At 41.8% G+C, this 72,089-nt stretch overlaps 1 protein-coding gene across 1 annotated transcript in view; it reads left to right on the top strand.

The window, feature by feature from the left end:
- Nucleotides 1-351, top strand: part of LOC147447523 (protein TIFY 6B-like) — a 3,533-nt gene extending 3,182 nt beyond the window's left edge. Inside the window, exon 5 of the mRNA XM_086524350.1 lies at nt 1-351. This exon is cut by the window's left edge and continues 998 nt beyond it. The gene's annotated coding sequence lies outside the window, so the exon portion shown is untranslated.
- The last annotated feature ends 71,738 nt before the right edge of the window (nt 352-72,089 follow it).

Genomic DNA, 72,089 nt, shown 5'->3' with positions numbered 1-72,089 from the left:
ATCTTGTTGAGGGAGCCTTTTCTCCATTTTAAGTCAAGCTATAAGAATCTCGACACAAAAAAATAAAAAATCATGGAGCACCCCTACTCTGCTGCCTCACTACGTGCCATGGCACATGCATAATATGATATATTATACCTATCTCACTCTTAATTATTTCTTATATGTGGGAGTAAGTGCTACAATATACATAGTGTGATATATGCAAAACGGATGCGTCGACTGTAGTCTTGTATATACCTCGCTAGAGCGTTGTAACCCAAAATGTGACATGTTGCATGTTTTCTCTTATTAAAACATGCTTAATATGGATTAAGAATGTATAAATGTCAGTGGTTTGAAGTGGCAAGCTCGTCTTACCTATACAAAGTCACCTACGGACAATCTCAACCAAAAATAGCAGGTTTCATGCATAGCCATCAAAGATGTATCCCAAAAAAATTCCAAGTGAAAAATGGAGATTCAACATGTACTATGAGTTTAAGAGAACGTTTCCACAAATCTAAGAATTTTTCCTAGCTTGTTTGGGTTTTTTACAAAAAATAAATTGGTATTTTTGGGTTAAAAATGGCCATCAAATGACCAAAATGACCCAAAATAGCAACAAACAACTCAAAATGCCACATTAACGATGATTTTTCCATTGATCAAGCTAGGGGTGCTTATAGAGCCAAAAATTAGCTTATTTGGCCATTTAGTGAAGGAGATACAATAGTTCTAAGTAAAGGTGTTAGTGCAGTCTCGTGTTGCTTCGGCCACCCCATGTTCGAAGCTGTGACGCCACTAATTAGAGTTTTATCTCTTCAAATAAGCATTTGAGCTTGTCTAATGAAGTGGAAAAATGAGTACTGTATCAACTTAATTGGAAGCTAGGCTACACCAAATTATCACGCACACAAGAAGTTTGAGTTGACTATGATTTGATCTTGGTTCTTTTTAAGAGTGATGTGTTCATGACTAGAGCTTTGTCTTTTCAAGTGTGTTGTTTGCTTCAAAGTTACTACGATTCACTTGATTTTTCTCTGAACCATCACAATCAAAGGCCCGAGATTTTCCTAGCCACACTATGTACTTCTTGACATGGTTTTCGGTGAACCCAACACAAATCAAAAAAATGTGAGGGTTCAAAAGATTCATTGAAGGTCTTAACACAAATATTCAAAGATATGGAGCAACAAGAGCAATAGGGGATGCGGTTTTATCCGGCCACAATGTAGATGTTTCAAGCCTTTGTTGTGTTTATGGAGCTACAACAAGCTACTCAAAAAGAGCTAAAGCTCTTCAATTAGTGGTGAACAAAATGGACCAATTTGATTGGTAAAGATATAACAAAGTATCTTTGTGGGTATGTAAAGGAGATGGAGCTACATCAAGTACATGAAGCGGAGATGGTACAAAGTTTTGAGCTAGTTATGGTTCCTTAGATCTAAAAGCATGTAAGGGGAATTAGAAAGAGACATGATGGAACGTAGGAAGAATCCAAGTTAGCCTTTAAGGAATATTTTTTCATGCAAGACTCTAAAAGGGTGACAAAGAGAACATTTTTAGAGTGGGTATTTAGGCCAAAAGAGGGACTTTCACCTACCAAAATTCTAAGGGAATTTGAATGGCTTCATGATCAATTGTTAAGGACAAAAAAAAATAACTTGAATTTTGAGAAGACATAGCTCTTTTTGTAGGCTAGATTCAAGAGAAGTTGGAGTTACTACTTGAGGACAAAGATATTGACCAGGGCCTAAACATTAATTGAAATGAGGTCAAGATGCAGTATATTGCTAGCTAAGAGACAATGACAAAGAGACAAGATGTTAGTCAACCCTATTCAAGCCCCAAGAATTCCTGAGAGTTCCATGAAGCCTGTTATTGTGGTTCCAAAGAGTGATAAATCCATCTTAGATGATATTCAACGACAAAGAGACAAGATGATAGTCAACCCACTCAAGCCCCAAGCATTCCTAAGAGTTCCATGAAGCCTATTATTGTGGTTCCAAAGAGTGATAAATCCATCTTAGATGATATTGTTAAAGGGAAGGGCCAACCATCAAGCCACCATATACATGAAAGACCTCAAAACAGAGAAGGCTTTATCCACAAATGCATATATGGTGTGATAGTAACTAACCATGAAAAGAGGGATTGTGAAAGTTTTAGAGATGCTTTGAGGAAGGATCTTTTTTTCTTTAAAGATGAAAGGATTTACTTAAGTGAAATAGGTAAGCCCTTTGGGACAAACTTTGGCAAAGGAGAGATGAAGAAGCTAGTTTAGGACATGGCTAATAGCCATGCCATCTCAATGGTGGAGGAAGCCACCTATGGGTTGAAGGTAGAGCCTCTTAACGAAAAATAAGTCAAGGTTGCAAAAGAAGTATCTAATGAGATTATAAAATTGTGCTCATGCGCAATAGAATATGTTATGAAGGGTAAAACAACTAAAGAGGTTATGCATGAAGTCAAAGATTGCATTTGGATAGAAACAGGCTAGGATGACCACGTGATTCTGAAGGAGTACGAGCGGAAGTGCGACGCGAGAGAGAGTGTGAGAAGAAGAGCACGAAGATATGGTGAACTCGCTCTACTGTAATGTGTAGAGCATAGTGAGTTCTTATTAGGTTTTAACAAAAGAATATGTGTACATACCCACTTACCTGGGCGACCACATTGGGCTTTATACCCCAACAACCTCCAACTTAAAGTCCATGTGGTACTTTAAGTGTGAGAGAAGCTACTAAACAAGCTAATATACAAGAGATGTAGAGAAGTGATGTACTACCCTACACCTAACTGCTTGCGAAAATGCGCAAAGCTATCTGAGGGAAGTCCTTTTGTAAGTAGATCGGCAGGATTTTCTGTGGTGTGAACTTTGACAAGCTGAAGTTGCTTATCCTCGAGCATTTCCCTGATGAAATGATACTTCACATCCACATGCTTTGTCTTTGAGTGATAAACTGGATTGCGAGCCAATTGTATAGCACTTTGACTATCACAATATAACACAGGCATCTCTTCTTTGATTCCCAAATCTGTTACTAGTCGATTAAGCCAAATTGATTCTTTGCATGCCTCTAATGCTGCAACCTATTCAACCTCTGTAGTAGACTGAGTAACACAATCTTGTAATCTAGAACGCCATGATACTGCTCTACCAGCCAATGTAAAGACATACCCTGATGTAGACCTTCGATTGTCTAAGTCACCTGCATAATCTGAGTCTGTAAAACCCTTTACACTTAGCTCCTGACTCCCATAGCATATACGCATACTCTTTGTAGCTTTCAGGTATCTCAATATTCCTTTCACTGCCTCCCAATGTTTCTTGCCTGGGTTTGACATGTATCGACTTACTACTCCCACTACAAATGCAATGTCTAGGCGAGTAGCAATCATTGCATACATCAAACTACCCACTGCAGACGCATATGGAATCTTATCCATTTCAGCCTGTTCTTCCTTAGACATAGGACAATCTTGTTTGCTAAGTTTCACATATGGTGGCAATGGAACACTCAGTGCCTTTCCCTTCTCCATATTGAAACGTTGCAAAACCTTGTCAATATACTCTGTTTGAGATAACCAAATCAACTTCTTTGATCTGTCTCCCTCAATGCGCATACCAAGTATATGACTTGCCTCACCCATGTCTTTCATGTCAAACGATTTTTCCATCTTTGACTTCAAAGCTGAAATTTCTTCCAAGTGCTTGCCAGCAATCAACATGTCATCCACATACAAAATAAGGATCAGCCAACTACCATCCTTAGCCTTCTTTGTATATAGACAGTGATCGAACTCACTACGTTTGTAGCCTTGAAAAAGCATAAACTTATGGAATTTATGGTACCATGCCCTCGGTGATTGTTTTAAGCCATAAAGACTCTTTAACAACTGGCATACCCAATCTTCCTTGCCTTTCTCAACAAACCCTTCTAGTTGCTGCATGTAAATTTCCACATCTAAATCACCATGCAAGAACGCTGTCTTGACATCCATTTGGTGCAACACCAAATCTAATATGGCAACCAATGCAAGAAAGCATCTCAATGTAGTCATCTTGACAGCCGGAGAGAAGACTTCATCAAAGTAAATGCCTTGTTCTTGCTTAAATCCCTTGGCAACAAGCCTGGCTTTGTACTTTGGCTGACTATCATGAGCGGTGATCTTATACCTGTAAACCCATTTACAAGAAGGTAGAGCCTTTTTGCCCTGTGGTAATTTAACTAGCTTCCATGTCTTGTTTTTATGCAGAGCTGTCATCTCTGACTGCATGGCCAATTGCCAATTCCCGGAGTCCTTCATTTGCACTGCTTCCTTGTAACATGAAGGCTCATTGCAATCAGTCAACATGACATAATTCATAGATGGAACAAACCTATCAGGAGGTCGCGTGACACGTCCAGATCTACGCACAATAGGTGGCTCAGGCTCAGCCACAACCTGTGGTTCCACTCTATCCTGTCCTTGCTCCTCTTGAGCCCTGACATTTTGTCTTGCATGTGCAGGTCCATCTTCTTGGAAGAAAACTCTTCTAATCTCCTCAACCTTAATCTCTGGTTTAGAATGATATTTGGATTCATTAAAGTGAACATCATTGCTGCGGACAACCTTTCTGGATTCGGGATCCCAAAGTCTGTACCCCATCTCACCAGAATTACCATAGCCTAGAAAGATGCACTTTCTACTCTTTGGCTCAAGTTTGTTCCTAAATTCCTTTGGAACGTGAGTATATGCCTCACAGCCAAAGACTCTGAGATGCTTGTATGAGGGCATTTTGCTTGACCATACCATCTCTGGCACTGAATCCTTCTGCAAAACCTTGCTAGGAGATCTATTTACAAGATGAACAGCTGTTGATACAGCTTCAGCCCAAAACCCATTTGGTAGTTGTGCATTAGACAACATACTTCTGGCCTTCTCTTGTATGGTCCTATTCATCCTCTCAGCAACACCATTTTGAGGAGGATTGTAAGGAGCAGTAAGTTCACGTTTTATACCTTTTGACTCACAAAAGTCTTGAAAGGCCTTTGAAACATACTCTCCACCATTGTCAGTTCGTAAGCATTTAAGCTTCTTGCCACTCTGATTCTCCACAAGTGTCACAAACGTTTTGAAAACACTAAATGCTTCATCCTTGTGCTTGAGAAAGTAAACCCATACTTTCCTCGAGTAATCATCTATAAATGTCATAAATTAAGAAGCTCCCCCTAGAGATAGGTTAGGCATAGGTCCACACAAATCACTATGAACAAGTGCCAACTGTGTATCTCTTCTACTGCTTCTATGCTTATGTGGCTGATGTGTTTGCTTACCATACAGACAATGTTCACAAAATTCAAAATCATTAAATGAAAAGCCAGGAAAATAACCAGAACGAGACAAGATTTCCATTCCCTTCTTGGACATATGTCCTAACCGGCTATGCCACAAAGAAACGTTCGGCTGCTCGGTTACATTGATTACATTTTTAGAGACATTTGATACATAAATCATGTAAAGTCCTCCAGACTTTACTCCATGTGCTACTGTCATAGAACCCTTGGATATCTTCCACATGTTCTGTCCAAAAGTGGTGACATAGCCAGCATCATCAAGTAAACCTGTGCTGATCAAGCTCTTTGTAATTGCAGGAACATGTCTCACATTCTTCAGCTTTAAAGAAGAGACATTCTGAAACTTCAATTGAACATCTCCAACACCTAAGATCTCACATGTCTGCCCATTGCCTAGCCGAACATGATCTTTAGTGGTCACATAAGAAGTAAACCACTCCTTGTTTGGAGACACATGAAGTGATGCCCCTGACACTACAAGAGGTTGTGTGCTCTTGTGACGCTGCTAGCGACGGAAATACACTGGGTTTTTATAACCCCCGGCGTCGCTAAAACTGTCGCTACGAGCGTCGCTACGAGAGCGTCGCTATATAGAGACGCTTATAGCGACGCTCATAGCGACGATTATAGCGACGTTTACACAGAAGACTATAGCGACGCTCATAGCGACACTACAAAGCCATAAATAGGGACGGTTATAGCGACGCCCGAGAGAATTTTTTTTTGGGTGGCAGGGCATTGAATGCCCTGCCACCCATCAACCATATTGTACTTGATTCACTTTTTAAAAAAAGTGCAAGGGTAGATAATAGACCCAAAATAGTCACCCACAAGACGCATTGTTTGCAAAATTGACAATTGCACACATCATAGGCAAAATGAATTGATTGGCAAATGTAATAATGACAATTGTACAACATCATAGGCATAAAGAATTGATTGGCAAAAGGAACTGCGGTGACAAATGTAATAATATACATGGTTCAAAAAGACGTATAAAATCCGTCTCATGATACATAAGCTATGAGAAACCCTAAACTAATGCTATCTAGCTACGGCTAAACTGACGTCGTCTAGTCAGACGTCTCATTGCGTCCAAGCGGCGTATCTGTCGGATTCTGCAAAAAAAGACAAGAAGACAGCTTTCAGTAAGTATAAACATATAACGACATTTATAAAACAATACAAAAAATAGAAAAGAGTAAACCCTAATACTAACCATGCCGCCGCGAGAACTGAGAATGTCCATCAGGGCGTTTAAGCCCTTCCTGCCTGCGTACTCGCGCTCGTACGGTGTGGGATCACGTCTTGTCATCAACCACTGTCAAAACATACAAAGATTTCATTATGTTAGAATTAAAAAACTCATAAACCCTAAACTATCGAACATAAAGAGCAATGTGAAAACACTTACAAAATCGGCCTCAAATGATGCCCATCCACCGCTCCCCAAGTGGTGCGAGCTCCCTGCCTCTACTCGCGCTCTGGCTGCATCCTTTTGTTGCTTCCACTTGTCGGGATTCTCGCGCGCTGCTTTCTTTGCATTCTTCCAATCTTCTTTGGCCAGCCAATCTGGCCTGTTCCACCCATTCTTGATTGCTTTTTGCACTTCGGAACGCTTGTGTTAGCAGTATTCGCGCATTCGAATCTTCATCAGGTCTTCATTGAAGCGCTGATCCCGTGTTGGAAGATACGCTTGATGACCTTCGTAGATTTGCTTCTTCAGTGAGGGTGCCCTACGTGCATTCAGTCTAGGTCCACATGTGACACATGCTCTGTATCCGCTTGTTTGAAGCCCTGCATGTATACACATGATAATAGATCAACTATGGGAAAAAACAAGATTTACAGTGTCTGAGTGAGGAGTGTCAATAGATCACCTGAGCATTCTGTTAGCCTGGGATAGTCATGCATGGTCCACATTAGAATGCCTCTGATCAAAGCATTCCGTCGTCCTGTGTTTCGGCTCATATCCACCACCTCTATGCCAATCCACAATTGTTGTAGCTCTTTCAATAGTGGACGAAGATACACATCCATATTCCCCACTTTATATCGCCCTGGCACAATCAACCTTAGCCATAGGTGCCCCTTCTTCGTAGTCAACCACGGGGGAATGTTGTAGTTGACGATGACAACGGGCCATACACTGTAAGATGTTGATCTTTGACCAAATGGATTTACGCCATCCATAGCCAGGCCTAAGCGCAAATTTCGAGCTTCCCTGGCAAAATCCGACCATGTTCCATCTATATGTTTCCAGGCTGCGCAATCTGCAGGAATTCGTAGCATACCATCCAAAGATTTATTCTCCTCATGCCATGATGCTAGGGCGGCCATGGACTTACATTCGAATAAATGCTTGATGCGAGGAAGCAGAGGAAAATGTCCCAAAACCTTTTGTGGAATTTTTGTCCCGTGGAGATCTACTCGATATTTTTCGGAATCACATTTCGGACACTTCTCCATGTCTATGTATTCCCCTCTGAAAAGAATGCAGTCATTAGGACAAGCGTGGATAGAATTGTAATCCATCCCCAAGTTTCGCAAAATCTTTCTTGCTTCATCTCGAGAATCTGGCATCACATTGTCAGCTGGTAGTATGTGCTCTTTCAGCAATCTACACAACATAAAAATATGATACAGTCGTGTAAAAATCTATCAGATCATTATACATTTAGAGTTTTATTAAAGTAAACTAATTGTAATAGATCACCTGAAAAGCGCTGTGACGCTAGTGTCACTCCATCCAAACTTTGCCTGCATGTTGAGAAGAACCAGGAGTGCTTTCAATCTAGACATACGTGCTCCATTATACAATGGCGTATCGGCTTCACTTTTCATATCATCATAGATAAGCCTTTCTGAATCCATGATCGTCTCGATCATTTCATCAATCTCGGGCTCAAACATTGCCTCGTTGGGAATGTGCTCTGCATGATCATCCCCCGAGCTGTCAGAGGCTACATCTTGTGCCCTCACATATGCTGCTTGACCAAAGCGCCTGCGAACACGTCTATTGGGTTGCAAGATTGCTGCTTGTTGGCCAGCGTTAGAGTCCGACGAGTTATAATTGGCAACAACTCGATCTATAATAGATGGATCGAACTCACCAAATTCGTGAACGTGCTGCAAAGAAACACGTCTTGTCCGTCGCACAGCATGCTTGCATTGATTACAAGGACATAAGACCCTCGTTGAGAGATAGGTGTTTCGGTTGGACGGTCCCACATCCTCGTCACTACTCATAATGAGGATAAAACACTTATAACCTGGACAACAAATTTAATATTTTATTGGCATTCTTCGTCTTATCTCTCTCTCTCTCTCTCTCTCTCTCTCTCTCTCTCTCTCTCTCTCTCTCTCTCTCTCTCTTTACCTCACATTCTCTAGTCATGTCCAATCCCCGCACACCTCGGTCTAGAGGTGCACGGAGATCAGAACCACCGGGTTATAATCTCGTCTTTATTGGTCAATACCTATATTTGTGGGTATAAGAAATCTACACACCCACGTCTACATGATACTGCATGTAGTGGACAAAACCCCTTTGCCTCTTCTCTAGCTGTAGCACTTCACAGCATCTTAACATCTTTTCACAGTAGATCTTTTCACTGCTCGTCTAACTCTAAACCCTAAACCGTAAGTAATTCTTGCGTGGACTCGATCTAACGTAAATCTAAATAAACGTAAATCTAACTAAAAATAAACCTAAATCTAATTTAACGTAAGTCTACATCTAACCTAATCTTTAACGTCTTTTGGGATAGTTTCCTACGACGTTAAAACTCTCTTCTTCTTGTGTGTGTGTGTGTGTGTGTGTGTGTGTGTGGGTAAACCTAAATAAACCTAAGTCTAATCTAATATAACATAAATCTAAATCTAACGTAAATTATGTTATATTAAAAACAAAGAACTAAACTAACAGGCATTATAAGAACCTTAAAACTGATTTAACACATAATTTTTCACATAACTCGGCAAGAGTTGGCATTCTCATCACTAAAGATGTGAGAGTTAACTTCCGGCGGTGACGCTGCCTCATCTCCATCCACATCTGACGACAGCAATTGGCCCTTTAGACCGTTCTTGCTCTTGTTACTAACTTTGAAGTTGCTGTTGAATGACTAGAGGTTGTCTAGATGGTCATTGTGTCGGGGATGTAGTGACTCTTGCCGCCCTGAAGATCCACTTTCTTCCCTATCTTCTGAAGACATTTCACGAGTACTTTTGGATCGACGGAGCCCACCATGAGTGAAGGCAGCAATACCCTATATTCCATTGAGGGCTTTCTTCACCCGCTTCATGCAGGCATCGCAGTCTATGGAGACCTAAATCTAATCTAATATAACGTAAATCTAAATCTAGCGTAAATAAACGTAAATCTAGTTAAAAATAAACCTAAATCTAATTTAATGTAAGTCTACATATAACCTAATCTTTAACGTCTTTTAAGATAGTTTCCTACGACGTTATAACTCTCTTCTTCTTGTGTGTGTGCACGTATGTGGATGTGTGTGCCAATAAAAAGAGATAAATGGTATAACCTTTCTATCACCCATGCCAAGTATGATAGATTGATTATGCCATTTCCCTCTTGAATAATAGGTCTTGAGTTCAACTCCTCGTCGGCTAGATCTTTAGGTCTTTTAATTTTAATTAGTTTCCTACGACATTAAATTAGTTTCTCTCTCTTTCTCTCTCAATGTGTGTGCGTTTTTTTGGATCGTATGCATGTTTTCTCTCTCTTTTCCTCTCTCAATGTGTGCGTTTTTTGTTTATGCATGTTCTCTCTCTCTTTTCCTCTCTCAATGCGTGCGTTTTTTGTTTATGCATGCTCTCTCTCTCTTTTCCTCTCTAAATGTGTGTGTGTGCATTCTTTGTTTATGTATGTGTGTGTGCGTTTTTGTTTTTGTTTGTACTCTCTCTCTCTCTCTCAAAAACACTATGTGTGTGTGTATGTGTGTGTGTGAGAGAGAGAGAGAGGGAGAGAGAAAGAGGGGAAGGGAACATGAGAATGAGGAGAGGGAAGGAGCATACCTGGCTCTCCTTCCTCTCTTCGTGTGTGTGTGTGTGTGTGTGTGTGTGTGTGTGTGTGTGTGTGTGGAGAAGAAAGAGAGAGAGAGAGAGAGAGAGAGAGAGAGAGAGAGAGAGAGAGAGAGAGAGAGAGGGAGAGCGTTACCTGCTCCTTGCTTGAGGGCGTCGAAAAACTCAGATCTCAGATCTGAGTTTTTTGGCGCGCTCGGTTATTTTTTTAGCCCAGCCGGCGTCGCTATGAGCGTCGCAAATTTCCAAAGAAATTTGCGACGCTCATAGCGACGCCGGGATTTTTTATTTTGAGCGTCGCTAATATGAATAGCCTCTTGTAGTGTGAGTCTATAATCCAGTCACTCATTGCATTTCCATCAGATGCTGTATGAAGAGCTAAGTCCATTGTATTCTTCAAGAAGTAGATGTCTCTTGACACTAGACTGTCATCCTCTGCAACAGTGTTTGTCACATTTATTTCTTGAATCTTCACTGAGGACTTGTTCTTCTCACCATGGTCTTCAGCTTTCTCTTTGCCTTTTTCTGCTTTCCATTCTCTGCAGTCTCTTTTCATGTGATCCTTCTTGCCACAATGGTAGCATTCTATGTCACTCTTCCCTTTAGCACTGCGGGACTTGCTACGAGACTGATTCCTCTTTCCACCTTTGTACTTGTCTTTGGTCCTTCCCCTGACAACTAGGGGTGTTCCTTTGCCTTTGTCCATTGTCTTTCTATTGGTTTCTTCAGTAAGCAGACTTCCTTCTACACCTGCTATGTTCAAACCATCTGGAGGTGCAGAATTACTCAAAGCTGTGCGAAAAGTGTCCCAACTTTCCGGCAATGTGATCAACAGGAACATAGCTCTAACAGGTTCATGAAACTTGACACCTTGAGCTGACAACTAACTATAGATTGTGTTGAATTCATTCAGATGATTGGACATAGGTGTCCCTTCTTTCATCTTCAAGTCAACAAGCTTCTTAAGCCAGTATACATGTGAAGATGCACTCTGATTCTCATAAAGATCACTCGGCTTTAACCATGCTTGATAAGCCGACATCTCGTCTGCTACATTGAAGTAAACGCTTTCTGCCAAAGTCAGCATAATGGTAGAAAGTGCCAATTCATCCATTTCGCTCCATTCATCTTCGTCCATATCTTCTGGTTTTATCCCCTTGAGCTTTATAGGTTTTATCTGCTTCTTTTGTACCAACACGTGCCAAATCTGTTGCTTCCACAATGGAAAATTGGTTCCATCCAGCTTCTTGATATTGTAAAGAGCAGTGTCCTGTGATCCAGCCATAGCTATGCTTCACAGTAGTCTACTTTCCTGGGAAAAATTCGGCAGAGTTTCCCCTGTAAACTGACCTCTGAACCAATATCAACCTGTGAAATGAACCAAGAAAGCTTCAGATTCTGCATAAATTTCGGCAGAGTCTCCTTTGTAAAATGGCTCTGGTGTACTCAAAAACAGACCAAAAAACAACTTAAAAACATTGTCTCTCTGACACTGTAAGCTGTGGGTAAACCTGTCCTGCACCTGTACTGTCTCTGACTGTCCTTTCACTGTCCTGTAAGCATAGACTACGACAATGCCTCAACGGCACTAAAGCAAAGATGCAATCCCAACTGTCTAACTCACAGTCAATACATCCTAGCTGCCTATCTAAGGGTGCTCGAGGGATCGCTCCAAGACCTATATCACCGAAAGGATCTCAACATTCGAGAATCCCCCAGCTCAATAAAACCTCACTCGACCCTTAACAAAGGCTGCAGTAAATCTGACAGTACATAGACTTCCCACAAAGTCATACATCCACAAATTTCCCACTGTATGCTGTAACCGTTGCGGCGGTTGTTTGCTGTGTGACTCACAGCCAGCAAACCCTCAACAGACATACATCATCTCTGACAATACATCCCATGTGGAACTACCTGCAATGTCAGGATGAAATCTGGAATATCAAGCAGCAAACACAAGCTACCTAATGAACTACTGGATGTCGCCTACAGTCTGTGTGTAGATGCGCCCGTGTCGTATGTGACACGCCTCCAAGAACTGTGAGCCGTCCTTCGATGTGTAGACATCCACAAATCAACACTCTGGGAGTGTCGATATCCTCAGCACCTGCAGTCGTATGCCGAAAACCCCAAATTTGCAGAGTCGGATCTGCACCCGCCGAGACCACGTAGTCGAAAATGGCCTGCATAGACCTTTGTCGAAGCCGAACGGTGGCCGAGATGACCTTAGAATGAAATTTTGAGAACACCTAGCCCTTTGGGCTGTCCCACAGGATTTGGGGCCGTGTCTTCGCCTGTCGAATTTCACTCCAATCTGAGATAGTGACTCTAGCCTCCTACAGTGCTACCCCGAGCCTCGATCTGAGCTCTGATACCAGTTGAAGGAGTACGAGCGGAAGTGCGACGCGAGAGAGAGTGTGAGAAGAAGAGCACGACGATATGGTGAACTCGCTCTACTGTAATGTGTAGAGCATAGTGAGTTCTTATTAGGTTTTAACAAAAGAATATGTGTACATACCTGGCGGCCCGCCCACTTACCTGGGCGACCACATTGGGCTTTATACCCCAACAGATTCTTTGTCATTGCATGCGTACATTGCCAAATGTCAATAGGCCATTGTTAAAGAGAAATGTAGGAGTGATAATGGGGATGTAAAGACCTTCAAAAAGGGGCACAAAGAGTTGAGGAAGGAACACACATTCTCTCTCTCTCTCTCTCTCCTCTGTATATCTCTTGAAATGATCAAATGGTTAACAACCATATTGTTGATCGTAACGTCGGTAGCGACCCATTCACAATGTTCTATGTCGGCACTGTTTGTGTATACGAGAATATTCTCACAGCTAAGGTACACTAATAATCCCACATACACTTCCTTGCCCATTGATCTCTCACAAACCTGCTTGCAAATTGATGTCATGAATATTAAACATTGCAATATGTGAAGGCACAAGGCATACTGCTTTTGGCTTCTGGAACTAGTGAAGGTGATTTCTATTGAACAAGATACACCAATAAAAGTGCACACATTATGATCAAAAGCAAGCCTCCAACATCATGAGTACTACCCCTTAGGAATTATGAGATAGTTGTTGCGCTCGCACCTACAAGTAGTACTAGTGTGTTGCATGTGGGTTTTGAACTCAAGATGAGTTTTTGAGGGAAGGGCTAGCTAACCTCTCCTAAAAGCCAAAGTGAACTAGTGAGCTGGTCTTAGTGGTCAATGCTATAGGCCTATGCATCAAACCATAAATTGAATGTATTCTGGCATGTGCCGGGGGAGCGAATTAGCATAATGGTAAGGCCGTCAACCCACAACACATGTACCAAGGCCTTACCATAATGCTATTTGAGGTTACAAATAATAATTTGTTGAAAGACACAACCATTAGAGTACGTGTGCGAAAAGGTCTCTTAAGGGGAATCACATAAAGATGAGTACTCTTCGGGGAACTAAACGGAAGAAAAAGCTAAATGTTAAGTTAAATGTGAATCATTTGTTCCCTGAAGGATGGAGAGAAAACAATGAGCTATTTAGATTACAATATTTTTCAAAAACATGAAAAATAATGTTTGACAAATTTTCAATGCTCATGTTTGAAGAGATAGGTAAACAAATGTCAACACTCTCTCACAAAAGCCTAAAAAAACAAAAAAAACAAGGTGAAAGTTCACTATGGCCTACATAAGGCGATAAGAAGAATTTAATAATAAGAGGTCTTTTCATCAAGAGAAAGTGACATTAAATTTTAAAACATTTGTTATCACAAAAAATGCTATATTTCTTGAAAATGTGTAGCAATAAACCATTCAAACTACAATATATGAACTAAAAACATCAAAATAATGTTTGAAAAATCACTTGGAAATAAAAAAAAAATAAAGACATGTCAAAATGTGAAATGAAAGTTGAAATCTAAAGATTCATTTAATATTTTAAAAACAAAATAACAATTAAGATAAATCTCAATCATCACTAAAAACATTGAAAGTACCGTCTACCTCAACTCTTCCCTAAGCCTTATTTTAGAAAACCAAAAAGTTTATTGTATTAGCTTGCCATGTGGCACTAATATGCAAACTTTATCTAAGGATCCAAAGATGCACCCAAACTCCAACCCCTTTTGATATGGGCATGAAAAAAAGGACTTTTCATTTCCTAAAACCACCCATTACTTATACATCTTAGATGTTTTGAAAGGATTTTTTTTTTATTCCTACATTGGGAGGCCTACTTAGTTCAAGCACAATTTACACAATAAGTTTTCGCTTCACATTGCATACATGATTCATATATATTTCCCTATTAAAAATTCACATCTCAAGCACTGGCATTCCATAACTACGATGTTTGTGGCATACAAAATCATTGCCATGGCGGTCACCCTTAGAATTTTCCCCCTCTCAGACAAAGCCATATCCCCTTATCAGCATGAGTTTATCAAAGGGAGGTCAATATATAACAATATCTTGACAACAATGTTTAGCATTGAGTATGCAACTTTCACCAAGGAAGAATGCATTTTGCTTCAACTAGAACTAGACAAGGGATATGATAGGATTCTGTGGTCCTTCATTGAAGATGTCGTGAAATCACTAGGTTTTGGGCCTCACTTTTGTCAATTAATACACACTATGGGTGTTGAAAGTCAATTTGAGCTCTTGTTCAATGATAGAATTGTCGGCTCCTTTGAAGTCAAAAGATCTATCAAGCAAGGTTACCCCTTGGCCTTGCTACTCTTTGCCATAGGGTCGCATCCTCTAATAACAATGCTCGAAGTTGTTGTTGGACGGGGTGAAATACAAGGTCTAAATTTTTCTGGCAATGACCAGCTCTTGGCCAAGATGTTCACAAATGACTCTCTCCTCTTCTTGAAAGCCTGCCTCAGGTACTCATGAAGGCGTTGGAGATTGTGCAAACATTTTTTGTGGCCTCGGGATCGAAGCATAGTATTGAGAAGTCAAGCAAGACTAATATCCTCGAAGAATATGACTCATTTGACCCATCTGTCTAATTAGGGGAGATTATATCTAAAGGAAGGATTTTTCGGCATTTGGGAGTCCCCTTGGGGGTGGACATTACACACAAGCAATGATTTGAGTGGTCCTGGACAAGATCTAGAGAAAAAATGAGAAGGTGGAAGTATGCGTTACATCCCTTCCCAAGGTAGGTCAAAGTGATCAATTTATTTATGCTTCCTTATATTGCCTTCACCAACCTGCTCCTAAAAATAGTCAAATGTAACCGGAAGGAGTTCTTGAAACCTATTAAAAGATTCTTATGGAAGAAAAACACTAAAGTCTTGTCACCATGGCAGTGGGAAAAGTGAGCAGTTGTCTCTCGACTGGTGGACTAAGATGGCCTTGAAATTCTTAAACTTGCTATTCATGCTCAAGCCATGTGTGCCAAGTTTGTGGTCTCAATTGCAAGACAAGATCAATCTTGGGCTATCATGACCAACAATATGATGGACAAGGAAAAACTCCGCTCTAAAGGTGGTCACTAGAAAGGGATAGAGGTGCACGACAAACTATTAGCCCCGAGGTGGTCTAGCTTGAACTAGGTGGCACCACGGGGGAGCTAGTGCAAAAGTGCATATAGAGAAACAAAGGTACTAGAATGGGGGGGAGTAAACAGATACTTCCGAAATTCCATCTCGCATTGGTCCCCTTGGCTGTCTAAAGCTGTTGGTGTAATTTTGAACCGTACCCTTATTTCAGAGTAATTTCCAGAAAGATGAACAATAAAGGACTACAGTGGTTGATTCTAATTCTCGGACAAAAACAGCAAGTGTTGGAAATTTGTGACCTGTTGACTACCCAGTTTCAACTCAATGGCACTAAGAGGATACTTGTCAACAGAGATGTAGAAGGCTTGTACAATATTCCGATGCCTATCTTGGAATCTAGTTTTGAGTGGAATGCTTGGAAATGGCCCATGAGTAGCCAATTCCTTAAACTTCATACCAAGGGCATTTACCAAGCATTAATGCACAAGGTTGACTGGTTCTCCCTTTGAACAAATATGAGAAGAAACAATGGTCAAGAGATCGATGGGTTGAGGTCACGAAAAACATTTGGAATCCATAGTGGCCTCATTTTATGAAGGTATTTATGTGGAAGGTGCTTTGGGGGGCTTTGCCAGTAGGAGTCAAGATTCAAGCACGTGGTATCTAATGGATGCTCAGGGTGCAGATTGGCTAGCGAAGACCTTGTCCACCTCTTCATGGAATGCTCGGTGATTAGAGGCCTGGTAGGAAAGGTGTGCAAATGGATCCAAAGAACGTGGAAGATTGGGTTTTTCAAGAAGGATCTATGTCTAGGTGGGAAACAATTTCGAAGTGTAGCAATTCTAATTTGTACTCAAATTGTCATATACTCTTTTTTAAGCAACATCTAGAAGGCCCGAAAATGCCATTTTTTTTATAGCAACCTCTCAGTGGCTAGCTTTTCAGAGATTGTACAAGGAAATAAGGAGATAATATATGTGATAGGTAAAAGGAAAAACTTGGATTATTGGATTAAGGAAACTCCCATCATCCAGACAAGCCTTGTTATGTAAAGGATCATGGGCTCTTTGTAATTGTACTTCTAGCTAGCCTCGTTATGAGAACTGATGTAACCATCTGACCCTCAAGGCTCGGATGAGCTTCAGGTTGATTGTATAATTCTTGATGACATTTCTAATACATTCACTCACAATTGTGAGTTTTGCAAAACAAAAAGAAAAAAAAATCACATTTAATTCACAATCAGTTAACTTACATGCAGCTCACATACTTCTAAGATCTCTTCAAACAACCGAGTGATTGTGACAATTGTCCCTCTTGAAAGGGGTTGCGGGATGGTACTTTATCATGAGAGATTGTAACATTTAATGGCCTATGTTGAAGATGATGAAACAGGAAACAGAAGGAAGACAGCAACTCAGAGTAGGAAGAAGATGGAGAAGGAGAAGACACAGAGCTTGCGTACGAGATCTCTGTAGTCTCTCTCTCTGTATTAGAATAATAGTGTATATACAAACTCAGAGCTACAAAGCTTATATGAAACCCTAAGAGATAAGGTTTCCTTTCACACCAGATGTCCAAGGGGAAAAACTCAGTGGGAGAAAAGTGCCCCTGGTGAAGCGCGTATACACACTAACACTACTACATGTCTACAAATCCCCCCTGTAGTGATAGTGTGAATCCATACAAGGTAGCACATCATCATGTGTATGAGAGTAAGCCCAAAGATTTTCGGAAAGCTTCAAACTTTTCTCGTGATAACGCCTTCCTAAATAGATCTGCAATGTTATCCTGTGTAGGACAGTAAGTTAGTGTGATCTCCCCTGCATGTAGCCTTTCCCTGACATAGTGGTAGTGAGCCTCTATGTGCTTTGTTCTTGCATGAAATACTGGATTCCTTGCAACTTCCATAGCACTCTGACTGTCAGTGAAAATGGTAGTGGGTGCCTGTTGGCACTCACAAAGATCTGCCAATAACCTGCGTATCCATACACAATCAACTGTTGCCGTGAAAGCTGCCCTGTACTCAGCTTCACAAGTTGATGTAGCCATTGTGGGTTGCTTCTTGCTTAGCCAAGATATACATGCATTTCCCAAGAAAAAACAATTGCCACTTGTGGAATGTCGTGTGTCAAAATCACCAGCCCAATCTGAATCGTTGTAACCAAGAAGCTGCATAGAACTGTGCTTTCCATACATATCCTCCCTTGGAAAGAACATGGCAAGATTAGGGGTACCTGAAAGGTAACGAAGTATGCGCTTCACAGCCTGCCAATGATGCATACCTGGGCTGTGCATAAATCTGCTTGCTTGTGAAACCCCAAATTGAATGTCTGGACGAGTGTTTCCTGCCAAATATATCAAGCAACCAACGGCTGCTGCATAAGTATGTACATCAAAAGGTTCTCCATCATCGTGCATGCTCAACTTTGATCCAGTTTCTACAGGTGTAGAGATTGGTTTACAATTTTGCATACCAAACTTGTCCAAAATTTTATGCAAATATTTTGCCTGCAACATGTATATGCCATCCTCTGATTGCACAAACTGAATACCCAAGTAATAATGTAGCAAACCAAGATCAGACATCTCAAAGGTTTTTCTCAAAGCATCTTTAAACGCTTCAATTTCATCTGCAGTATTACCTGTAAGAAGCATATCATCCACATAAAGTGTTAGCATAATGAGAACTCCATCTCTCTTTTTGACATACAAAGTACTTTCTGTTGGACTATTCTAAAATCCCTGGCCAATCAAATAAGTATGTATCTTCTCATACCATGCTCTTGGAACCTGTTTGAGACCATACAAAGCTTTATGCAATCTACATACCTTTTGCTCTTGACCTTTTACAATAAAACCACTTGGTTGACTTACATAAACTTCTTCCTGCAAATCACCATTCAAAAAATCAGTTTTGATATCCAACTGATGCACTTTCCAACCATGATGAGCAGCAATTGCAACTAGTGATCTAACTGTGGACGCACGAGAAGTAGGAGCAAAGGTTTCATCATAATCTATGCCTTTCTGTTGCGCATAGCCTTTTGCCACAAGCCTTGCTTTGTACCTGTCAACAGTACCATCTTGTTTCCTTTTTACCTTAAAAACCCACTTTGTACCAATAGGCTTTTTACCTGTAGGCAAGTCCACTAGATCCCATGTATGATTCTTATGAATAGAATCAATTTCTTGCTGCATAGCATCTTTCCACTGAACACACTCTAAAGCTTGTTCAAATGAATCAGGCTCATCTGCATCACAAAGAGTGCTAAAGCAAGCCAAATCTACTTGCTCTCTGCCAAAAGTAGTACCAACACGTGTTTTTCGTGGCAACGGTGCATCCAACTTGCTATCCTGCAAAGTTTTTTGAACCCATTTAGGCAAGGTTCTTTCTTCCCTGAGAACTTCTTGCTCTTCACGCACAATTTCCTCTACATCATGAGGTGTCACATGATGATCAAAAGATTGATCAAGATTATCAACCTGTTGTGATTCTTGATTCTCCACAAAAGAAGGAAGCAAACCTTCAAATACATCATGTGTCTGCATGTGCGGTACATCAAAAGCAACCATAGGTTGAGCAGTAGTTTCTGCAAAAATTACATCACGACTTTCAAAAATCTTGTTTGTAGCAGGATTGTAAAGTCTATAACCTTTACTTCCACTATTGTACCCCACAAATATACATTTAGCTTCCCACGTAATTGCTGAGGGATGTGAGCATAAGCAAGACAACCAAAAACACGAAGATAACTGACTGAAGGTTTTCAGTCATACCAAGCTTCATATGGAGTAATGGTCTTCAAGGCACGAGTAGGACACTTGTTCAAAACATGTGCTGCACAAGCAACTGCCTCCATCCATAGCTTATGAGGCAAACTCTTAGCCTTGAGCATACATCTAGCCGTCTCCATTAAAGACCTGTTCTTCCTTTCTGCAACACCATTCTGTTGTGGTGTGTATGGCATAGTGCATTGGTGTTTAATGCCTTTCTTTCCCAAAAAATCCTTAAATGCACCTGACATGTATTCACCTCCTCGATCGGTACGAAGAGTCTGTACTTTGCAACCTATTTCATTTTCAACCATGACGACATAATGTTGAAAAACTGCAAACACGTCTGACTTTGCTTTGAGTGGATACACCCAACAAAACCTGGAAAAGTCATCAATGAAGGTCACAAAATAAAAGCTGTTTCCCAAAGATGGCGTCCTCATAGGACCACATACATCACTGTGTACAAGCTGCAACTTTCGTGTCGCTCTAACTGAACCATCCTGCGAAAATGCAAATCTGTGCATCTTTCCAAGAACGCAACCTTCACATACATGTCTTGGTGGCATCTCCAATAAAGACAAATCATGCACCATATTATGACGTTGTAAAGTCATCAAACTGCCATAACTAACATGCCCAAATCTAGCATGCCACAACTCAGCATCCTGCATTGCCTGAGTCTTTGTTTCTGCAATACATACCTGAATCTGCTTTTCATAACAATCTAGCACAAATAGTCCATTTTCCAGCGTACCTGTAGTGATAAGAGAATAACCATTCTCTCGATCTCGTACAACACATCTGTCATCCTCAAAAATGACCCGAAGACCATTTTTTGCAAGAGAGGATACAGACAACAAATTCTTCTTGATCCCTGGAACATATAAGACATCTGGCAAGCATAAATCTGAACCATCTAAAATGGTAATCAAAATCTTACCAACGCCTTTGATTGGATAAGAAGCATTATTTGCACATGTCACCTTCTTTCCTTCTGGAGCTGCATCCAATGAACAAAACAAATCCTTCCTTGAAGTAATATGCCTGGATGCACCACTATCAAAGTACCAAATCATTTGTGTCTTGTCAACACTGTAAGCAGAAAAATCTGAACATACTACAAAAGCATAAGAATCTTGCACAAAGTTTGCAGACTCTTCTTTAGCTGTAGAAGAATCACCAGAAGCTGAAACAACCAAACTTGACTCTTTCTTCTTTTCTTTAGCAATTTGCTTTTTACACTCACTAATGTAGTGACCAGGTTTCTTGCAGTAGTGACATTTACCTTTCTTCTTGGACTTGTCGGAATCACCTTTAGACTTCTCTGAAGATTGTCCTGCACTAGACTTGGAGTAATGAGCACTCTCTTTACCCTTGTTTTTGTTCTGTACAACAAGAGCATGATCCATACCATCCACCTGTAAAGACTTGTTCTTACGTGATTGATCCTCTTGCAATAGCAAAGCCACTAACTCTTCAAAATGAAGAGGCTCAGGATTAGCTCGCAAAGACAGAGTCAAAGAAGTCTGAAAAGTCAAATAAGATGGTGGTAGTGAATTGAGTGTTTTGGAAACCAAGTCCTTCTCTGGAATCACTTCATCAATGCTAAGCAATTGCTCTTTAAGATCCCTGAATTTTGTAAGATGCTCGACAATATCGTCACCTTCTTCCATCTGTATTTTGTCAAGTTGTTTCTTCAAAAACTCTATTCTGGCAGCGTTTCTTCCTCCAAACATAGCTTGCAGAGTGTTCCAAGCATCCTCAGAAGTTCTGCAAGATCTGATATGTGGTGTGATTGTCCTCTTTATGGTTAAGGCAATCACAGCCATAGCTTGTGCATCTTTAGTATCCCATCTCTTTTGCTCTTGAGTGACTTGTGAGGGTCCTGCACCAACAGCTGCACCACGACCAGGCGTGGCAGGTGCAATGCTAACTGGACGAACTTCATCTCCAGATACATAATCCCACAATCCTTTACCAACCAAAACATTTTTGGCCATAAAAGACCAAAGAGAATAGTTGGTACCATCCAATTTGTCTTCGGATGTAAACGCACCAAAAATCTCTTTCTTCGTAGATTGAGCCATACTGTGGATGCACACAAGAGAGCAAAAGAACCTCCAAGAGATTCACAAATCTCCTCTCCAATGCAAGCAAAAACCTACACAAAATCTCAGCACAAAGCTAAGACAGGCTGCTTCCCAAAAGAACTGTTTACCTGAAGAATATCTGTCAAAAAGCACACCCTCTTGATCTAAACGCCTTCGAAAAGTAACTTCTGCTACGCTGCTCAGAACAAAATTCTGAGGGCTCAAACGGCTTTGAAAGGGGGGTAAAACCCCAGGTCACCTACTCAGAATATTCCCGGAACGTCGAGGATGCTCCCACGAGCAAATTTTCCGAAAACTGCCTGAAAACTGCGATTGCGCGCGTGGACGCAAAAACGCAAGTAGAGGCTCTGGAAATCACCTCGCTCTGATACCAATTGTTGAAGATGATGAAACAGGAAACAGAAGGAAGACAGCAACTCAGAGTAGGAAGAAGATGGAGAAGGAGAAGACACAGAGCTTGCGTACGAGATCTCTGTAGTCTCTCTCTCTCTCTGTATTAGAATAATAGTGTATATACAAACTCAGAGCTACAAATCTTATATGAAACCCTAAGAGATAAGGTGTCCTTTCACCCCAGATGTCCAAGGGGAAAAACCCAGTGGGAGAAAAGTGCCCCTGGTGAAGCGCGTATACACACTAACACTACTACATGTCTACAGCCTAGTAACTTGTGTGTAGCGGATAATAACATGAACATAGTGAGAATTTCATTAGAATAGATTCCTAATGAGCATAGCAAGAGTGCTTGGATGAAGAGAGCAACAAAAAGCACAACACCTAGTTAGATAGGCATGAACAATACTTCAAAAGAGAGATAAATTAAGCTATTTGACAATAGTTGAGGACCGGATTTACATGGAGCCAGTCCCCCCTCTAAAAGGCTTTGTATTATAGGTTTCCCCCATCAAGGGAGACATTTTACAATACAATTCTTTGTGTTCCTTCAATAACTACCTAGTGCAATGAAGATGGAAAATTCAAGCACTAAGCAAACACTTATAAAACACAACATCAATTACCTCACGATCTCAGAACACACCTTCGAAGATGGTGAGAGCTAGCAAGGTATGAGAGTAGATTGAGAGGAAGAAGTAGTAGTCTTACGAGAAAGAAGTATATCTCCTCACATAATCACTCATGAAAGCTTATCATAGCTTAGTAATTAGCATGGTAGAGGAGATGAGCATGCACGGAAGCTTGGCTCTTGGTTGGATTTGCATCACAAAGCCAAGAGTTGTTGGTGTAGGCCTCCCTTGTCACAAGCTTGGAGTAGATGATGAACTGTCCATTAAAGCTTGAGAAGGAGAGACAGAGTCTTCTTGCTTCACACATGAGCTAGTGTGAGTGTGTGTGGAATAATGCCTTTGAAAAATCAGCCCCCCCTCTCTCTCCCTCTCTTGGTCGACCCCTCTTGCTAAATCCTCTTGCTAGCACCTCATTGGACCTCTCCAAGCTTAGCCAATGAAAATTGAGAATCATAAGTGATAGCCTTGTGACATGTGTCCCCCTTTCCCACTTTTGTGATATATTTAGGTAATTAAATAAATCAATTAATCTCTCATTGGACCCCTTTGTCTTCTGGCCAATAGGAATCAGGCAAGCCATTGAGCTGTTGAATGCTCATTGGACCCCTTGGGAGACTGTCCAATAGTCTTCTAGAGAGCTTAATTATTTATTGGTTCTTTTATTAAGTGTTTTTAAATGAATTAAACTAGATTTACTCTAGCCTAAGTCTCATTGGTCCACCTCTATGGCCATCCAATAGGAGTGAGTGCACCTTGTGGTGGGCAATTGAGCTAGGGAGCTGACATGTGTCCACTATGCCCTTTGTGTAAAGGGGATTGCATGAGTGTGTGTGTGTGTGTGTGTGTGTGTGTGTGTGTGTGTGTGTGTGTGTGTGTGTGTGTGTGTGTGTGTGTGTGTGTTTTTCTCTCTCATCCCCTACTAAAAGGGCTCGCCCCCTCCTATGTAGAAGCTTGCATTGACTTTTGTGTACACTCAAAGCATCCAATTTCCCCTAGGGTTGAACATTGGACATAACCTTTGAATTTTGGAACCTTAGCATTTTGGAAGTCTTAATGGGTTGAACTTTAGGGTCTTTACAGCCCATTGTTGCACATTGAAATTTTGCAGATGCCCCCCCCTTTGTATCCCTATTTTCCCTCCTTTGGATCCCTACTGTGGTTGGTCTGCCAGCTTAACCAATATTCTATCTTTTTCTCCCCTGGTACTTTCCCATATTAAATGATCAGTTTAACATGAGAAAATCATCTAGGAGAAGTAGATATTAGTTATTATGAGATTACTCTCTCTTGAAACCATAGTCATCCTCGATTATGGGGTAGAGAAGATAAAGCCTATTCATTCGTCCTTTTTCTAGTGGGTAGAGGATCCCTATCTTACCCTACGACATCGTTCTAGAATGGATGACTAATCCATTCGGTGCTTGAGAGCCTAACTAGCTACCGCAAGCATGTCTGCACATTAGTCCTATCAATCTTCCATAGTAGAGTGACAAGCTCTATGTGGTTTTTGGGAGACATCGTCTCCTCAAACTTGATTCTAAGTATGCATACTACTTATCATTTGTGCACAATAAAGAAAAAGAGAGTCTTATAAGACAAAAACTTTGTTCATTTTAAACATTTGTACATTTGCTTACTCTAGGGAAGCATTGTAAGCATTGACAAGGTTTAGGTTATCCTTTAATTGTATGCCTTGCATCCATCTAGCATCTTCAAAAGGATAATTCTTAAACTTAATAAGATATTGTCGGATAGTCTTATCGCCTCTTAATACCTTGTCTTCAGGTCGAAAAATGGACTCGGGCCTTAATCGAGCCATGGGAAATTGAAGCAAGACCCAATCATTTTCTTCAAAGGCTTGGGCTCTATGTACTTATCAGCAACAGTATTTCTCCTTTGCTGTGAGATAGAGATAACATCCTTAATATTTTGGAAAGATTCTTGTAGGTCTGGGCTATACTCATCTGCAGTGAAGATCTTCCCATGTACCTTAAGTAGCAAGGGACTTTTTGATCTTCCCTCAATTACCTCAAAAGGTGCTTTTCCTGTGGAAGTATGTACAGTGCTATTGTGACCTTGTGCTACGGTCCTAAATTAGCATACTTTACTAAGGGTAAGTACTTCTCCAATTGGGACCTTTCATCTACTTTGGTTATGTAGGCTTTTAGTAGATCAAGGATTGTTAGGTTAGCTATTTCACTTTGGCCATCCATTTGCGGGTGATAGGCCAAAGAGAAGTTTAGTCTTATCCCTAAATTCTCAAAGAGACCCTTCCAAAATTTACTGGTCATTCTAGGATCTCTATCCGACACTATGAACCATGGCTTGCAGATTTGTGATATGAAGATGGTTGCCATTTGATGGGCTTTGTTAGTCTTTTTGACATGTATAAAATGAGCTTGTTTACTGAACCTGTCTACTATCGTCCATATTCTCGTATTTCCATGGATAGACTTAGGCAATCTAAAGATAAAACCCATGGATATGCTCTCCCATGGTGAATTAGGTATTGGCAAAGGTTGAAGCAATCCAGGTTGCTTCCCTTTATCAAAATTCATCTTTTGGCATACCACACATTTAGAAACATACTCTTGTATGTTTGCTTTCATGGTAGGCCAATAGAAATATGTTCCAATCCCTTTTAGGGTAGATTGAATCCCTATATGACCCGCATAAGAAGGAGCATGAGATTCATACATTACGCTCTCACGTAGTGAGTTAGTAACGCATAGTCTATTGCCATAGAGAAGATAACCATCTTGTAAAGTAAATGGTTCCTCTTTCTTTCCTAATGCAAGGGCTGAAATCTTATCTCTAATCGGCATCAATAGCATACTCATCTATCATAGAAGATAGATCATTGTGAGTTGCTATGGAAACCATATTCACTCTCGGTCGTCTTGAGAGTGCATCGGCTACTTGATTATGCTTGCCAGCAATGTGAGCAATATGAAAATGAAATTTTCCCACCTCATTTGTTTGTTGGAGAGCTTGGTCTGCGTCACGAAGTACTTAAGGCTTTGGTGATTCGTCCGCAGAATGAAAGGAGTCCCCAGTAAATAGTGCTTCCATGAGTCTAAGGCATGTAGAACTGTGAGGAGTTCCTTTTCATATATGCCTAGAGTTTGCTCAACAGGGTCGAGCCTTCGACTTTCATAGGCTATGGAGTGCCCTTCTTGGAGCAAAACAGTTCCAAGGCAATCAACACAAGCGTCACATTGGACCTCAAATGTCTTTTAGAGATCCGGCAGTGTAAGCACAAGTTGAGAGATAAGCTTTTCAAAAGCATTGTTCTCCTTGGCAGACCATGTATACCTAACGTTTTTCTTTGTCAGGTCATGTAATGGTCCTTCTATTAGTGGGAACTTTTCTATGAAGCGTCTATAGTATGCACACATACCTATAAAGCTTCTTAGTTTATGAAGATTCCTTGGTTTAGACCATCCTTTTATTACCTCTAGCTTGGAGGGATCCCTTTGGATGCCATCTTGAGAGATAAGGTGACCTAAATATTGAATCTCTTGTAATAAAAACTCACTTTTTTTTTATTAATATAAAGTTTATTCTCTCTTAAGACTTGAAATATTACGTGGAGGTGTTGCTTGTGTTCGTCTAGTGAATTAGAGTAGATGATGGTAAAATCAAAGAACACTTCAGTAAAGGTTTGATGAGGCTTGAATAGCTTCTCCATCAAGCGGTTGAATGTGGCTGGTGCATTGGTCAAGCCAAAAGGCATGACATGTATTCGTAAAGACCAAACATAGTGCGAAATGCGGTCTTTACAATGTCTTGATCAACTATCCTTTTTTGATGGTAGCCACTTTTTAGGTCAATTCTACTGAAGTAAGTCAACCCTTGTAGCTTATCAAATAGGTCTTCTACCCATGGAGTGGGAAACCTATTTTTTATAGTGATCATATTTAGTGCTCTATAGTCAACGCACATACGATATGTGTCGTCTTTCTTTTGCACTAATAACACGGGTGAGCAAAATGGAGATGAGCTAGGCCTAACCATGCCCTGCTCAACTAGCTCATGCACTTGCCTTATAATCTCCTCTTGTTGAGCTTGAGAAACTATATAAGAAGGTTTATTAGGTGGTGAACTTCTTGGAAGAAGTTCAATTGCATGGTCATCATTGCCTCATTTAGGAGGTAATTCACAATGGATGTCGTCAATTGAAATCCCTTGAGAAAATTGGATAACTCTAATTCCTTGTGATTGTTTATAATTTCTTTTGCTAAAGCATTAGTTCATTTTGAGAATCTTTAACAAAAATCATGTACACGGAAATAGAGCTCTTTATTGACTTATTGAAATCTTGCATATGTACAATGGGTATGGTGTTACCCATCTCTTTGGCGTCTATGTACATATCTTTTCCGTGAACCTACAGTAGATTCTCCTTTCAAGGAAGTTTAACATTGGCAGCCATGCGATCAAACCATGGTGCCCCTAGGATAACATCCTCGTGCTTGAGAGGGGAAATAAAGAAGTCCTCTTTGTCCACGTAGCTTTGGACATGGAGCCTCAATTTCCCAATTAAGGGAGTGACTGAATCTTCTTGCCCCTTGAAAGCACCATCTACAGGTGGGACATCTCCCATCTCATAGGCTTGGATGCCTAGCTTGGTGGCGAGCTCTGTGGATATGAAATTGTGAGTAGAACTAGGGTCAAAGATAATAAAAGCATCATGTTCTCTTACCTTTCCCCAAGAATGGCATAGAGGAGATCCTTTGTGGTGAGCTTCCTCTTCTTGGATTTTGACCAAGGTAGCTCTAGGAGGCTCATGGAATGTGTTCTTCTAGGAGCAAGCACGGTATGCATACCCTTGCTCGCAGCATTTAAAACAACGGTTATCCTTGCAATAACGCTCAAGCTCTTCAGGAGAGAGTTTGTTTTTGCCTTTGTAAACTCCCTTCTCCTTAGCTTTGTTGCTATTGGAATTTCCCTTAGAAGACTTTTGGACATTGTCCTTCCCCTTAGGCTCATTGGAACCCTTGTTTTTTTCGTGGGCTTAGAATTTCTCTTAGCCCCTGTTTGGAAATTAATTCGTGAAGCCACCATGGTATGGTGTATAACAGCAGATATGGTGCGTGGCATTTGGGAGTTGACATACTCCGCCATATCTTCAGTTAGGCCTACACAAAATTGTTGTTTTTGCTCTCCAAAATCCATCTTCTTGAAGACCGTGGCTTTGAGATGTAAGTCCCAAAACTTGTCTACATATGTGTGAATGGATTGGTAGGGAGAGAGCTTCAAGCTTCGCCATTCTCACTACAAGAGGCTATTCATATTAGCGACGCTCACACAATGACGCTCAAAAAAAAAATTCCCGGCGTCGCTATAAGCGTCGCTATGAGCGTCGCAAATTTCTTTGTAAATTTGCGACGCTCATAGCGACGCCGGCTGGGCTAAAAAAATAACTGAGTGCGCCCAAAAACTCAGATCTCAGATCTGAGTTTTTCGGCGCCCTCAAGCAAGGAGCAGGTAACGCTCTCCCTCACTCTCTCTCTCTCTCTCTCTCTCTCTCTCTCTCTCTTTTTCTTCTCCATACACACACACACACACACACACACACACGAGGAGAGGAAGGAGAGCCAGGTATGCTCCTTCCCTCTCCTCATTCTCATGTTCCCTTCCCCTCTTTCTCTCTCCCTCTCTCTCTCTCTCACACACACACACATACACACACACACATAGTGTTTCTGAGAGAGAGAGAGAGAGAGAGAGAGAGAGAGAGAGAGAGAGAGAGAGAGAGAGTACAAACAAAAACAAAAACGCACACACACATACATAAACAAAGAATGCACACACACATTGAGAGAGAAAAAGAGAGAGAGAGCATGCATAAACAAAAAACGCACGCATTGAGAGAGGAAAAGAGAGAGAGAACATGCATAAACAAAAAACGCACACATTGAGAGAGGAAAAGAGAGAGAAAACATGCATACGATCCAAAAAAACGCACACACATTGAGAGAGAAAGAGAGAGAAACTAATTTAACGTCGTAGGAAACTAATTAAAATTAAAAGACCTAAAGATCTAGCCGACGAGGAGTTGAACTCAAGACCTATTATTCAAGAGGGAAATGGCATAATCAATCTATCATACTTGGCATGGGTGGTAGAAAGGTTATACCATTTATCTCTTTTTATTGGCACACACACGCGCACACACACAAGAAGAAGAGAGTTATAACGTCGTAGGAAATTATCTTAAAAGACGTTAAAGATTAGGTTATATGTAGACTTACATTAAATTAGATTTAGGTATATTTTTAACTAGATTTACGTTTATTTACGCTAGATTTAGATTTACGTTATATTAGATTAGATTTAGGTCTCCATAGACTGCGATGCCTGCATGAAGCGGGTGAAGAAAGCCCTCAATGGAATATAGGGTATTGCTGCCTTCACTCATGGTGGGCTCCGTCGATCCAAAAGTACTGGTGAAATGTCTTTAGAAGATAGGGAAGAAGGTGGATCTTCAGGGCGGCAAGAGTCACTACATCCCCGACACAATGACCATCTAGACAACCTCTAGTCATTCAACAGCAACTTCAAAGTTAGTAACAAGAGCAAGAACTGTCTAAAGGGCCAATTGCTATCGTCAGATGTGGATGGAGATGAGGCAGCGTCACCGCCGGAAGTTAACTCTCACATCTTTAGTGATGAGAATGCCAACTCTTGCCGAGTTATGTGAAGAATTATGTGTTAAATCAGTTTTAAGGTTCTTATAATCCCTGTTAGTTTAGTTCTTTGTTTTTAATATAACATAATTTACGTTAGATTTAGATTTATGTTATATTAGATTAGACTTAGGTTTATTTAGGTTTACCCACACACACAGACACACACACACACACACACAAGAAGAAGAGAGTTTTAACGTCGTAGCAAACTATCCCAAAAGACGTTAAAGATTAGATTAGATGTAGACTTACGTTAAATTAGATTTAGGTTTATTTTTAGTTAGATTTACGTTTATTTAGATTTACGCTTATTTACGTTAGATTGAGTCCACGCAAGAATTACTTACTGTTTAGGGTTTAGAGTTAGACGAATAGTGAAAACATCTACTGTGAAAAGATGTTAAGATGCTGTGAAGTGCTACAGCTAGAGAAGAGGCAAAGGGGTTTTGTCCACTACATGCAGTATCATGTAGACGTGGGTGTGTAGATTTCTTGTACCCACAAATATAGGTATTTACCAATAAAGACAAGATTATAACCCGGTGGTTCTGATCTCCGTGCACCTCTAGACCGAGGTGTGCGGGGATTGGACATGACTAGAGAATGTGAGGTAAAGAGAGAGAGAGAGAGAGAGAGAGAGAGAGAGAGAGAGAGAGAGAGAGAGAGAGAGAGAGAGAGAGAGAGAGAGATAAGACGAAGAATGCCAATAGAATATTAAATTTGTTGTCCAGGTTATAAGTTTTTTATCCTCATTATGAGTAGTGAAGAGGATGTGGGACCGTCCAACCGAAACACCTATCTCTCAACGAGGGTCTTATGTCCTTGTAATCAATGCAAGCATGCTGTGCGACAGACAAGACGTGTTTCTTTGCAGCATGTTCGCTAATTTGGCGAGTTCGATCCATCTATTATAGATCGAGTTGTTGCCAATTATAACTCGTCGGACTCTGACGCTGGCCAACAAGCAGCAATCCTGCAACCCAATAGACGTGTTCACAGGCGCTTTGGTCAAGCAGCATATGTGAGGCCACAAGCTGTAGCCTCTGACAGCTCAGGGGATGATCATGCAGAGCACATTCCCAACGAGGCAATGTTTGAGCCCGAGACGATCATGGATTCAGAAAGGCTTATCTATGATGATATGCAAAGTGAAGCCGATACGCCATTGTATAATGGAGCACGTATGTCTAGATTGAAAGCACTCCTGGTTCTTCTCAACATGCAGGCAAAGTTTGGATGGAGTAACACTAGCGTCACAGCGCTTTTCAGGTGATCTATTACAATTAGTTTACTTTAATAAAACTCTAAATGTATAATGATCTGATAGATTTTTACACGAATGTATCATATTTTTATGTTGTGTAGATTGCTGAAAGAGCACATACTACCAGCTGACAATGTGATGCCAGATTCCCGAGATGAAGCAAGAAAGATTTTGCGAAACTTGGGGATGGATTACAATTCTATCCACGCTTGTCCTAATGACTGCATTCTTTTCAGAGGGGAATACATAGACATGGAGAAGTGTCCGAAATGTGATTCCGAAAGATATCGAGTAGATCTCCACGGGACAAAAATTCCACAAAAGGTTTTGCGACATTTCCCTCTGCTTCCTCGCATCAAGCATTTCTTCGAATGTAAGTCCATGGCCGCCCTAGCATCATGGCATGAGGAGAATAAATCTTCGGATGGTGTGCTACGAATTCCTGCAGATTGCGTAGCGTGGAAACATATATATGGAACATGGTCGGATTTTGCCAGGGAAGCTCAAAATTTGCGCTTAGGCCTGGCTATGGATGGCGTAAATCCATTTGGTCAAAGATCAACATCTTACAGTGTATGGCCCGTTGTCATCGTCAACTACAACATTCCCCGTGGTTGACTACGAAGAAGGGGCACCTATGGCTAAGCTTGATTGTGCCAGGGCGATATAAAGTGGGGAATATGGATGTGTATCTTCGTCCACTATTGGAAGAGCTACAACAATTGTGGATTGGCATAGAGGTGGTGGATATGAGCCGACACACAGGACGACGGAATGCTTTGATCAGAGGCATTCTAATGTGGACCATGCATGACTATCCCGGGCTAACAGAATGCTGTGGTGATCTATTGACACTCCTCACTCAGACACTGTAAATCTTATTTTTTCCCATAGTTGATCTATTATCATGTGTATACATGCAGGGCTTCAAACAAGCGGATACAGAGCATGTGTCACATGTGGACCTAGACTGAATGCACGTAGGGCACCCTCACTGAAGAAGCAAATCTACGAAGGTCATCAAGCGTATCTTCCAGAGAATCATGTGTTACGCGACGGCTTTTTGGGAAGAGAGACACCAAGGATGTCTGCACAAGCATGGTTAGAGCATCAGGAGATGTGCGATGACGGATTGCCTCCAGGGATGAAGAGACTATCTCTATGGTACGAGTTACCATACTGGCCCTGACTCATGATCAATCACTTGCTCGATCCAATGCACATATTCAAGAATGTGGGTAATCTACTATGGGACCATCTACTATGAGATTTTGAGGATCGATTACAGAGGATTTTTTGTCGACTTGTTCGACGTGCAATGGTTCAAGATAATCATGGAGGGTCGCAACGCTACTGTGCGTAGAGGAGAGTCTGGTTTTCTTGAGGTGGATTCTACTAAGAAATGGACTGACCTAAGAGACACTTTCGTACTACCCGAGCATTGTGAACAAGTAAGTATGTAAATAGTTAACATCCCCCTTTTACAAGTTATGTGCTTGAAAGCTCTCATGTAAGTTATGTGGCTCTGGCAGGTAATATTTCATCCTACAAAGTCTACATCAAACTGGTGGTACGTCATAGAGGTAGCCCCTCGTAGTGCAAGGACGTATGAAGGCTACCATGTGCCAATCACAACGGCATCAATGGAGGAGATCAAAGAAGATGCTCAATCAGAAGCCGCTGCGGTGGTGCCAGACGAGCATCAAGATGCTACTACTCTATATGGGGTGCATGCAGAGGAGCTACAAAATGAAACAGAGGATATGTGTTTAAACGGAGAGCTCTATATAGATATAGGAAAATATGCTGAGTTATGCGAGGATGAGAGAGAGATCTCTTAAAGCCACAAATATTGTATTTGAACAATTTTGCTCCGTGTTGTAAAAGCTCTGGCTCTCTAAGTACCTTCCATGGTGTATAACACTCTTTTCTACTCGCGCTCACATCTTTTGATTGAAAATTTTGAGTTTTCGACTTGACTCTTCTATCACTCAATTCATTGCGTCATTGTATTTATATGCGTCATTACGTCATTGTATTTAATGGTCTTTGCGTCATTGTCTACTCTATTCATTCAATATTAAGTTTAAATATTCGTGTGTTTAATGCAGGTATGGATGATGAGGAGTTTCTTTCTTCTTTGTCACCGCAGCAGAGACAGTGGTACGTGGAGCGTCATCGCTCTGGCGCATCATGGCGCGTTCCTACTCCATCCGTATCTCCCTCTCTTTCGGAGCATTCGGCGCGCTCCGAAGCTTTGGCGTCGACAAGACAAGATTCACACTCGTCTAGACACCGGCGCTCTAGTGGTGGAGGTGGCGGTTGTTGTGGGGATTCCGTCACCGATGCCTCCACACCGCCTCGTGTTCGACCAGGCTCTTTACCCTCCCCTTCTTTGCCCGCCCCCACACCAGCCACAGCATCACCATCTACGCCAGGTTTTGCACGGCTGACTGTTCCTAGAAGCTACACACCTCTACCTACTCCGCCAGGAGCCACCCCACTCGACACTCCTCGCTTCGGGGCCCAGACGCCGGTGGAGACACCTGACGTCCGTACCCCCATCGACACGCCGCTAGAGACCCCTGTCGGGACACCCAGGTTCACGTGTCACCGGCCAGAGGGCTTGTCTTACTCCATCGACTTCAGCGGCGGCATCATCATGGATGATGATGGCAAGCAGGTGATCTCACGCATGCGTGGTCTTTGCTCTCAGCTGTTTAGACACCACATACTAAACAAATGGAGTGAAGTACCAAGTGATTTTAAAAACAGAGTCATCAGCATACTTCATGATGAGTTTCCCGTTCCAACACGGGATCAGTGCTTCAATGAAGACCTGATGAAGATTCGCATGCGCGAATACTGCAAACACAAGCGTTCTGAAGTGCAAAAAGCAATCAAGAATGGGTGGAACAGGCCAGATTGGCTGGCCAAAGAAGATTGGAAGAATGCGAAGAAAGCAGCGCGCAAGAATCCCGACAAGTGGAAGCAACAAAAAGATGCAGCCAGAGCGCGAGTAGAGGCAGGGAGCTCGCACCACTTGGGGAGCGGTGAATGGGCATCATTTTAGGCCGATTTTGTAAGTGTTTTCACATTGCTCTTTATGTTCGATAGTTTAGGGTTTATGAGTTTTTTAATTCTAACATAATGAAATCTTTGTATGTTTTGACAGTGGTCGATCACAGGACGTGATCCCACACCGTACGAGCGCGAGTACGCAGGCAGGAAGGGCTTAAACGCCCTGATGGACATTCTCAGTTCTCGTGGCGGCATGGTTAGTATTAGGGTTTACTCTTTTTTATTTTTTGTATTGTTTTATAAATGTCGTTATATGTTTATACTTACTGAAAGCTGTCTTATTGTCTTTTTTTGCAGAATCCGACAGATACGCCGCTTGGACACGATGAGACGTCTGACTAGACGACGTCAGTTTAGCCGTAGCTAGATAGCATTAGTTTAGGGTTTCTCATAGCTTATGTATCATGAGACGGATTTTATACATCTTTTTGAACCATGTATATTATTACATTTGTCACCGCAGTTCCTTTTGCCAATCAATTCTTTATGCCTATGATGTTGTACAATTGTCATTATTACATTTGCCAATCAATTCATTTTGCCTATGATGTGTACAATTGTCAATTTTGCAAACAATGCGTCTTTTGGGTGACTATTTTGGGTCTATTATCTACCCTTGCACTTTTTTTTAAAAGTGAATCAAGTACAATATGGTTGATGGGTGGCAGGGCATTCAATGCCCTGCCACCAAAAAAAATTCTCTCGGGCGTCGCTATAACCGTCGCTATTTATGGCTCTGTAGCGTCGCTATGAGCATCGCTATAGTCTTCAGTGTAAACGTTGCTATAACCGTCGCTATGAGCGTCTCTATATTGCGACGCTTATAGCGACGCATATAGCGACGCTCTCGTAGCGACGCTCGTAGCGACGGTTTTAGCGACGCCGGGGGTTATAAAAACCCAATGTATTTTCGTCGTTAACAGCGTCACAAGAGCACACAACCTCTTGTAGTGTCGGTGAGTACTTTGTCTTTGGCATCGGTAGCCAAAAATTGCTTCATGATGGAACCTCTTAAAGCTTTCCATGCTTGTGGAGCTTCACCGTTTGCCCATAGGCTAGACCACCATTGCCTGGCGGACTTTTGAAAGTGCATAGCTACATGGTATAGCTTAGAGGACTCCATGAAGCCCTCATCTCCAAACGACGCATCAAATTTTTGGATGAAAGCCAAGACTTTGTCTGTAGCACCACACGTGCCATCATAGGTAAGGAAAGAGATGCTCTTTCCTCCCTCTTTGAACTTCTTGAGCTTGGACGATCGCTTCCACGCGGCATAGGATCTGCTGCTATGGCCTCTTCTTTTTGATGGTTCAAAAGTTGCACCGTCTCTTTCTTTAGAAGATGAAGAATTTGAGGAACATGGAGAAGAGGATGACCTCTTTCTCGCCTTTTTCTTACCTTTGTCCTCCTTGTCTACACCATCACTTTCTATATAAGAGGAAGAGGGTGACCTCTTTCTTGCCTTTTGTCATCCCTCTTTGAATTAAGGTGTGAAGAAGTGTGCGATGGTCTTCTCCATTTAGGAGGTGATGGAGAGCGTTTTTCCCGCCATCTTTGTGGAGACATCTCCGCCGAGGTGGCAGGAGACTCACTTCTTTCTTGTTCCTTTGGTGGGGGCTCTTGAGTTCTCCTTTGAGAAGGAGATGCATCATCAAGAAGCAGATTTTTGAGCCCTTTGTATGGATCCTCTTCTTCTTCTCGAATCGGAGAGAAGTCTCTTTTGGAAGTGTCGCAAGGAGGCTTCCTAGATACTCTCTCGTCATGGTGGGGAGCTTGGAGAATCCCATGAGCACGAAGCTGCCGTTGTACTTCACTTTGGAGGGATGGATTTACCATGGCTTGTTGAAGCCTAGAAACAAGATAGTTAACAAGCATAGGGGCATCATTAGTAGCCTACTCATTAGCAAAATCAAAGCTATAAACATTAATTTCACTCTCTTTACTATTGTCAGTCATTCTAACAACTTTTAGGTGTTAACTTTTTTAGGTATACTCTAGCACTTCAAGCCCTAAATTCTACTCCTCTTTACCCCTTTAGAAAAAGCACTCAAGCTACTCTACCCGTGGCTCGAATTTTATTAATTGCAAGGAATAGAAGAGAGGGTCTTTCAACACCAAAACAATACTGGCTCCTGTTAAGCTTCTAATAGCTCAATAGCAGTTAAGCCGTAGGCAAGCCCCGTAGGAATCCACTATTAAGACCATAGCTCTCGATGGTGATGCCCCGTTATTTGCACGAAGGCAGGCACACTGAAAGGCTGAAAAATCCCTATTCTACTTACTCAATTTCAATTAATAATACCAACCATTTATAACTAGCTTGAGGACCTCCCTTCTTTAGAAAGAAAACAGAAACCTTGGATAGCTTTGATACCAATGTAACATGTAACATACTAGTAACTTGTGTGTAGCGGAAAATAACATGAACATAGTGAGAATTTCATTAGAATAGATTCCTACTGAGCATACCAAGAGTGCTTGGATGAAGAGAGCAACAAAAAGCATAAAGCCTAGTTACATAGGCATGAACAATACTTCAAAAGAGAGAGAAATTAAGCTATTCACAATAGTTGAGGACCGGGTTTACACCGGTCCCCCTCCAAAAGGCTTTATATTATAAGTTTCCCCCATCGAGGGAGGCATTTTACAATATAATTCTTTGTGCTCCTTCAATAACTAGCTAGTGCAATGAAGATGGAAAATTCAAGCACTAAGCAAACACTTATAAAACACAGCATCAATTCCCTCACGGTCTCAGAACACACCTTCAAAGATGGCGAGAGCTAGCAGGGTATGAGAGTAGATTGAGAGGAAGAAGGAGTAGTCTTACGAGAAAGAAATATATCTCCTCACATAATCACTCATAAAATCTTATCATAGCTAAGTGATTAGCATGGTAGAGGAGATGAGCATGCATTGAAGCTTGTCTCTTGGTTGGATTTGCATCACAAAGCCAAGAGTTGTTGGTGTAGGCCTCCCTTCTCACAAGCTTGGAGTAGATGATGAGCTTTCCATTAAAGCTTGAGAAGAAGAGAGAGAGTCTTCTTGCTTCACACATGAGCTAGTGTGAGTGTGTGTGAAATAATGCCTTTGAAAAATCAGTCCCCCTCTCTCTCTCTTGGTCAACCCCTCTTGCTAAATCCTCTTGCTGGCACCTCATTGCAAGCTTAGCCAATGAAATTGAGAAGCATAAGTGATAGCCTTGTGACATATGTCCCCCTTTTCCCTTTTGTGAGAAAAGAGAAAATCAATTAATCTCTCATTGGATCCCTTTGTCTTCTGGCCAATAGGAATCAGGCAATCCATTAAGCTGTTGAATGCTCATTGGACCCCTTGGGAGACTGTCCAATAGTCTTCTAGAGAGATTAATTCTTTATTGGTTCTTTTATTAAGTGTTTTTAAATGAATTAAACTAGATTTACTCTAGCCTAATTTATATTGGTCAACCTCTATGGCCATCCAATAGGATTTGAGTGCACCTTGCAATTCAGTTAGGGAGCTTACATGTGTCCACTATGTCCTTTGTGTAAAGGGGCTTGCATGAGTGTGTGTGTGTGTGTGTGTGTGTGTTTCTCTCTCATCCCCTACTAAAAGGGCTTGCCCCCTCCTATGTAGGAGCTTGCATTGACTTTTGTGTACACTCAAAGCATCCAATTTTCCCTAGGGGTTGACATCCGGGACATAACCTTTGAATTTTGGAACCTTAGCATTTTGGAAGTCTTAATGGGCTGAACCTTAGGGTCTTTAAAGCCCATTGCTGCACATTGTTCTTTTGCAGATTGCCCCCCCTTTGGATCCCTATTTTCCCTCCTTTGGATCCCTACTATGGCCGGTCTGCCAGCTTAACCAATATTCTAGCTTTTTCTCCCCTGGTACTTCCCCATATTAAATGATCAATTTAACATGAGAAAATCATTTAGGAGAATTAGATATTAGTTATTATGACATATATGTACTAAGTATAATGGGGAAAGGGGTTCCGGATCCCTCCCTCAGACACGTGGCAATGGCTCCTTGCTTCGGCCCCTCGCGGCAATGTTCCTTGAACTATGCACGCTGAGAGAGAGAGAGAGAGAGAGAGAGAGAGAGAGAGAGAGAGAGAGAGAGAGAGAGAGAGAGAGAGAGAGAGAGAGAGAGAGAGAGAGAGAGAGAGAGAGAGAGAGAGAGAGGGAGGGAGGGAGTGAGGAGACTTCACAAGAGAGAGAAGCGGGCAAAGCCCGCCGACCGTGCTACTATGTATATGGGTAGCAGAATGTTAACGTGTCACCGAATATGTTGTCCTGGACAGTGCTAGTTACTTGTGCTTGTTAGCATATAATGAAAATGGATGGGCAAGTCCTTTGAATTTCAAATTTTCCATTAAAAAATTATTTTCCCTCCTCATGTGCTTCTGATTTCAATTATTGAAGACGAGTTGGGATTTCAGTTACTGAAGACGGCATTGGGAGTCTCTCTCTCTCTCTCTCTCTCTCTCTCTCTCTCTCTCTCTCTCTCTCTCTCTCTCTCTCCTCTCTCTCTCTCTCTCTCTCTCTCTCTCTCTCTCTCTCTCCCCCCCCTCTCTCTCTCTCTCTCTCTCTCTCTCTCTCTCTCTCTCTCTCCCCCCCCCCCCCCCCCCCCCCCCCTCTCTCTCTCTCTCTCTCTCTCTCTCTCTCTCTCTCTCTCGTTCGTTCCTTGCATCGGGTATCCTGCCTCAGAGATGAGTCAAAGCTAAGCTCTTTCTCTTGTTCCGACACAGACCTACAGATATGGAGAACCAGTAACCAACATTATTGCCAATAGCTCCAATGATGGAAATGGAGCCGTACTGTAATGTGATGGTAAGCAAATCTTGTGTGTAGCCCACCCACTCCAAATCAAGTCATGGTTTTGTTGGTCACATATATAGTTTTGTGAGGGCATTTGTTCATAGTATGTGTGTATTACAACATGAAGTATTGACAACTATACATTTAAGTGATTTTACGTAAGTAACATATTATGCACGTCTACAGTTCTCAGGAAAAAGTAGAAGAGAGCCACTACATGCAATGAATTACAACTCCCAAGATCCCACTCTTTCTGTAATCAGGGAATATGAAAGAGTAAGAAAGAGGAACAACGGGAGAAGAAACAATTGAAATTTGAGCGACAACATCATACCCTCAACGATGAGGAGAAAAAGAAAATCTCCTCCAAGATTGTGAGAGATTTCAAGAGTAGGATTGAAGGTTTTAGTACAGAAGAAAAGTGAGAAATATGGAATCTTGTTGCTCAACATCCGCATGTTCGGGTGATTCATGATGAGTCTTTCAAGGAGGAGGCTGCTATACAAACCGCAATTGTCTCCAATGTACGTCCGCAGCACACTCGCAACCGTCAAGCAGCCAAGTTCCAATGAGGAGTTGTTTTTGAAGAATGCAGCATTGCAAATGATGTTGAATTCAAAGCAAAACATGCCTATTGCAAAAATTTCCAGGGTCGTGAATGTCAATCGTCGCACCTTGCACAAGGCAAGATCACGACATGTCAAGCCTGATGGTCGATTGTTTTCATCGGTTGCATGTCACAAGAAACACCATCATAGCCCTATCACAGATGAAATTAAGGAATTGGTCTACACATTTTGGAAAGTGGAGACTCGCATTTCACCGAACAAGAAGGATGTTTGTCGAAAGAGGATGGGGAGGAAAAGCTACATATAACACCTCGTGCACCTCCTAGACGAGCCTCAAGTGATCAATCAAACACTTGTACCATAACTTATGCGTTTTATGCATTGCATCTGTAGTGCATAGTAACTCATATATGTTGATCAATAGCATACTGATATGTAGACTTTTTCTAGTTAGCATATGGACTATGCTAGTTAGCATATGGAGTATGCTAGTTAGCATGCCTTGGGTTCTAAATAGCATGTATGCTAATCAACATACCTAGTATGCTAGTTACATACCTAATATGCTCAATTGTATGATAAGTACGCTGTCTAATAGAAAGTGATTATGCTAGTTAGAATATGGAGTTTGTTAGGTAGCATATGGAGTATGCCAGTTAGCAGGCCTTGAGTTCTAAATAGCATACAAAGTTAGTTGGTTAAAACAAAAGGTATGCAAGTTAACACCAATTATGCTAGTTAACACACCTAGTATGCTCACTAGCATGATGGGTATGCTATGTAAGACAAGGGTTATGCTAGTTAGAACTAGCAGATGGGCTGGGTATGCTAGTTAGCATATGGAGTTTTCTGGTTAGCATATGTAGTATGCTATTTAGCATGCCTTGTGTTATATCTAGCATACAAAGTTAGCTAGTCAGCACAAGATGTATGCTAATTAACATCATTTATGCTAGTTAGCACCTACTATGCTCAATAGCATGATGGGTGTCCTAATGCATATACTAGTTAGCATAGTGAGTATGATAGTTAGCATATGGAGTATGTTAGTTAGCATATGGACTATGCTAGTTAGCATATGGAATGTGCTAGTTAGCATATGGAGTATACTAGTTAGCATGCCTTGGGTTCTAAATAGCATACAGAGCTAGTTGGTTAACACAATATGTATGCTAATTAGCATACCTGGTATGCTAGTTAACATACCTAGTATGCTCAATTTCATTATAAGTACGTTGTCTAACAGAAAGTGATTATGCTAGTTAGCACATGGAGTTTGCTAGGTAGCATATGGAGTATGCTAGTTATGAGGCCTTGAGTTCTAAATAGCATACACAGTTAGTTGGTCAACACAAAAAGTATGCAAGTTAACACCACTTATGCTAGCTAACCCCTAGTATGCTCACTAGCATGATGGGTATGTTATTTAAGACAAGGGTTATGCTAGTTAGAACTAGCAGCTAGACTGGTATGCTAGTTAGCATATGGAGTATGCTAGTTAGCATGCCTTGTGTTCTACCTAGCATACAGAGTTAGCTAGTTAGCACAAGATGTATGCTAATTAACATAATTTTTGCTAGTTAACACCTAGTATGCTCAACAGCATGATGGGTGTCCTAATGAGTATGCTAGTTAGCATATGGTATGTGCTAGTTAGCATGCCTTGTGCTCTACCTAGCATACAAAGTTACCTAGTGAACACAAGATATATGCTAATTAACACTCTTTATGATAACTAACATACATTGTTGCATGCATATTAGGATGTTGATTGTGTTATTTAACACTATGATTTGTTTTCATGAAAATGCTCGATGTCCTAGTTAGCAATCTGAATACTGATCATCATTTGGATGTTGCAGGTTGAGTTCTTTCATAGATTCAAGGAAAAACATCCAGATTACAAGATTGGCATGAGAATGTTTGAGATGTTGAAGCCATTCTTTTGTAGGTGGATGAACGATAGATACACATGCTGTTGCGAATACCATGTGAAAATGTACTTTTTGAAGGACACACTAAATCACATGCGCTCTCGTGCTTTTGGGCTGCATAGAGCAGGTTGTGACTGTATATGCAGTATTTGTGCCCCAAGTGAGAACATTAGCAAGGATTGCTTCGCTTCACATCACATGTTTAAAGGTGTCACACATATGTGGGAGTTTGTTCTCTGTCCAAAGTCCGCAGATGCAGTTTTCCATAGAAGAGAATGCCTGATAGGAGAGTGTTTGACATGTGGAGTGAATAGGTTGGAATTATGCTGCTTGGAGACAGCAAATCCAGGTAATAGTATTAACGTGAAAGTATTTTCATATGTACAAGCTCGTGACAAGTAGGGAAATAGTAACAAAAGAAAAGATCTTTCACACAAAGAAATGTAGTGTTGGGAGTTTCTTCAACTCTTGAAGACCAATTTGGAGCTCTTTATCACTCATAACTATGTGGATCGATGGCAAGGACAACAATTCAAGGATTGCCTTCTTTGGTTTTTGGACGATGTCATTGTGTCAGTTGTTGATTTTGTAGAGAATTATGCCTTCAAGGAACAAAATGAGATTCAGTCAATGCATTGGCACTTTAGTCAAGTAACCATTTTTGTACACATAACGTACTACCACAGGGCAGGGGAGGTAGTCAAAACCATCCACTTCTTCCTATTAGATGACAAGGTGCATGACACGTTGTTCGTGCAACACTACTTCTTGCTACACCGTGACTAGTTACAACAAGAGGGTGTCACTCTTAAGCAACATTGGGTGTGGTATGAGGGTGCGGAATCGTAGTTCAAGAGATCCAGGCCTTTTTACTTCATTGCAAGATATGGTGGACTCACAGAGATGGGGATGAGTTGGTTCTTCTTTGGATCAGGGCACGGAAAGGGAGAGCATGATGGTGCAAGGGAATTTGTGAAAAGAACCTTGACCCATGAATAGCTAAAACCTAATGGAGCTATTTTGTGGTGTGCAACTAATGTGGTTGCTTATTGCCAAGCCAACCTGTCTCGCAGGGAGCACCTTCACACTATCCTTCAAAAGAAAGGGAATGTGCCTGTGTGTTCTGGGAGGTTAAAGAGGGGGAAGTGAACAAGGAGGCGAAGTGGAATTCTGCCACTGTGGCAAAAACTCGCTCTTTGCATGCTTTTTGTGTTCACAACCCTGGGGATTCAACTGCCCTTGCAACAAGAGCCTTGGCATGCTTCTGTGATGCATGCATGCATGGAAGATGGAATTTATGTGTCAATAAAGCTCACGTGCAGCCTCGGGATTATCATATTCTACTGCCATTACCTGATGAAACTGTGTCAGATTCTGAGCCAGTAGATGAAGCAGCTACCTACGATGACTTCATGTACGAAGGTCATCATGATGTGTTGAATAGCACTCTATGTGCTGGCGACACATTTGCTGTAAATTCAGATGCTTCAACCAACGTCGAGGATGTGGGTTTCTACCTAGTCAAGTGTGTTGCAGCAAAGGAGAAGGTGGAGAAGGGGTACCTCGATGAGTGGGGCAATGCAATTGATAGAGGCTCGTATGTTATGCAAGGTCTGTATTACAAGAAATTGGATGCATACACCTTCCAGCTAGACCACAAGCAGCCCATCATCCACGTACTTTCACATCTGGTAGGATGTATCAATACCCATGGAGCACATCCCAAGGAGACGGTAGGTGTACAAAATCAACCCAGAAAGCTATGAAGCAATCTATAATAGCATGCCCTTCAGCTTTTAAGTTGTAATCACTGCATCTTTAATATACTTATTGCTTGAAGATAATGCAGTTTTATCAAAAACTTGGGTATCTTCTATCTCTTGTGTCTCTTGTGTGCTTTGTGTATACATGGCTTTGGTGTCTATCACAGAGGGGTCTCAGTTTAAGAGCGATCATTTGTACAACCTGTCTTATTAAACCTAAAGGATCTGAGCTCATCAAGAAAATGTAGAACTCTAGAGAGGTGATCAAACAAGCTCAAAGTCCGCCTCCTTTGGTGTCTTACAATTTACGCTTTTTACAGCATGACTCCAAATGGTTTGGGCACGCAGCCCACAAGTATAAATGGAAATTGTAAAAGAAGGCATGCCCAGCTTATAAGAAAGGCATCAGGGTTTGGAAAGATGTGTACAAAGAAGGTCAGTGGCTTTCACAGTATGCTAATAAGAAGGTATGCTAATTGTGTTCTATGGGTATGCTAGTTAGCATAAATGGTATGCTAATTAGCATAATGTTTATGCTATTTAGCATAAACAATGTGCTAATTAGCATACCTTTTGCTGGTTTTCAAAGAGAAGAGATGGCGGCTTCCTGTATACTGTGTATGCTAATGCTAATTAGCATATTGTTTATGAGAACTTATATATGCTAGTTAGCAAAAACAATATGCTAATTAGCATAACTTTGCTGGTTTTCAAGGAGAAGAAACGGCAGCTTCCTGTATATTGTGTATGCTGATTAGTATACTATGTTGTGAGTGGAATGCTAATTAGCATAATGTTTATGCCAACTGGCATAAACAATATGCTAATTATCATGCCCTTGCTGGTTTAGGGGAGAAGAGATGGCAGCTTTCAGTTCAATGTGTATTCTAATTAGCATATTGTTTATGCTAATTGGTATATTGTGTATTCTAATTAGCATATTGCATTAGGAGAAATATGAACCTTGCATGGGCTTTGTAAGGAATCCTAATTTTTAGGGATTAAGGCTAATGTTGTGTGGAGTTTAGGGGGCAAGGAAATTGAAGAAGGTAGTTTTGAGTAGGCTTTTCTAGCCTTTTTTTTAGACAAATGTAGGATGTGGACCTAAAGGGTTACTTTCTCTCTCTAGCTTTTTTTAAAGTGAAGGAATCATAGGGGTGTGTCCACATCAGCAAAAACGTGGGTCACAAAGAGACAAAATTTGACTTTTTAAAAAAAGAAACATTTTTACTTGTTTCTAACTTAAAACTCCCTCCCAACATATATACATATCCAAAAATCATTTTTTGACCCATTTTTTAACCCACAAGCTTAGAAAGTCCATTTTTTCAAAACTCTTTTCCCCCAAAAAGTAATAAACATTTTGTTCTCTCCTCCTCCTCCCTCCTCCCTCCTCTCTCTCTCTCTCCCTCTCCCTCTCCTCTCCCTCCCTGTCCCTACCTGTCCCTACCTTCCTCCTCCTCCCCAATCTCTCCCTCCCCCCCCTCCCTCCTTCTCTCCTCCCATCTTCCTCAACCTCTCTACCCTTCCCCCTCTATCTTTTCATCATTTGTTTCCTCATGCAACAGCTTCCATGGTGCTCACGGACATCACAAATGGTTTGCTTCCACCACCACGTACTCCGCACACCAAAAGCATACATATTCTCTTACCCACGGCATTTGCACCGAAGACGACTAGTGAAGGTGATCAAAGGTCATCACAGGAACGTCGCACCGCTTGTGAGACCAATGTTGACATTTGGGTGGATGGCCATTTGTACCCTTACGATCCTATAAGCTGCTTCCATCCACCGTTTAATAGCCTTTCCACATTTCTTCAATTTCTTGGGAGGGGAGAAGCAGGTTTGTTAGGCTATTGCAAGCGGTTGTGTATGGGTGCACGTGCTTCTTTGCATATGTGGATGCACGAATGTCAAGCTCTTCACCTCAAGACGACGGCATTACAAGAGAGTGTTGACTCTTCGGAGAGGGTAGTTAAAACTCTTGAACAAAAAATGCAAGAAAAGGATTCCCACATCCAGAAGCTTACCAACACCATCACATACTTGAAAGAAACACCCCTTGGTGCAAGGGAACGCAAACACACGTATTCATCCATTGAAACTCTTGCACATTCGGGAGGAGCACGCAAACGACGAGTTACAGCCACAAGGTGATTTGGTCTTACTTGCATGATGCATTCTTACTTTACACTATTTTCTAACATTTATGTTTATTTGTTGCTAGAAACTTCATCCAGGAGGCATGCAGTGGAACAAGCCAAGATGATCGAGTCAACCTTCTCACTAGTTGTCTCAATAACCAGGAAGTGATTTCTGTCTTACAATCACCCGGAGGTAAGCACATTAAGGATGCAGTCACCAAGGACCTTATGCGTAAATTAAGAAATGTGGTTAGTGATAATGACATTCAACAAGCTTGTGATGAGGCTGGAATCAGTACCAAAGCTTATCAGGCTATTTTCCAACTCCTAAAGGATGCCCTCAAAGAACATGGCATTGTGGAAAACCTATTTCCCATTCCTCACAAGGTCAAACTCGCAAAGAAGGCCACAAACGAAGATGTGTTCTCCCGCATTGGGACATACCTACACATTGAGGACACAATGCCAATTTCCCTTTATGCTTCGTGCGCAACAAAGACAAGGGGAAAAGGTAAGAAACAATCCATAAGACCTTCGAAGAAGGGCTTTCCTTACACAATGTCGAACAATATTTTCGTGGATCTTAGAAGGCTTCAAGAAGCCATGCTTAGATTTTACGAGTTACTTGAAGAAGGTGACACACTTTACTTTTTTCTTTGGTATTATTCTTATCATAGACTCTAAAGTTTAAGCTCTTAGCACTATTTATTTTGTAGTGCTTGGCACAAAAGTCGCTTTTGTGCTGAAACTCGATGAGTGTCAAATAGTGAAAGGCCGAAGATTAGAGAGGCTAAGTGTCACTCTAATGAACGAGGCCCTTCTGCAAACCAAGCGAAGGGATTCATTCGAGCCATCTCCCACCCCATCTTTTAGCGTGCAATCAGAGAAAGACATTTGGTGGTTGGGTGTTATTAAGGTGCCCAAAGAGACCAATGGAGTACTTTCATGGATTTTTGAGAGAGCTCCATGGATCACAGAAGTAATACACTCCCAAATTGCAGGTCAGAAGTTGGAGATTGAGGGTTTTGGTAGTTATGATGTGGAGTGGCACTTAGGTGGGGATTTGAAGACCATAAAGTGTTTGCTTGGCTGCAAACAAGGGGCTTCTTCTCTCATGCCTTGTCCATTTTGCGCTTGAGAGTACAAACCTAATGGAAAAAAATCACATAAGAGCACTGCAAAGGCCGGATCCATGCTTCCATGGCAAGGGCATGGAGAACAAGGGTTAGATTGTCGTGATGTCGGAGATGAAGGTAGAGAATGGGAAGCGTCTATTCTGAGATGTCCCATGCTCAATGCCCCAGACCGTGATCAAAAGGACCACGCTTGGAATCCAATCTTTCGATTTCCTCTATCGAATGTACATTTTTGTACATTACACGCATTCATGCACATTTTTGATAGGCTATTGAAGCTCCACATTGACTATGCTTTCACGATGAAACCGTTGGAAAAGTCCCAGGAAGCGATCGAAAGAGTGGAGGTACTCTTGAATTCCATTGGCTGTCACGGTGGAAATGTGTCTATCGTTGTTGCAAAGAACACAGGGGAGGCCCATGAAATTGCTCAACAAGTGTCAATGAGTGGACAAAAAGCTAGACACTTTTTGAAGAAAGTTTCCCAAGGAAAGCCAAGTCGATATGATGCTCAAAACAACTCCAACCAGCAGGCAGGTAACCTTTGGGAGCTTTGGAAGGAGTTATGCAAAGCTACTACCGACAATGATTCAAATGGCGAGCTTGCAAACAAGCAAGAGCAAGTTTGGGCACATTTTGATAAAATGGTCAAGCTTATGGGCCTTAACAGCACAACAGAAGAACAATGCCAATCATTTCAAGAAGCCTTGGCGGATTTTACCAAGGTCTTCACCCTTTCTTGGGGTGAAAATAACATCACACATTACATGGTAAGTCATTTTACATGGTGTATTCATTACAAGGGATTGTTTTTATTTATTAATGTGGATAGTTTACTCATGTGAATAGCATATCTTGTTTGCGCATGGTGCATCTTTTATGCACAAGTATGGATCGCTTGAAATTTTTAGCACTCAAGGCTTGGAAAAGTCCCATTATCGAGCAAGGGGAGTGTACTTCAAAAGTGCTCGACATGGTGGTGGAATGGTGCAATCCAATTATTTAGAGGAGATGTTCAATTGGTTTTTTCGCACAACATTTGCTCGTAAGCTTACAATGGAGCATGCGCGACAATCCAAGATTGCTATTGAAGTGCGGAAATGGAGTCGTCAAGAGCATAGCAACAAGTGGCAAATGTCGCAAGGTCCCACCAAGCATGCTGCATGGCGGCGATGCAGAGTGCGACAAGGATCAAAGTGGATACTGCGGGAGTCACTAAACGTGAACGCAGGGTAGACATGTTTATTTAAAAAATAATACTTTTTATAAAAAAAATAGTGTGAACAGGGCCCTTTTTAAATGGGCCCTTATAAATATTGCATGCTCTCATAAACCACTCATTTCTTAAGAACAAGTGAGTTCTTACCAACGAAATGGCGCGCACCAAACAAACCGCGAAAGAGCATCCGCCTACCAACAAAAACACCCTCCAAGGATGTGAGAAGCCGTCATGGCTTAAAGGCACAAGAAAACGGCCACGAACGCCTGGCCATTCCAGGAACTCATCTGATAGTGGACATGGTGGTAGGGCACGAGAGTCATCGAGGACTGTTGAATCTCCACCTCCTCAAGATATAACACATAGAAGGAGAATGAAGCAACATGCCCAGCGTTGGAGAGAGGAAGAGGGCCAGCAAACAACAGAGTTCGATAGGGAGCAGCCGTCGCACCACCAATCACAAGCAGGACCATCCAGGACTCGGGTGGTCCATACAGACACTGAATCAGAGAGTGAGCCACCACGACTGCGAGAAAAAATACCGTGCACACACTGGGTGGCCGTTGGGGGGAAGACATTGCCTGGAGGCCAAGGAGCTCTCCCCACACAACAAGATCGGCAACCAAGGGAAGAGGAAGAATCAGAAGAGGCTGCAGAACCAGCCCCTAAGCATGTAAACATGCGCAAGTCTAAGTTTTTCAAGAAGCCTAAATGCCGCCCGCCAGGAAATGTGCAAGTGCCCCCAAGACAACCGCAGCGGCCCCGAAAAATAGCAAGGACATTTGCAGAAATCCGCCACTACCAGAAGACGACGGAGCTTTTGATTCGATGCGCCCCCTTTGCTCGCACTGTGAAGGAGGTGCTTCAAAGCTATGGAAATCAATATAGAATGCAAGCAATAGCGCTAGAGGCTATTCAAGAAGCTGCAAAGGCCCAGATCATTTCGGTGTTGGAAGATACCAACCTAAGCGCCATACATGCAAAGCGAGTGACAATACAGCCAAAAGATATGCACCTTGCACGTCGATTGCGACGAGACTTCGAGAATTAGCCGAAGTTACCCCTCTTTTTGTATTGCACACCCTTATCTTTGTAATGATTTGACTTTCCAATGGCAATATGATCAATAGTTGTGTCTACTGTGTCTACTATCTTTGTAATGAAATGAATTAGTAATTTCAAGTTCTGTATGTAATTTCAGTCAATTTCAGTAAATTTGGGCTTTTTAAGTACCCTTGGGGGTAGATAAGCCTATAAGGGGCAATAAGAAGCCTGGCCACAAGGGCCCATCCATCAATTTTGGATGGGCGCGCAAATGGCCCATCCATCAATTTTGGATGGGCCATTTGCGCGCCCTTGTGGCCAAGCTTTTTTTTGCCCCTTGTAGGCTTATCTACCCCCAAGGGTACTTAAAAAGCACAACTTTACTAAAACCTATTGGTTTTGCAACATTATTTTACATGGATCCTTGTGGACACCCTTTTTTGGCCATTTCAAGCTTTGAATTCCCTATAGGATATCAAAAAAAATAACATATTGTGAAACCAAGTGTCTATGCAACATTAATTTGGATTTTTCAAATGTCCAATGTAATTGGACTTTTTGGTGCAGGGGTGTACTAGGTAGAGCTAAAGCAGGTGATAGTGTGCTGGAAACTTCATTTCATAATTGATTTCACCTTTTCTAGTGTCCTTGAGTGTGAACATATGCTGGAATTTCCATAGAAAGGGTGCATCTAAATTAATGATGCAAAACCAATTCATTTCAATAAATTTGTGCTTTGTAAGTATCCTAGGGGGTAGAAAAGCCTAAAAGGGGCAAAATAAAGCCTGGCCACAAGGGCGCGCAAATGGCCCATCCAAAACTGATGGATGGGCCATTTGCGCGCCCTTGTGGCCAGGCTTTTTTTGGCCCTTGGTAGGCTTATCTACCCCCTAGGGAACATAAAATACCTAAATTTACTGAAATTGACTGAAACTACATACAGAACTTGAAATTACAAAGTCACTTATCAAAACAATTTTCATATCACCAATTGAAACAATTTTCAAGATTGACAAATCACATTCAAAAGAATTTGCAAGATAGAGAGACAATTTCAAATATTTTTTATTACTTCCAAAACGGTGATTTTACATCATGTATCTGAGGAGTTCATAATTTTTTTGACCATTTCCTGGCGCCTATTTTGCATGTAAGGCAACTCCCCGGTCAAGAGGGAGTGCGCTATGGCCTTTGGGTCAGTTGAGCCAATGGAAGCATGTATACCTATCTGGGCAAGCACTTTACCACGAAAGCCAGTGCCAAACGTTGTGCATACAAGGGATCTACGCACTAGGAACACTTGATGCGCAGTTTGAGCAATGGTGCTCAAACACAAAAACTTGCTCAAAGCTTTTAACGACCAAGTCATAAAATGGGCTTGGGGAGTAAATTAATTATGGATAATGGCCACATCGCCAGGGGGGCGTTGTCCTAGGTAATGCGCAAGGGAAGCTTGAGGTCCAAAGCCCGTCCGCTTGCCACCCGTCCTTGCAGCAAAATCATCAACCTCCATGACATCCTGTCATAAACCGATGAAGGTTGAGAAAAAAGACAATGAAGGATAAAATAGTAACATGAAATTTAGGATACAGTTAACCTCCTCCTCCTTGTCGTCCTCCTCCCTGTTGCCCTTTTCATCCAAGTCAATGCTCCCATGCATCACAAATACGACCTTTGGATCATCAGATGGGAGGTTGCATAATGGCATAGGCATCCTAGGAGCCTCAACCTTGGCTTGCGTGGCTTGGAATTCTTCATCAACCACGTGCAACTACTCTGCTGCGAGGACCTCCGCACATACAACTACAATAGTGTCAGCAACAGAGTCCCCATCTGACAAGAGCTTACTTTCTAGGGCATCTGGCGTATAGTCTAAGGGACATTTGGTGCTGTTGCATAGCACGCTCAAGAATTCATCCATGCACAGGCCAAATGCTTTCTCCAAATCATGCAGGAACACATACTCCTCCCCATCCACTAACACTGAGGAGAAGCGGCTGATTTCTACCTCTGGGATAGCCACATCCATCAGTGGTAGTGGCACTGGAGTGTCACTAGGGCCAGCCGCAACTATGGATTTCTCAACCAGTTCCTCAAGACCCCTAGGGTGCTCGAGCCGGTGTGCCTTTCCTTCCGCTTCTGCAAGGTTCATGGGGATAACCTGCTGCTCCTTGGTGTCCTTGATAAAGGACCCAACCTAAAGGTGTGGTAAGCGAAGCTCCTCCAAATCAGGTTCCTCGCTTACCAAGAAGATAAATGTTGCGAGCCAAGAAAGGTACTCCACCCCCAACTTGCGCTTCTTGAGCGCTGACACCCCTGGGGCTTGCTCATCCAAGTAATGGCCTGCATCGGTTGCAATTTCTTGGAATCGTTGCAACCGCTGTGAGCGGGATGAAAACACACACAGCGCCTCTATAACGACCCGACACACACTCTTGGGAAGATACACACACACACTATGGGGCACCACTCGGCTTAGACAACACACCTGGCCGAGACAGGGAACACACCTCTGGAGTGAGAGGAGAGAAACTATCCACTTGTCCACTCCACACAGACACACACACACACACACCCAAAAAACTCAGCTCAAAAGAGGAGAATTTCTGATGTTTAGATACAAATGAGCTTGGGCCAACACCAATGGGGCAAACAGCTCACACAATATGGGTAAAAGATACCAGATACAATCACAAATTGGAGAAGAAGCTTCACTCACCGGAGAAGATTACACAGAAAAACAGCAGAAAAAGAGTGAGGAATTTGGCAAAATGGATAGCGCCATCGCGTCCGGAACGGCCCAAAACCCCAGTCTACAATGTCAAAGTGCTCAAATCCGACCTCGGATGAGCAGTTTAGGGCCAAAACAGGCTCCAAAATGGGCAAAAACACACCTGCGGCTGTTCCTCCTCTCTTCTCCACGTTTTTTCTGGTCTTCTCTCTTTTTTTTTCAGTTTCCACACTTAGCTTTATTAGTTGGGGACCCTTGGCCTTTTAGATGACCTCAAACGGACCCCGAACAGGCCAAAAATTGACCTCGCAGTGCATAGTTGTCACCTTTTTGCATCATTCGCACACCTGGCACTCAGCTTTTTTCCAATAATGCATCTCGCCACCACGTGAAGTGGCCCCAAAAAAAGGTCCTCATGATGACCTTTCTGCATAATTCTCACAAGCAAACACTCACGTTGTGTCCGTCCTCATCTGCGTGCAAATATTGACCTCGTTCGCCCTCCTGACGCCACTAGATGCCATCTGACGCACCTGCTCACCTCACGTCGTCGGCCCACGGATAGCTTCCTCGAGAAGTTTTACGCGCTACCAACTCCTCCTTATTGTAGAAAAACACAATGGTACTAGTAACGATGAAAATCGATGCACTATGTACATGGTGTCCTACCTGTACACATGTGGGCCCCACGTAACCACCTGGCTCTGGAAAATGGGCAATACTTTATTTGATGCACCATGCATGGGTATGTACATATGCGCAATCCCTTGCTCCAAAAAACTCCTGACATAATTTGCCCATCCCCTAGCCTGCTAGATCATTCATGATCAGCAGCAGCAAAGAGAGATATGAGACTCGCCGCATCACAAGTCTCCTCATCCTTCACCAACATTTCTTGCTCCACCGACAACTCATCTTGTTCCACCATCATCAATCTAGCATGATACAATTTAAGACGCAATCCATTTACCCTTGACTTATGTAGAACACCATCCAGGTTAGCCAGCTGATATGTGCCATTTGGAAAACACTCTACTACCTTGAAAGGGCCTTCCCACTTAATTTGAAACTTCTTTTGGAAGGTGTTGTCCAGCTTACTGTTGTAGCGCAAAACCAAGTCATGTTGCTTGATACCCTTACTTTTGACCTTTTCATTTAGCTTTGTCAAAGCCTTATCCTGCCTCTGCCCATAATGCTCCAAAGCGCTCATCCTATCCAACTGGACCTCTTGTAACTGCAAGAGCCTCTCTTTGAATGCATCACTAGGCGGCCCAAGCAACTTCTCTAACATCTTGACCGCAGGCAACTCTACCTCCACAGGCAATAGTGCTTCCTTTCCATACACCAAATGAAATGGAGTAAACCCTGTACCTGTCTTCACCGAAGTACGGTAAGCCCATAATGCACTAGGCAATTCTAAATCCCAATTCTTTCCTTGGTGCTCTGTCACTTTTGAAAGAATCTGTACCAACTCACCATTGAATCTTTCATTCAAGCCATTACACTGCGGGTAATAAGGAGTGGTATGCTGGTGCCTAATCTTCATCTTTGCACATAAAAAATCTAGCAGTTTAGCTCTAAAGCCAGGCCCCTTATCTGAAAGTAACTCCAGTGGCACCCCAAACTTGCAACATATTTCATCATACACAAATTTTGCCACATCCTTTGCAGTGATCTGTTTTACTGCTATAGCCTCTGCCCATCTAGAGAGATAGTCCACTGCCGTCAAAATATAGCTTTTGCCCCTGCTTGTGATAGGTAACGGGCCTATTGCATCAATCCCCCACTTTTCAAACACATCAAACGCCATAATGGTTTTTCGTAGCTCTGGCTTCAACACTCTCTTCCCAAATGCTTGACACCTATTGCAAGACCTACACCAATGGTGAACATCCTTGTGCAAACTAGGCCATACATACCCCTCTTGCAAAATCTTATGCAAGGTGATCTTTAGAGCAAAATGGCCACCACATGCGCCTTCGTGATTCTCTTCCAACACTCTGTAAAGCTCCTCCCGCCAAGGTACACGTCTCAACACGAGATCAGCCCCTTTCATGTATAAGACATCACCAATCAATTTGTACCTGTATGCTCTACGCACAAAGCCATACTTCTTAGACTTCTGAATCTCCTTTGGAATGATTCCTGTTAGCAAAAACTCCTCTTCTTGAGCCAAACTTTCCCGGCCATGATAAAGAGGTAAAGTGGTCCTCAACACAAATAGCTCCCCAATCATGCCTTGAGTTGCTTCATGTGCCTCTCCATTTAGAGCACGTTCAATGTGTCTGATACTCCATGCTTCAAACTTTTTTAACATGCCTTTAATTCTGAAGCACATTTCCTTCAATGAGGTGTTCTTGCTCTTCCACACACCCAACACTTGCTTCACCACTAACAAGGCATCACCTTTTATGCTCAACCTTCGAACCCCATGCTTCAAACAAATGTGTAATCCGGATTCCAATGTAGCATATTCAACCTCATTGTTACTATGAGCATCCAATTTGAACCCTCTCTTGCATACTAGCTTCCCCTCTGGATCATAAAGTGCTATACCCCCTGAAGCTGCATCATGGCTCTTTCTGTATGAACCATCAAAGAACAACACATGTGCATTGCTGATCTGTGGCACTTCTTCAACTACCTTTCTCACCACCTCTTCCTTAACAATAAGGGGATTCTCCTTGTAGGTCAACAAATCAGCTAGGGTAGCCCTTGTACTATCTTCCACTAGAAAAGAGAACTCAAACTCTTGCAGCTCAATTACCCATTTCTTCACCACATTTGACATGTTAATACCATTAATTAACTGTGGCAAAAAGGCATAACTCGTCAAGAAAACAAAAGGCCGTGGTAGCAAGTAATGACGAAATCGTCGACAAGCAAATATTACACTAGCCATCACTAGCTCTACTTCCGATAACTTTCTCTCCGCTACCAACTTCACTCGGCTTGCACAATACACTGGCCTCATATAATGGCTGCCCTTCCCCTTTTGCAATAGCATGGCTCCAATGGAATCATCCCCTACTGATGGATTTACATAAAAAACTTTCTCCCAATCAGGAGCCTGCATGGCTGACAACCCCCCTAACACCTCTTTCACCTCTTGAAACACTTCTTCACACTTGTCATCCCATTGCAATGGATCATGCTTTGCCACTTGTTGTAATGGATAAAGAAGCTGCGAAGACAATGGAATAAACTGTGCCATGTACTTCACTTTGTGTATAAAGGTTGCCAATTACTTCGTACTCATAGGTGATGGAAGAAGAATAATAGACTTTACCTTATCTGGATCAGCCTCAATGCCATTTTCTGACACCATATGGCCCAATAACTTCACCCTTGGTTGTGCTAGATGACATTTCTTTGGATTTAGTTGTCCTCCACATTCATCATATCGAGCCAATACCATCTGCAACTTCTCATGATGCTCAGCCCTACTGCTATAGACACAGAAGTCGTCCATAAAAGCCTTAACACAACTACCAATGAATGGTTCCAGCACCCAATTTGCTCTTTCTTGATAGAAAGATGGTCCATTTGACAACCCAAACGGCAACACTGTGTAGCAATAGCAGCCCCATGGCGTAATAAAAGTTGTCTTTGTGCGGTCTTTAAGAGCAATCTTCAATTGAAAATAGCCTGAAAAACCATCACACACACTGTACCTCTCATAACCTGCCACTGAATCCAAGATCTGATCGATGAATGGAAGAGGATATGGGTTCTTCTTAGTGGCTGCGTTTAAGGGCTTAAAATCTACACAAATCCTCCACTTCCCATCCTTCTTTGGACTGACTACTACTGGACTCACCCATTCTGTGGTCTCCACAGGGACTATGAACCCTGCCTTCAATAACTTGTCCACCTCTTCCCGCAAGGCTTCCATTTGCTCTTGACCCATCCTTCTTAGCCTTTGCCGCACTGGCTTAGAACCTTCTTTCAGCTCTATATGCATCTCTTCACCCTTGAACCCTCTGATCTCTTCATATGAAGTAATGAACAAATCAGGAAAACTAGCCAGCATATGCAAAAATATATCCTTCTCCATAGCTGAGAGGTCTCCACTAATCATTTGCGTCATTAATTCCTGCTTTTTTGACAACTCAACCTTGGTTTGCATCAGCCCTTCAATCACTTCATAAGGTCCTTCACTTTCATCTTCAACTTCATTCGCAAATGCGACTAAACCACACTCCTGGATTTCTTTATCCATCAAAAGAAATGCAACATCAGCATCCTCATCACTGCTGGTAGTGCTATCAGTGTCCTCATCTGTCACCGTGGAAGAGTCTTCATCACTAGACTCATCCTCATCTTCATAAAGCTCCTCTAATCGTTTCCTTGTGTCCATATTATAAAGCTTCTTGGTACCTGTCTTTCCATAGAGGCTAATTGTACCATGTCGCCAATCTTGAACAGCTCCCACTGCACGTAACCATGGTCTGCCCAGTATAATAGGATATGCTCCCAACCCTGCTGGCATCACATGAAAATCAACCACTGCCTTTGCATCATATGCCTCCACTTCTAAGCTCTTTACAACACCCAAGCATTTTACTTTTTGATGGTTTGCCAATCTGATCCGAAAACCTGACACCCCAGCCACTGTGAGACCCATCTTCTCAACGCATGAGTGTGTTATGACGCATATTTGGGCTCCGCCATCCACATAACCTTGTCCCAAATTTTTCCTTTTATGCCACACATCTACTATTGGACAAATGTCTGGTAGCTCGTCCATTGCCAACACCTTCACTGAACCTCTCTCTGGCTCTTTCTCCATTGGGTTAACCATCCTCTTCCACTGTCGCTTTAGCTTAGGCACCATCTCTATAAGCTGCCCAAAAGTAACATCTGCCTTCCTGCTCGTCAGATCCTCCTTCAAGTCATAGCTTAATTGCCCATCCCCTAGTGGAAAATCTGAAACATGAAACTTTCGACGAGCTCTCCTTTTCCTCTTGGCCTTGACATCCTCGCCTTCATGGCTCTTTCCTTTCTTCTTACTAGGACCTGGGGCACTTCTTCCTTCCTTATCCTCTGTGGTCCTCTTCCCAATAGGCATCACTAATGTATCCTCTAGCTTTGATGCCTTCTCCAAGGTGACTACACTTAGCACTTTTGTCTTTCCCATTTCCTCCTGGGTCAGTCCACTGGTTCCTTCGTCTCCCTTAATTTCGATGCCATAATCATTTGATCTAGTTAGCACCTGTCTTGGCAATGGATACATGTCTCCCCCCATCCTTGGTGGCTTATCACATTGTGGGCTGATGTGACCCAACTCTCCACAATTATAACATGTGGGCGTCTGCCTCCAAAACCTACTATTACTTTGTCCAGCACCATTCCTAGGTTTTCCTTCACCTCCTGGCTGATTTGCAAACCGCCCTCGACCTCGATTATTTCCCACTTGACCTAGCATGTTTAGGCTGAGATTCTTCATCAGATCAACCACTTGCCTCATGTCTTGCCTTGGGCCATCATCTTGCACTGCTGTAGTGACCACTGCTGGCATAACCTGAGTAGTAACAGGAACCACTGGTTCATGATGAACCCCTGACATGCACCCTTGTAAAGACTCTATAGGCTGAAATTCAGACCTCATTGACAAAGACTCCACCCCTAACTGGCTCATTTTCCTCAGCTTCCACTCTTTGTTCCTTGCTACCTCTAGTGCATCTTCATATGTCCTAGGCTTCTTTAGCTCTACTCTCCAACGTATATTCTCCCAAAGACCAGCCAAGAACCTGTCCTTCTTCATCATGTCAGGCGGGGGTACCTGTGGTGCTAAGGCCTTGCACATTCGCTCCCATGCCAATGAAAACTTACGTATGTACGCATCTACTGGCTCACCTTCCTTCTGCACCAAACCTTGTACTTCTTGCCACACTTTGTCAGGGTCTTCTATCTTCACAAACTCCACTTCCAATCCATGCCTTAGATTGTCCCAACTCAATCTTATAGGTGGATCAGCCATACGCAACTCCTCTTCAAATGCTTTGGACCAAGCTCGTGCATCACTCTTCAAACAAATTTGGAGAAGGCGTAACATTTGCGTAGGGTCATGAATCTGGTTGCTAATGCAGGCAACCTCCATCTTTTCCAGAAAGTCCTCCACATCTTCATCACTTCTTCCATGAAACTCCGGATAAGAGAAAGCCATGGCTACCCAAATTATGATGCTTTGAGAACCCCTTCGAACACACGTGCAAGAACCCAAAACTTTTCACTTCCCAATCCCTAGAAACTTCAATGGAGCTCAACTTTAGATAAGGACAAACACATGCACATCAAATGAGTTTTCATAGTTGATCATCGGAATGACAACAGGCAAAGGACATTCCAGGATCTCTCTCAATCTTCTTGGCCCAAACATAAAGACTATGCGCTGCTGGAAAAAGATCTTCCTGGACACATGAACATTAATCTGAATTCTTTGCGTTAAATGAAAAGGAGTGAACTGAGGGCCATTTTGATCATCCATTAAAGCCAACCATGAAGCTCCCAAGAAGGCACACCTGACTCAACCTCTGATTTTGCCAAAATTTCAGCAGCATAACAGCATAAATGGCTCAAAATACCAAAAAACCAGCCATCATAACTTGGGAAAATTTCGACAGAGTTTCCCCAGAAGTAGAGCAGTAGGAACCCAAAATATAGACTGTATCAGTATGCATAAACTGCCAACAATAGACCCCGAGCATCAAATAGGCCTCACTAGTACATAGACTATGGCGAGGTCACGAAAAGGGTGCTCCAGCTACCTGTATCACCGAAAGGATCTCCACATTTGAGAATCCCCCAGCTCAATAAAAACCTCACGCTATCGACCCTCACACGAAAGCTAATGCAAATCGCGTATAGTCAAGTCTCAGAAATGACTATCTTCCAGACCAAGTCTCAGAAATGGCTGGGACTGCCAAATAAAACCATATATGGCTCCACAAAGGCGTACAATGGCAGTTTCCACAAGTAACGTACAATCCAACAGACAATGCGCTCAAATAGGCGCCAAGTGATGCATTCCCACAACAACTGCAAGTGACATCACTGTACTCCAGCTACCTGTACCTGTGTGAATCACCTGTACCTGTCCCTGTCCCTGTTCCTGTAACCTGTAACCTGTAACCTGTAATCTGCAACCTGCAATCCCGAAGCTCGAAGCTTGAAGCTCGAAGCAGAAGGTACTCGAAGAAGATCCTCCGTGGGGGCGCCAAAAGAATGTGAGCGGGATGAAAACACACACAGCGCCTCTATAACGACCCGACACACACTCTTGGGAAGATACACACACACACTATGGGGCACCACTCGGCTTAGACAACACACCTGGCCGAGACAGGGAACACACCTCTGGAGTGAGAGGAGAGAAACTATCCACTTGTCCACTCCACACAGACACACACACACACACACCCAAAAAACTCAGCTCAAAAGAGGAGAATTTCTGATGTTTAGATACAAATGAGCTTGGGCCAACACCAATGGGGCAAACAGCTCACACAATATGGGTAAAAGATACCAGATACAATCACAAATTGGAGAAGAAGCTTCACTCACCGGAGAAGATTACACAGAAAAACAGCAGAAAAAGAGTGAGGAATTTGGCAAAATGGACAGCGCCATCGCGTCCGGAACGGCCCAAAACCCCAGTCTACAATGTCAAAGTGCTCAAATCCGACCTCGGATGAGCAGTTTAGGGCCAAAACAGGCTCCAAAATGGGCAAAAACACACCTGCGGCTGTTCCTCCTCTCTTCTCCACGTTTTTTCTGGTCTTCTCTCTTTTTTTTTCAGTTTCCACACTTAGCTTTATTAGTTGGGCACCCTTGGCCTTTTAGATGACCTCAAACGGACCCCGAACAGGCCAAAAATTGACCTCGCAGTGCATAGTTGTCACCTTTTTGCATCATTCGCACACCTGGCACTCAGCTTTTTTCCAATAATGCATCTCGCCACCACGTGAAGTGGCCCCAAAAAAAGGTCCTCATGATGACCTTTCTGCATAATTCTCACAAGCAAACACTCACGTTGTGTCCGTCCTCATCTGCGTGCAAATATTGACCTCGTTCGCCCTCCTGACGCCACTAGATGCCATCTGACGCACCTGCTCACCTCACGTCGTCGGCCCGCGGATAGCTTCCTCGAGAAGTTTTACGCGCTACCAACTCCTCCTTATTGTAGAAAAACACAATGGTACTAGTAACGATGAAAATCGATGCACTATGTACATGGTGTCCTACCTGTACACATGTGGGCCCCACGTAACCACCTGGCTCTGGAAAATGGGCAATACTTTATTTGATGCACCATGCATGGGTATGTACATATGCGCAATCTTGCTCCAAAAAACTCCTGACACCGCTTGGAGAATGGGCGATCACCTTTGTGTATATAGCGCAAAAGATCGCAAGGCACCCAGATCCCTACATGTGGGGGGATAGATACAGAATATTTTATGATGTGCTCCTCCATGAACGCAAAAATCTCGGCAAATGCATCCATGTGAAGGGCAATTGTGGCATCAAGGTCAGGGAGACGAGTAAAAAAGGTGTGGAGGTCCAACTTCCCTTTGTTCGAGGAAGAGGATGAAGCGTAACAAAGGGGTGGATGTGGCTGCAGATGCAGAGGCTATGGAAGCATCCATGTCTAGCCTGAGGTGTAGACAAAGAGTGTAGGAGCTCAAGAGTTGCAAAAGTGAAAATAGTGAATGAGCTAGGTGGCCCCCCTTTTATAACGGACCCTTTTTTTAAGACATTAAAAAAAAAGGCACTTTCACCAAAAAATTATTTCTCATCCCAATGCAAAAAGTTGTATTCAAAGGCATGATTTGCCAAAGCAAATCATGTTGATTACAGCGGGGATCAGTTTGAAAATTGCAAGAGTTACAAAGTTATAAGATCGATAGCATAGTTCCATCCATCCCCCAGTCCTCCTCGACCTTCAGTTTGTCTTCCATTCTCTTCCCAATCTGTGGACATTCATTACAATAAGCATCCAATGATCGACAAACCATGATGTATTGAAAATGTGGTGGAAGGATTCTCACCTTGTGACCTTGTAAACAAAATTGTTCTTGTTGAAGGGCCTCAAAACCCATAATAACCAAATGTTCTTGAACATTACTGAGAGTCTAATGCTTGTTCACTTGGACTGCCTCCAAAGCATCGTTGGGCATCTTCACTGCAATGTCAAAGCTTGCAATAGCACCGTCTACACTCTGTAAGGGAGTCCACACTCCAAGCTTGCACATCCAATGATTATAGTGAAATCGTATGTACAAGGAGGTACGGGATTTCAAATAGCGCATTCCAATACCTGAAGCTCCAACCTTACAACGATACCGGTCCCCATTGTGCATACCCTCCACAAAACCCCAGTCCTCTTCTAAAAGCCTTCCTAATTCCTCTAATGCGCATCTTTACATACAAGCATTGTGGTAGTCTCCACAAATCCAAACTCTTTAAAAATGTGCACAAAACAATGAGTAGGCAAACACCAACTCAAGCCCACAGACCTAGAAGCTTTAGAGTATTTCAAAGAGTTTTGGACATCCATTATCATCTTTTGCTTGAAAGATGCTACCAACCACAAATCTGGCACCGGCCACTCCATACTTAATAAGGAAGTTACTTTGATGGGTTCAAGCGTTCCAAACGCTTGTGTAGAAGTAGGGACAATATAGGAGTGAGAATAGAAGAAAATCCTTCTTTGAATCAGTTTGGTTAGGCAAAGATGTGGGAACATTATTGCTCCAATATCTGCATGTATAGCATTGAATGTGCCGAAGAGACTATGTAGTGGCTGCTCCTCCACCAACGTGGATGGAAATATGACTATAAATGCATGACAAATCTTAAGTATGAATCCATAATAACATTACACTGTGATTTCACACCTAGCTTTGTATTCTCAAAACATGTACTTACAATGTGTTGGAAATCGAGGTGGTTGTTGCAAATGCATGGTTGACATTGAGAAAACATGTTGCACAATGGCTACGGTCCCCTTGTCTTTGCGGTTCTTGAAGCCAAGGAGCTTTCCTTTCCAATGAAGATCCAAGTTTGCACGATTCCGCACACGATGAGGGCCAATAGCAGATGGTTGCATGTATACCCAAGCACCTTTGGTGAACTCTTGTGGTACCCACTTATCATCTACACCTCTAGTGTTGTGGCATGCAAGTGCTGTGAATTCATCCTTTGGCCGCCTTTGCGAAGTAGAGTTGGCCATGGTTAAGCAAAGAAAACTAGGAGGAGGAGAAGGACCTTGCTTGTTGCTACAATGTACAGAGGATAAAGTGATATGAGAAGGTGGATAACCCTTGTGGCAATGGGAGGAGAAGGTGGATAACCTTTGCTTGGTGTGGCAATGGAAGGTGGTAGGGGAGGAGAGAGAAGCTTCCTTGCTGCAGCAATGGAGATGGTGTAGAGAGAGAGAGAGAGAGAGAGAGAGTGTTGGAGTAGAGGATGAGTGTGATGGTTGCAACCAAGGAGGGGTTGGAAAAGGGGGGTTCTAAAGAGAGAAAATCACTTTTTGCCTAAGAACTACTTTTGGGGGAGCTTTGGATAGCAAAAAAAGATTTTTCAAAAGTTTTTTAAAAAAATTGAATTTCAGGATTTTTGGGTGCACGTTTTGACTTTCTGAGGTCAAAAAATGTTTTTTTGACCATAAAATAGTTTTAGGGGAGTTTTAAGAAGATGAAAATTGAGTTTTGAAAATTTTGAAAAATTTCAAATTTTTGGGATTTTTTCAAAACCGGATCAAAAAGGAGGGAAGTTGGAGGTTCCATATGGCCCACCCACTCCCACCCCACCCCACCCCACCTTCTCACTAGGTAAGAGCCCATTTAAGAAGTGTAAGATTACTTTGTCCCCCTACATTTTGAGGGCATAGAGTGTGTCCACCACCCTCTTCTCATTGGCTGGCCTCTAATTAACCTTAATCCCAAAGGGCCCCTAGAGGGTTCATATTTTTCCTAATGGTTTATGCCAATTGGCATAAACAGTATACTAATTAGCATACCTTTGCTGGTTTTAAGGAGAAGAGATGATAGCTTTCTGTATACTGTGTGTTCTATTTAGCTTACTCTGTTGTGAGTGAAAGTTAGCACAAACAAAAATGCACAGTATGATAAATTGAAGGTATGCTAATCAGCATACTGTTTATGCCAGCTGGCATAGACAGTATGCTAATAAGCATATCTTTGCTGGTTTCAAAGAGAAGAGATGACAGGTCTCTACATCTTGTGTATGCTAATTAGCATATTGTTTATGCCACTTGGCATTTTGTGGGTATGCTAATTAGCATAGTTAACTGACATAAACAGTATTAGTATTCTAATTAGCATAGTTTTGTTGGTTTCAAGGAGAAGGGATGGTAGCTTTCGGTATACTGTGTATGCTAATTAGCATACTATACTGAGTGGAAGTTAGCACAAACAAAAATGTACAGTATTCCAATTGAAGGTAACTCCCTATTAGAGACTTTGAGACTTTAGAGCCAATTTGGGAATCACCAACGCCTTGAAGATTTGGCCATATGGACCAATCTCAAATTGTTCTTTAATGCCAAAGCCTTCCATGATGTAGTACTTGAAAATATCTTCCCAACCATGCTCTCAAAAAATCTGCTAAGATTTGGCCATGTGGTCAAATCTTAAGCTTGTTTTGAAAGTGGGAATAGGAAAATTTCCAAATTCACTAATATGGTGTCACTATGCTCATTAGCATACTGTCTATGCCAATAGGCACAGACAGTATGCTAATCAGGATACCTTTGTTGGTTTTAAGGAGAAGAGATAACAGATCTCTGTCTACTGTGTATACTAATAACCATACCATGTATGCTAATTAGCATATTGTATGCTGGTTTCAAGAAGGGATGGCAACTTTCTATTTACTGTATATTCTAATTAGCATACTATGCTGTGAGTGGAAGTTAGCAAAAACACAAATCCATAGTATGGCAATTGAAGGAATGCTAATTAGCATACTCTTTATGCCAGTTGGCATAGACAGTATGCTAATTAGCATACCATTGCTGATTTCAAGGAGAAAACATGGCAGCTTCTTGTATATTGTATATGATAATTAGCATACTATGGTATGATGTGAGTGGAAGTTAGCACAAACAAAAATGTGCAGTATGCTAATTAGAATGTATTCTAATTAGCTATTGTGGGTATGCTAATTAGCATGTTGTTTTTGCTAGTTAACATAAACAGTCTGCTAGCTAGCATAAACATTATGCTAATTAGCATACCTTTGCTGGTTTCCAACAAGAATGTATACAAATTCAATATTTACAAGAAAAAAAAGAATGCCAACAGTACACATGGTATTGTCTTCAAAAAAATAATAGTATAGGATCTTATCATTACTATTTGAAGTGAATGTCGGAATAGTTACAAACATTGGAAAGGCAATTTACAAATTTCTCTCATAATGTTACAAAACTGTAGAGAGCCTCCTACTTTGGATATATCGTGGTTTAGCGCGCTTGTACACTCGTTTTTTCCTAGTGTCCGTTTGCTTCTTTGTTTGATGAGCTTTGGGTCTTGCTCCCTTTCTTCTTCTTGTTGAGCGTTTGGTTCTTGCAACTAACTTTCTTCTTCTTCTTGCGGCTGCTTTTGTAATTTTTTCCTTTGTAGCCTCTCTCTCTTATGTCTTTCAACTTCTTCATGAGCCTCCCTTTGTCTCCTACGCAGAGCTTCCTTACGCTGGGCCTCATTGCGCTTTTGCATTTTTTATGCCAGCTTCTTGATCACTTCTTGTGAAAACAAATCTGGAGTATCAAATGCATTTTCAGTTGTATACGCTACACGATCCTCTGATTGCAGCCATAAGAACAACCAGCTGCTCAAAGTATCTATCAGGAAGTTTTGATGTTGTTCTTTGGTCTAGTCCTTTATCTTAGGAGTAACAAGCCAACTTCCTTCAGGGTTTTGGCACACTTTGTACATACTATCGTCAATAATTAGACTGTTTTGGGGCCCAAATTTGCAATTCTTCCAAAACAATCTCAAATCCTTCAAGAATACAGGCTTATTACATATCTAACAAGGCTAGCCACTACAATGATTTTGTGAAAAAATAGCTCTTAGCTTAGCCCGCTGCTCTTTGAATACTGTTTCTCATATTGGATTCACTTTAGGTGCCATGTTGGTGTTCCAATATATACACATGGAAAAATCGGAGGCACCAACCCAAAAATTTGTGGCTGTCTTTGCAACAAAATACATACCTCCTATCTTGCACATTGTAATTTATCATTTCCCCTGCATGTTTAGGGGGAATGTCACCGTGCATTGGCTCTACAACTTGAACAAGAAGGCCATTTAAATGAAGAACCAAAGTGCGCCCCTCATCTGGCAACAGGTTTGGCACGCATATTGGGTATGGCAATGCATACCACTCAGCAAAAATAACTTCCCCCGAGGGATGAACATAACTGAAGTACTCAACAATTTTTGTCAAGCGTTTAAGATAGCTAGCCAGGCGCTTCTCAATCTTAGCTTTTTCTTTTCATAGCTATCTCGCCTTGGTAATACGCCGCTTTCGTATGGTTTTTCATGCAATGGCATAATTCAAGTCATGCAGGGCAACTAACTGCAGTTTCTCTTTCCTTGTGACATAGAAATGGTATCGAATAAAGACATCATAAAGGACAAGAAAAAACTACTGGCCAACTGTTGCACAATAAAATAATATTGAAAAGAGTTTCTCCATTATAAATATCCAGAGAGATACATGTCATAGGGTGTGGAGCTTGCTAACACTACATAACTTGGACACAACAAGAAACAGATTCAGCATAATTTCTTGCAAGCACGTGAGCGAATGGCTTTCTTTTCACCTCTGCTACATTTGTTTATGTCATCCAGGGTGCTCGGAGGGGTAGCACATATCTCATCCCCAGGATATTCTAGAATCTATTACAGGCCACCTTTTCTCTTTAATTTCACTTTGTATACAAAACCCTACAGGGGGCTGTCATCATCGACGTCTTACGCAGTCAGCCCACTGTCAGTCCTGAAAGCTTCCTCTTGAAAACTCCTACCTTCCTCTTTCACAATCCTAACTAATTCCTCTAAGACGCTTGTTTAATCATCTGTAGGAGGCTTGGGTTTGGGATGAGTAATCATGATAAAATCTTCATCATCATCATCTGTTTCTTTACCATCTACAGCAGCCTCGTGCAATGTCGCATGTTGTGGCATTATATTTTCCCTTTCATGTTGTCTATGTAGCTCATCAAATTCATCATTACAGAGCTTCTCTTCTATCCTTTGATTGACAGGTGTCTTCTTGCCAAGTTCGCATCTTGCATCATTGATAACTGTGTATTCCATTCACCCGTTAATTTTCATCGATACCATTATGATTGCTTGTATGCATAGTGTGACAAGTAGCATTCCATGTATGGTAGGCATCTATATCCTGTAGACATTCATATTGTCTATGCTAAGTAGTTTACAAAGTGTGCTAACCACCATGATCAATATGCTAACTAGCATACAAAATATGCTAACAAGGAAGTGTGAATATAGTGTGTATGCTAACTAGCAGAGAATGTATGCTAATTATCATACATAAAATGTTAAAAGAAAAATTGTGTGTATGCTAATGGTATGCTTATTATTGATAGTGTGCTAATTAGCATACATGGTATGCTGATTATAATTAGCATACATGGTATGCTAATTATAATTAGCATACATAGTTGAATGCTAGCATAGATGGTATGCTAACTAGAAGATAAGTTATGCTAATTAACATAACGTCTCTGCTTATTAGCATACCATCTTGTTGGTTAGCATACTGTGCATGCTAACTAAAATACACATTACGATAACTAGCAAAGAGGTATACTAGCTAGCATACACATTATGCTAGCTAGCTCAAAATGTATGCTAACTAGCATAGAGGTATGCTAACAAGCATACACATTATGCTAGCTAGCAAAGAAGATATGCTAACTAAAGTTTGAATGCTTGTTAGCATGCACCAAATGCTAGCTAGCATACAAGGTATGCTAGTTAGCATACTGAGTATGCTAATTATCATATCTTATTTTCTAGCTATCATACTTGCATGCTAGCCATCATACACAATGTTCTAACTAGCATAAAAAGTATGTTAATTAGCATACCTTGTTAGCTAGTTAGAACATTGTGTATGATGGCTAGCATGCAAGTATGATAACTAGAAAAAAAGGTATGCTTATGCATGCTAATTAGCATACCTTTGTTCTAATTAGCATACTTGCATGCTAGCCATCGTACACAGTGTTCTAATTAGAATAAAAAGTATGTTTATTAGCATACAAGTGTGTGCTAACTAACATACATGGTATGCTAATTAGCATATTTAATATGCTAATTAGAACACTGTGTATGATGGCTAGGATGCAAGTATGCTAACTAGAAGAAATGGTATGCTAATTAGCATATCTTTTCTTCTAGTTAGCATACTTGCATGCTAGCCATCATACACAATGTTCTGACTAGCTTAAAAATTATGCTAATTATCATATTAAATATGCTAATTAGCATACCATGTTTGCTAATTAGCACATTGTGCACTAATTAGCATATTTAATATGCTAGTTAGCATACTTTGCTTCTAATTGGGAAACTCTCTATGCTAGTTAGCATGCATAGTTTGTTAACTAGCATAGAAGGTATGCTTATTAGCATACACAATATGCTAACTAGCATACAAAAAATGCCAACTAGTATTCACAACTAGCTAGGATAACTAGTTGTGCTAACTAGCATACACAATATGCTTACCACCATGACAATAGTATGCTAGCTATATCTCATAGTATGCTAGCTAGCATAACTAGGTTTTCCAACAATCATACAAAATATGCTAGCCACCATCCCACTAAACTAACTAGCATACCTTCTATGCTAACTAGCATACACAGGGCTAGTGTAGGAATCAAGGTTGGATAATTGTTCCTTAACATTATCTTACCAAAACTCTGTGTGATTGGAGGTCCTTTCCCTGTGACCTTGCCACACCATTCAGCTGGTATCCTCTACTGGCAGGTGGAAGCTCTACATTCGGTCCCCAAGGAACATGCAGCAACAAAGCAGATTAGGTGATAGGTATGCCCACATGGCATTTTGACCATTGCACTGATTTCATGTACTTCTAGTGGCAAACCATAGCAAGTACCCTTGTTTCTTGTTGTCCTACCGTGTACCCCTCCTTGTCACTCTGTGAAAGTGTCCATAACTATCTTGCATAGGGCAGTGGGGATGAAGGATCCTTTTATCATCCTACTTATCTGCATGAGCAGCTGCAATTGACTATTGTAGGCATGCACTTTTGCTTCCTGTACCTCCACATTAATCTACAAACCAATCAAAACAGAAGCATGGTAAGTACATAGGATAGTTGTGCACATATTCAAAACATAAGGTTCAATCACAAAAACTATCGACACTTACACGAAGACAGGTTATGTCAATATCAACAGCAGTGGGGGTGTCCTCACTGTGAGAAAACCCCAAACCATCCAATGTCGCAATCTTTATCTTGAGCTCTATTTCTCTCCTTGCATCCACACTGTCAGTGAGGCCTAAACACCGCAATTCATTCTCAGCATCATGAAGCGTCTGTCTCATAGCAAGTACTACAGGATTGACCTTATCATGGCTTGCTTTCAGAACCCTCGCAACTTCAAGCTCCTAACCCGCATTCTTGAGTTGTTGTTTAGCATCTTGCAGTCAATTCCTAAGATGGTCACTTGCACTCATGATGTGTTGCAAATCAACGAGCCTGAAATATGACAGGCTTGCTGTCACTTTATGAGAGCTGTTAATAGAGAGGGGTGTTGCCCTGGTAGCAGAAACAACGTTCGAAGCTACTTGGCTAGTGCAATTGTTATTTGTTTTCGCAGAGCCCTCCTCTATTTTTTGACTTGAGGGATGGGTATTACGCACCCTCCACTTTTCAACATGGGCATCGTAGTATCCTTTTTCTCGAAGGTCCCGCAAATGTTGGATAGCAAACTCAGCCCAATTAAGCTGCATGATTGAGCCACTTGCAATTTCCACTTGATTGAATTGTTTTACAAAACCCTTCGCAAAAGCCGAATTAATTTCCATGTTGGTGGGGGCCTTCTGGTACACCCTGTAGTGTAGTTGAAGTACTTGGTCGTACATGTCGCTACGAATGATACTCCATTTGAAGCAATATTTGTTGCTATCCTTCACCTCTCTGAATACACTGAACCACTCCACATATGTAATCTGCTCCCAGTTCACCAATTTGGGGTCGACACCGTCCATGGAGAGGCCATGAACAACATTAAAGTCTTCTACTGCTACACAAAACTTTTCTTGCAATGGGATGTTCAACTTGGGAGCTTTCCATCGGCCTACACACCACACATGATTATAAGATTAAAACCTTACAGAACCCCACTATAGTAGGGCTATAAATTAATTTCTACACAGGCAATAGTGCGGGCTCTCCTTAGATGCAATCATCTAAGCATGCACCTTGAATGCCTAAGGCAATGCACAAGCACCTGATCAGTGTGAGAGAATCTGCAACAAGATTGCAGCCAGGGGCTACTGTAAAAACAAGCATATAAGCTGAATGCATAGTCCTGTGTGTTGATTGCAACATATGCTTAGCAACACAATTTTCTCATGGGTGAGAGGATTCACTAACAAATTAGTAGTCGGGGACTGCTAGAGAAATGTATCATGCTTTGCTTGATTTACAACTTCCAAATGTGGCCCCCTCATTAAAGAGAGAGAGAGAGAGAGAGAGAGAGAGAGAGAGAGAGAGTACCTGAGTCCTACTTCCCCTTCCCTGCATGCATGTACTTTGACATTGGGGATCCTTGGGAATAAGAAGCATTCAATCTTTTGCAGGGCGGAGGAGAAGCAACAAAACATTTGCCCCTTGACTTCCTTCTCGGTGGTGTACTGTCAAGAGAGCTATCGGAGGTGGTTGGCTCCATTGGTGAGCTATCCTCCACTTGGGTTGATTGTTGGCCTCTGACTGCAGACCTGCTTGCAGCTCGCAATCGATTTCCTCCCTCTCTCTGATCTGTGGCCCCCATGCGTCGTGCTTCCCTCCATGCTTCATGACTACACCACTACCTCAACATAACAACTGAGCTTAATTGTTTGAGATTTTAAAAATATTACGACTCATTTTTTTGAAGTCCAAGTATACAATTTGTATAGTTCGTGATGGTGGCCCACACACGTGAAAAAACATGAATGTCCTATCCATGTGTTATGCTTACAAGATGTGCTTGTTGGCATATGTTAACTAGCACAAAAAGCTTGACATGTTAACATGCTTTCACCCTATATATATATATATATATATATATATATAGAGAGAGAGAGAGAGAGAGAGAGAGAGAGAGGACTCGTCCACAAAGACAGCTAGCACCTCCCTGGTATAGGGGGTCTAAGTAAGAGCAAAGATTCCATACACCAAAAATAAGGGGAAAGAACAATTATTGGAGTAAATTAATTGTCTGGGTGGACCTTCCTCTATTGTATTGAGTGTGATTCCATCCGTCTAGAGGCTAAATTATACTAGTGATGCGACTAGGCTTCAAACTCATCGCCTCCTTTGTATAATCTCTAAGTAAGCATAGTGCTTATAAAGTGGATCCATGTATGTTATAGTAAATAAACCTAGTGAAACTCCCCATAAGTGCATCCCTTTGTCTTGGAAACATGGGAATTCCTAAAACGTTTTTCATGGAGTTTGAACAAGACATGGTTATCTCTCGACATCTCTAATGTGTCATTTAAACATGGGATGCACACATTTGTACTATCATGTTCCATAGTGTAGTCTAAACCATGCTTTGAGTACGTCTGTTTTTCTATGAGAGTTTTCCAAATAGCCTTGTGGCAGCTCATCTTGGCACACGACCTTCATAATAGATTTTTAGGTCCCCTACACATCCTTTTTGGCTTTCTAAAAGAAGCCTTAGAGGAGAGTTAAGCTAAGCATACTTTTAATGTTTTCACTGATGATTGAGACTTGCCTTAAATGTTATTTTCGTTTGAAAATATTATATGGATCTTTTAGAATGCTCCATTAAATTGTATACATCTATATACATCATACATACACACATATATATTTATTTTGCTATGTTTTATACACACACACACATATGTGTGTGTGTGCACGTGCATGCATGCGCAAGACGGATCTGGTTACAACAAAGCGGCTTTTCTCTTTCTCTGCAAGTGTACAGGGGCCACCTCTCCCTCTCTCTATATCGGACATGCAGGTCAAAGTGCCCCATGCATGCAGTAGCCATGGCAAAGTGCTAGGGGTCCCACAAAGGGGTAATGGCAACAAAAACCCTCCTTTTGCTTTGATTCCCTTGGTATATCGTTGACAAATTAATGAAGTCTTAGATAGCGTAGACCCAGTATTACAATCTGAGTTGCACAGGAGGGTCATAGGGTGCGGTCTATCTAAAAAAAGTGGTGTCTAAGACAGCCGAGTGATGTGCCTTCTACATCAAGAGTGACCGCCCCATCAGGAAGGCAGCCTGTGAATGAGAGGTATAGGTTGCATCTCTCTCTCTCTCTCTCTCTCTCTCTCTCTCTCTCTCTCTCTCTCTCTCTCTAGTTGCACGTGCACTATTCTCTGTGTTGCCGGAGTTGCAAGGCACTGTCAGAGGAAGCTGGTTGCGACACGTGCCCAAAGGAGGGAGCCGGAATCCTTCCCCCTTTATAATAGTATATATATTATGTCAAAGTCTAAATTGGGAGCTCTTATTAAGGCCTTCTAAGTTCCAACTCTGCACATCAAAACTCCTTAAAGCGGAAACATTAACTCTGTGTGTGTGTGTGTGTGTGTGTGTGTGTGTGTGTGTGTGTGTGTGTGTGTCTGAGAGAGAGAGAGAGAGAGAGAGAGAGAGAGAGAGAGATTTGTAGTGACCATATGCCATTACATCTTTAGAACTTCCATTTGCAAGGAAAGCATCACTTACACGCTTCTTGGAGAAGAGAAAAGAAAGGTGCATGCCTCACCAAATTACCACTAACACTTTACAGTACACGGTGTAAAATTAAATTACAAAGCAAAGTTATCTTTGCAACTTAATTAGGGGTTGCTTTGTGATTTAATCACACACATATGTCTTGATACAAATAATTTTTTCTCTGTGCAAGGTAGAAGAGAAAGCAGTGGTTGCTAGTAAAAGTACCACCTCCCTAATAGAACCTCCCTCCTCCCAAAAGACCATCAACATCTTCATTGCACCGACCCTAAACCTTAGTTCTTCTAACCAATTGTAGATAGATTATCCCATTTATATACCTTGTAAAAAAAATTGACTTATTTGCCTTGTCAATCAAATGTAAATGACGTTATCTCACCATAAATAGCCCTCTAACCAAATCAAAACAAATTATTCTTGAATAAGATGTGAATGGGTCCTTGTAGCTCCTTTGCTCCTTTATATTTGCATAAGTCGGTATAAGCCATGAATTTTGTGATACCTCTACTATTCCTCATTATTAGGGTACCCCAATATATTCAACTTGGGTGCACTTCAATATACGATCCACACCATAAACTTATCGTATTGACTCCAAATACCAATTCAATAGTCGGTTTTTTTTTTTTTTTTTTCAAAACTCACAATTTGTGAGTGGATTGTATTAAGCATAGCATAAAATTTACAAAACAGTCTCAAGCTCAAGATGAGCCTTGAGGTAAGATTACAAATTGGATGTCTAAGATAATCGTAACCGGTGAACTATAGTTCCTGGCTTTTACTTCTTGCAGGTTGACAATATGGCATCGGTAGCCCTAGACCAATCTCTCGAATCTTGCTTGCTTTCGAGCGTATAGATCATCACTTTGCTTTCTTGTATAAT

The sequence above is a fragment of the Adiantum capillus-veneris genome, chromosome 11 (assembly GCF_014529385.1).
Source record: "Adiantum capillus-veneris isolate H3 chromosome 11, ASM1452938v2, whole genome shotgun sequence".
Lineage (NCBI taxonomy): Eukaryota > Viridiplantae > Streptophyta > Polypodiopsida > Polypodiales > Pteridaceae > Adiantum > Adiantum capillus-veneris.
The sequence above is the reverse complement of the archived record's forward strand: the minus strand, read 5'-3'. Positions and strand labels throughout refer to the sequence as shown.